At 47.5% G+C, this 71,813-nt stretch overlaps 2 long non-coding RNA genes across 9 annotated transcripts; one reads left to right on the top strand and one right to left on the bottom strand.

Moving 5' to 3' along the window:
* Positions 1-46,514: 46,514 nt before the first annotated feature.
* On the bottom strand, positions 46,515-52,244 carry LOC139356156 (uncharacterized). Its single transcript, XR_011607572.1, has 3 exons — positions 51,889-52,244; positions 49,814-49,919; positions 46,515-47,942 (listed from the first exon to the last, which is right to left on the bottom strand). It is a non-coding gene; the product is annotated as an uncharacterized lncRNA (long non-coding RNA).
* A 98-nt stretch (positions 52,245-52,342) lies between these two features.
* Positions 52,343-70,724, top strand: LOC105470805 (uncharacterized). 8 transcript variants are annotated; one of them, XR_011607570.1, is made up of 6 exons: positions 52,343-52,749; positions 55,254-55,702; positions 63,716-63,921; positions 64,457-65,592; positions 65,754-66,368; positions 67,549-68,765. It is a non-coding gene; the product is annotated as an uncharacterized lncRNA (long non-coding RNA). The 8 variants fall into 8 exon arrangements; XR_011607567.1 differs by lacking the exon at positions 64,457-65,592 and adding an exon at positions 69,836-70,724 and having other exon boundaries at positions 52,345-52,749; positions 67,549-67,812; XR_011607568.1 differs by lacking the exon at positions 64,457-65,592 and having other exon boundaries at positions 52,349-52,749; positions 65,754-65,870; positions 66,203-66,368.
* Positions 70,725-71,813: the final 1,089 nt, after the last annotated feature.

The following is a 71,813-nucleotide window of genomic DNA, read 5'->3' as shown; positions in this document are numbered from 1 at the left end:
TCATCTTAAATTATCTCTTTTTATTGAAACTTATGGCATTTGGGGAAGAGGATGGGTGAATCTGGAGAGTATTTTGAACTTGGACAATATGCCCAAGCTGTCTTATATTTAGTATTTTAATTGGTCAAGAAGAAGGAAAAGGCAAATAAAAACACCTTCGCCTCCTACCACCTTTTAGATGGCAGAATCTCAGCAATGCAGTCCTGCCACAGCGTAGCTATTATGTAAAAAGGAAAAAAGTGGCGTTCAGATGATCCAAGCCAACAGGTTTATAATTTTGGAAACTCTATTCCTGGGTTGATTGAACCACCTTGTAAACGGTGGGAATTAGAGTTCAGCTGCTCGCCTCTTTATTATAAATAGGCAAGGGGGGCTCTTCCTGTGAACTAGGACAGTGTCAGAGACCAATCTGCAAAGGCTCACGTAGGAGCTGCTCATGCTTTACAAAATTCTGGAAGATGTTTCTTCATTCCAGTTTCTGTAAGTGCTGAAAATTATGTTTTACTCTTTTTAAATACAAAATAATCTAGACTCACACTTAACATTTGGTCTATTCTATCTTAGAAATTAATCTAATATTTCACACTAGCTTGACCAGTCTTGCCCAACTACGAAAACATTTACTAGCTTTTATATCTCTGAGGAGCAACACAAGAACCTGCCTTCCCTGAAGCAGTCATCACAAGCACCCGAAGACTTCAAGGGCACAGAAGAGCAAGGGGCCACCACTCACTCCCACCGTGCCCACGGAGGACCAGACGCAGCTTCTACTCTATGTGATCCTTGTTCAGAGGCTGAGGGAGGCCCCACCTGGGTGATTCCCAATTGTCTAGGTAGAAAAAAGGGAATATGGAAAATTGGCCACTAGCTCTTACTGTTTCTTTTCAGAAGTGACACAAGTGATTTCAACTCACACCTCATTGGTCAAAGCAAGCTCAAGGTCATGTGCTGTGTCTCCAAGGGTAGAAGCCATGATGCCACCATGGACCAGGAAGGCACAGAGCTGGAAATAATGCTGAACTGAAGATAGCTACTCATGCCCATTGAAAAAAAAAAGCACCTCTAGAAGCTGGTGATGCCAGAGGTTAGGATAAAGACATTCTCAGATGTGTCAGAGCAGCTCACCAGTGCTGAACTGTGGAAGGTAAACCAAGATAGACACCTCCAGGATGCTGAACTGTGGAAGGTAAACCAAGGTAGACACCTCCAGGAGAGGAAATCAAAACCCTGGGGCTGACTTCCTTCAGGAAACACGGCCTTCCTGAGCGTTTCTAGTCACTGCTGAAGACAAAAGGAGCAGGTGGAGGCCACAGCAGGTCACTGCTCCTCACTGTAGACAGCACGTTTTTCTGCGGGCCCACTGGAGATGCACCTGCTCCCCGAAGCCTTCCCATGACTGTCTGCCTCCCTTCACCTCTCATGGCATACTCCCCCAACTGAAAGCCTCTGAATCCCTTTGTGCAAACAATTCTGGGACACACGTCATCTCCCAGCAGGACAGGGGATGTGCAGGGCTGACTGTGTCTCTGGTCTCAGAATTCTCCCTGGAGCTGAGCATGGGCTCTGATACACAGGTTGCAGTCAAGATGGGAGGCTTTATGTGAGACGCACTTGTCTCCGTAGCGTCCCGGAGTTGATTCTCCTCCTGGTTCTCTTGAGTGACATGACAGAGTGCCCCTCCTCCCAGTGTTTTTGTGGTTCCCTTCTGGCACGGCTTCCCATTTCTTGATGAAGTCGGTGCTAGACAGGTAGCTCATGCGTTATCAGCACTTTCTGGTCTTTTGATTCTGGAAGTGATTTGCACAGTGTTTATTCCAACAGGAACTTTCCCGGTCGGTGAGCACGGCTGACAGCGAGCCACACTGTGCCACAGTGGGAGGAACCCAAGCCCCACATTTGACACTGGAGGAAACGAATGACCCAGGTGGTGAGCAAGTGACCCCAAGGGGGCCCAGCAAGGCGGCCACAGAGCCCAGGTTAGAGTTGGGGCCAGTCTGCCCACACCAGTCACATCAAGACCCTGCCAGCTTTTCCCGGACCTGACTCACCAGTACCCCAAAGCGATCTCTGGAAAATCCTTTTGCAGAAACCCCACAACGAGGACAGACGGCCTGAGGCCACCAAGCCCCCCCCTGCCCTGCCCCTCCAGGGCAGCCAGGCTGGATGCCAGCATCAGTGGGAGATGAAGAAGGTCACTGTGGCTGGGGCTGTCCCTGTGTTTTCAGTTTCCTTGAGGCAGTGGGTACTCATTTTTGAAGAAAACAGGCAGTGTTGGGGATGCGGAGTGCCACCAGGGTACCAGGAGCTGCAACTGCCCCACGGAGGGAGAAATGCAGCCCAGGGGCTGTCCCAGGGGAGCCAAGGGGCTGGAACCTCTATCCCAGGATGATGGTGGCGCCTGCATTCATTTCTGGCCTGCCGCAACAAAGTACTTAACTCTTGGTTAAAAAATGGAAATGCATTTTCTCATAGGTCTGAAGGCTCCTTCTGAGGCTGTGAAGGAGACCCCATTCCCTGCCTCCCCCCAGCTTCTGGTGGCTCCTAGTGCTCCGTGGCCCCTTGGCAGCAGGCGCATGACCCTGGTCCTTTCCTCTGTCTCTGCATGGCTGTCTTTCCTCCATGTCTGTGGGTCTCAAATCTCCCCTTGCCTCTCATATGAGGACACAGTCATTGGATCTGGGGACTGCCCTAAATTCAAGATGATGTCACCTCAAGGCCCTGAACTGAATTATTCCTGCACAGACCCTGCTTCCAAGTGAGACCACATTCCAAGACCCGGGGTAGGGGTCAGGACGCGGTGCGTCTTTGCTGGGGCTGCCATTTGCCCACTGCAGAGCCCCTGCCTTTTGATTCTTTAGAATGGCCCGGGATTCAAGGGAGGGGCCTTTGTTCCTCAGCCCCAGGGAGAGCAGGCGACGCTGACCTTGGAGAGACACCAGAGGCCTGAATGGAGTGGAGTGTCTAAAAATTCTGCTGTGACTAGAATGAGCCCAAGGCCAGCAGATGTGGATTGAGGTGGGGAGGGCAGGGGGCATTCCTCGGAGAGCCCATGTCCTGCAAAGTGCTAGCGATGAAGGCAAAGTACAGGAGCCTGGCTTGCGGGAGGAGCCATGCACGGACGTGGTACCAAGGTTGGATTATTCAGCACCCCCGAGCCCGCCTTGGACCCGACGGATACATCGTTCCAACAAGCAGGTGTGTAACAACCCATGAGTTAAGTCAGTAATCCACAGTCCTAGGAGTTCATGATTCCATTCAGCATTCCATTTGTCAAGTTTCAAAATGAGAACAAAACACCAGAAGTGAGACAATTTCCGTCTTCTAATCACAAACTTACATTCCTCTGTGTTGCCTCGTATCCATGTAGAATAAATTATTATTTTGAAAAATCTAATCATGCAGTTCAGATCAGTGGGCTCAGAATTAAGCATCTGGGAAGGAAAAAAAAAACAGACTATTAAAAGTCAATTGTAAAGAATATTAAGCTTTGGAAGGCAAGGCACAATTTCTAGTTATAAATTTTCCATGACCCGGCTAAAGGGCTTCGCCTGAGCCAGAGACAGTTCTGGCCTCAGCTTCTTGCGCTAAAGCCTGGATGAGCACTGCACCTGGATTCCATTCCCAGGGGGCTTTGGAGACGGCAAAGAGATGGGACATTCAGGTGCACATGAGAAATCTAAGGTGCTCGGTGAAGAATATGTTTCCCATCAAGAGCAAGGGAAGGAACAGAATCTAATGTTAACGGAGAACCTGAGACACGCTGGCACCTGTAGTTGGCATCTCATGGAACATCTCAGCCACTAAGGCAGCTTCACATTTGTTTTTAGTTGATAGCATGTTGCAATTCGTCTGCTTGCCCCTTTTGCTTCCTACACTCTGAAGGTCTGTTGTTAGGCACACACATTTATAATTGTAGGGTCTTCCTGATGTATTGATATCTTTATTATTATGAAATGTTCTCTTAGTTTTAGTCTTCTTTTTCTGAGCCTTGTTTTGCATGGCGTTAATATAGCATTTCCTGTTTTCTTAGGATTACAATTTCTGGTATATGTAGTGTATGTATGTGTGTGTGTAAATTTACACCCCACACACACCGCTTATATACACACACATACACACATACTGTTTGCTATCATTTTCCTTCCTCCTAAAGGACTGCTAGAACAGTCTGCTGCTGACAACTTCTCTTGAATTTTATTTATAAAAAAAGAATTTATTTCATCTTTAATTTTGAAGGGTCATTTCAATGAATATAAAATTCTGTTTTGATTTTTTTCCCTTTAGTGCTTTAAAGATGGAGTTCAATTTTCTTCTTACCTGCAACATTTATGATGAGAATGCTACCTTAGGTTTGTACATATTTTTTCCCTTCCATGTGATGTGTTGCATTTCTTTTCTGGATGCTTTTAAGATTTTCTCTTTATCTTTGGAATGCAGCAATTTGACCACGATGTGCTCTGTTGTGGTTTTCTTTGTATCAGGTTGGTGCAAAAGCAACAGTAGTTTTTTGCCATCTTTGACTATTATTTGTTTAAATATATTTTCTGCCCCATCCTCTTTCTTCTCATTGTGTGACTCCAGTAATACATATGCTAGTCAGTTTGATATTTTCATAAATGTGTTTAAGGCTTTGTTATATATTTTTAACATTTTTTCCTTTTTATGCTTTAGATTGGATCATTGTTATTGCTCTATCTTCAAGTCTGCTGACTCTTTTTATTTCTGTCTCCTATCTTCTGTTAAGTCCTGTTAGTTTTCATTTGATTTTTTATACTTTCCCAACTCTCAAATCTCCACTTGGTTCTTTTGTTGTATTGCCAGTGTCCCTGCTGAGAGTCTCATCTGTTTACACATTTTGCCTATATTTTTCTTTAAGTCCTTGAATATATTTATGCCTGTTTACAGTCATTGTCTGCTCATGACGATATCTGTGTCATCTCGGTGTTAATTCTTATTGACTGTATTTTGTTTTTGAGTTCAAGCCACATTTTCTATTACATGGTTATTGTTATTGTGAGGATAATTGGATACTGGGCATGATGAATATTGTGTTGTAGGGTGACTTTTGTTTCAGAAAACAATTAACTTGCCTGGAATCAAACCACACGCTCTGCTTCTTCTTCAGGGAGAGGTGGCTGAAATCTCAGCTCAGTTATTTCAACATTTAGTCCTACTTTTCTGCATCCCCATGCGTCCCGATGCATGTCACCTTAGTGGTAAGCCAGAGACTCGCCAGAGCTGAGGCACCATCACTTGCTGTGCCTCCTCCCTGCCATGATTTCCCCACTCATTTCTGTCTAAACGGAGAATGCCAGTTCCACACTCTATCCTCAGTCATCATCCTACCGGCTTGAGCTGTCATTCCAACCCTCCACCTGCACCAGTAGTGGAGTGTCCTCAGTGAAAACCCTGCAGACTCACAGACCTAAGCCCCGGCAGGCTGGCTTTCCCGCACAGACTCCCCTCCACATTCCCGCGCCTTGCGTGTTCTCTAGCGCCTGCAGGGAGCTGCATTTTTACATTTTGGTTTTTTGGGGTCCAGATTTTATAGTTGTTATCTGTGAGAGCATTAGATTTGGCTCATCTACTTTGTCACTAACCTCTAATGGATTTTTGCTAAAGATCTGGTTAAGTAACTCTGATTCTGGATTCTTAAGAAAGAATGGTTTAAAGGCTGTCTTTTATTTAGGTCTACAAACGCTAGAAACACAACATGATGGTGACAATGGCCTTAATCGTCTACCTCCGCTTCTCACTCTATGAAAATATATTCTGTGACTAAATTGTGAGGGGCTAAACTCAGAGTATAATTATTGTATTCATAAAAGATTGGTGGCAAGGATTTTATACAGTTCCCTGGGGTTGCAATCAAACCGTGTGAGAGACCATCCTATCAATTATTCTGGTACTTGCACTCTTGAAAGTCTGTGTGCCCTAACAAGCTGGAAGATTGCACTTAGGGCTCCTGACAACCCCTGGTGCTTCCTGAAGCACAGGGTGCAGCCAAACTGGGAGTGTCCATGGTCAGATCCCAGGGCAGGGCTTCCCTTGTACTCACCAGGAAAGGCAAGGTGCAGGGCAGAGCAGGAGGCCTCTGAGGGCAAGGCCTGCCCTGCTGCCAAGGAGAATGGAAGCAGGCCAGGTGCCCTTCCATTGTCTCTCTTTGAGGGTCCTTACTCTTCCCTGTGGGAGAAGCCACACATCTTATGTGACTTTGTATCATCTTAAATTGTGACATCAATTTGCAGACACTCATGGCCAGGATATCTTCCTAATCTAGGCTTTGCAAATATTTAGGCCAGCTCAGATGCTCAGGAAATTGAGTCCTGGCCACTAATGACATGTAATCTAATACTCACCTTGAAAGTCAGGTTCCACGGCTATCAATTCTGATCAATTAAAAAAACGTGCTGACTGCCCCATTGCCAGAACATGCAATGTGTCTTCCTCCACCAGAGGACCAGCAGGTCCCCACAAGCTCTCTCTGCCTCTCTGGGCCTCCCAATCGAGAAAGCAGAAGTCTGAGACCATGGGGACACTGGGTGGGAGTCTTCCACATCTGGTTTTGGATGCATCCCCTGAGGTTTTATTTCCCGTCACATCCTAATTCTCTCCATGTCTTCCTGGCTTTGGTAAGATCATCAGCACCCAGGAAAGAAGTAAAGCTGAGAGGTTGGGAAGAACATTGCATCTGACGGATGAAGTTCCCGAGTGGAGCCCTGGGATGGGAAAGAGACAGCAGTGTCCAAGAGTATCCTGGGGATGGACTTCCATAATGAGCTCTGTACAGTCAGGTCACCCAGTCAGGAAGCCAAGCCAGAGCACAGAAAATGGTGTCTTTTTAGCCCTGCAGCTTTGGTGGGTGGACGTCTGTGAAAGCAAGAATCGAACTTGGCTGGGAGTGGGGCACATCAGTTTCCACTGAGGTGTAATCTGAAGAGCAAGTGTCATCAGTGAGTGGAGGAGCAGAGAGGCGGGGCAAGGTGAGCTCCTTCTTCCTCTGCTGACCAGTGCTTAGCCTCATGGGTCCAAATTTAAGAATGGCTAACACAAGCCAACCAGCGCAAATGTACAGGCTACACAAGCACATGTCACCAAAGAAAGTTATCTCTAGCCAGAAAGAAAGGGAACAACATCCTGGGAACTCAGGCAACAACCAGACCTCTTAAAATTGAGAACAAACTGAACCAAAAGAAAATAGCTTAAAACCGTTTGACATCCTCCATTAGATGCAAAAAAGAAAAAAATAGAAATTTTTTGTACAAAAATAGAAGAGAAAAAAGAAACATTCTGAAAGGAAGAAGTATGAAGACATAGATGAAGCGTGTATTGCACATTGAATAGCAAATTATACATCTATTTTGGTGGTGGTACAGAGAGTTTTTACACTGCAGAGAATAAATTGGGGATGTATAGGTCACGTCTGGGCAGATTTCTTAGAAAATAAGATGAAGAAAAAGATAAAAATAGTGCAGAGGCAATGGATGACTTCAGAGGACCCTGCAAGGAAACCATCAGGATGAGGGCGCAGATGTGCAGAATCGTCGATTCAAGAATGAATCTGCTGAGGACCTCGTGTCTCTCAGCCCTGGCTGTGCATTGCAGGCACCTGCGGAACTTGGCAAACCCTGATGCATGCCTGGGGCCCACCTCAGAGTTTCTGGTGCAACTGGTTTGGGACACAGCCTTTGGTGCACTGGGTGCTTTAGGGTTCTTGGGTGATTCTAAGTTCAGCGAAGGATGTGCTTATCATTCTACTCCTTCTCCTGGCTAAAATCATAGAGTTTTCAGGGGCAAATGTTTGATCATTCATAATCAGGGCTTCCGAGCATCATGAGAGGGAATCCATCCACACCGTGTTCCTCGGTCTTTAGGCTTCTACTTCCTACACAGAAAGGGCTTCCCCTCTTAGAAATGCATGTTTCCTAAGGAATCATGGCACAGTGTCCTGCCCCAGCTCAAGGCATGCTCCCCTCGCCTGAAATGAACTGAGACGCAAGGGCTTTGATGGATTGATTCATCCTTTGAAGCCTCTGATTTCTGGCTGCCTGCAGCAGTTCCTCTCCCCAGATCTTCACAGTAGCTCCTGAGACTCTGGGGCCCAATAGCTCAGAACTGGCTGGAGATGTCTGTGTGGGTGGATGAGGATGAGAGTCATCCTTTCTCTTCCACTCTGCACATGCTACTTTGAACAGAATGTGCTACCCTCAACACAGCCTGCAGCACCTGGACTCCTAGAGGGTTTGGGGTTTGCACTGTCCCGTGCATGGTCCCCTGCTCCTGACCTGAAAATGCTGCTCAGCATTCAGAATAGAAAGCTCTATCTGTAATAGCTCTGTAGGGGAAAAAATGATGCAAACATTCTTGTTTTCTCTTATTAGACACAAGACAGACTCTGGCAGGGAGTGAATTCTGGCGAAGCATTTGGTGGAAATGTGGTTTCCACTTGTTGAGCTATTTGAGTCTGAGAGATTTATAGCAGTGACTTATTGTGCTCTCTGCAGAAGGCCGCCGAAAGCTCTCCAGGCGGCCTGGCCACCCCAGCAGTCATTTGCATCCTGTCTTTGCACGAAAATAGAATCTGGTCTCGCAGTCAAGTTTGAAGGAAACATATTGAATTGCAAATCTTTTCAGCAAATTCGGTTTGAGCAGCACAGCCAATGTGGACCTGGCTCAGGCATCCTCAAAGTGAAGCAGGACTTTGAGGGGAGCAGCAGTGCTGTGGGCCCCAGCGGCCGCCGTATGACGGAGTCTCTCCTGGACCCATTTGCTGCCAGTCAGGAACCTGCTAGGGCCTTAGAGCCATGCAAGGTGCTGATGAAAAGCTGCCTGGGCAGAGTCAGAGTAGAGATGGCAGAGCCCTTCTGTGTCACCTGCTTCGGTCATAGGAGTAACGAAGGATGTGAATTTTAGTTGATGTTGCCCTAGTAGTGGCCTCATAGAGTTCTCTCAGAGCTACCATCTTGGTTCTTAAAATAGTTCTCCATCTTATCACATCAATTTGGCCCTGGTTTTGAGAACAACAACAAAAATAGATGACAGACCTGTGCTCTGATGGAAACCCCTGGGTTCTCAGCATGTGGTTGCTACAGAAATTCTTTGTATCCACGTTCCTCGTTAATTCTTGGGACTGATGGCTGGGAAATCTGTGGTAAAAGATCCATTGTTAATATCCTTTCCTCAAATGGCTCCTGCTAATCCCATTCCCTGACAGTCTAACTGTCAAGTCTATGCACCTTGGTCATTCATACAAGATGAGGTAAGAATCTGCTCTGAGAGGGTCGTTTTCTTTGCATTAATCAATACGTTATTTTGTTATGATGTTAAATTACCTGTATGTTGACCTTGAGGTGCTAAACTATGGAGTGGTTTATACCTGCTGGAAATGAAACACGTAGAGACTCACAAAGTAACACATCTAAATGAAACTTCTTGTGATAAATGAACACAGCAAAATTAATTCGATATTTATGGCTATTACCAGTCTGTTTTGTGCTGGCAGCTACATGGAAAGAAATGAGATTTATGCTCCACAGAAAATAGCTGAGTCCCTGTGAAGGCTTGGAGGCAGCGTGTTCTGCTTTCACTGCGTCAGGGGCTTGAACAGGTGCACTGAGGCAAAGAACATTTCCTGGGAGCCCCACCCACTCTCCCCAAATCCACAGGGTACCCACAGGAGGTGGTCAGATTTTTTTCAGAGCAAGGGTAGTAGCAAATTAACCCAACTTGCCTTCAATCCATTTAGACAAACATGCATCTACAAGTGTTTTATAAACTACTGACTCACTGTGTCCTGCAAACAATTCTGTTCCAGTTGACATCAAAGAAATAATGGGTGCTGGAGCTGGTTCACAACGCCCCTCATTCTCTGTGACCTCTCCTGCTTCTCTCTGCAGCCCCGTAGGCAGATGCTGCATGTCAGAGAGGAGACACTGAGTGGGGAACATTCACAGAGGAGCTCATGGTCTCCAGGTGATAGCGCTGGGACCTGCACCTACATTCCACTTCTGCAGATCATGGGGGAAATGCATATGGACTTTTACTCACTCCTGAGAGCGATGTCCGTGCTCACACCCAGTGAGAACTGGAACTATATTGTGATTCCCCAGCGGGCATGGCTATTTCATTCTTCTCTGACTGCCAGACCCTGACGAAGGTTAGTCCAAAAGTTCTACACAAATATCCATGTCATGCATTGCTCAGAACCATGTTAAACGTTCTTTTGGTTTGGAGTGTGCAACATCCTCTAGTGCATCCGGATGGTCACTGGAGCTGTTTTGTCTCCAGAGAGAGGGAGACAGTGTTATCCCTTTAAGACTGCCCTGACTTCTTGGATAAGAAAGGCCCCCTGGCTGATCAAACCATGTTTAACGCCAGGGAGAGATGCAATACCAGGTGTTAGAGAGAAGGGGGATCCATGAAATTTCTGGCCTATTGCTGGTGGGGTATTAATTAGTACAAACACTTTGGAAAACACTTCGACATCTGCTCCTGAAGTCAAATATCCATATGTTCTATCCACAGACATACTTCTCTTGGATAAATACTCAAAGGGAATTCTAGCATAGGAACAACTAGAGACAGAAGTTGGTATAGGCACATGGTGAAATATTTCACAGCAATCACAATGAAAAAAATGCAATGACACACTCAATAAGGCTTAGTAGTAACATTATATTGAGTGAACAATTAAGTCCTAAAAGGTTACGTTCAGGTATGAACAAAAGTTCTCCGAAAAGGAATTTAGAGGAAAGAGACTATTCCAGTGTGTAGTTTGCAAACCGGGAGACACAACCTTCAGTGTGAAACTAAGATGTGTTCCAGAGAATGAACAGAGGGTTCAGATTTTATAGCAAAATTCCTGCCCAGGTTTCCAATCAGGTCCCTTTATGTAAATGTAGGATTCGAACTTGCTTAGTCCTGATTGATTGACTCAGTTGAGTCCCAACTGGTTGATACAGCTAAGCCTTGTTTTGTCAATACAGGTGACCTCTGATTGGATGGCTGGGGTGAGCTCTGGAAGTCCCAAATTTGAGTAGAGGTGTGGGTTTTGGAAGACTCAGAATATGTGTCTCGTCGGCAAATGGAAGCTTGTCTGAATTTAAAACGTAGGCCCAGGTGGCCCCTTAGGATCCATCCTGAAGGACTGGCTTTTTTAGTGCACATTCATTCACACAGGAATATATCATTTTTATAAAGTTAAAAATAATGAAAATAAAGCATATAATTTTAGGAAAATATAATATATAAATATGAAAATTTAAAAAATGATGAACTTGTGTCCAGGATAACATTTACTTTGGGTGTGGGGGAAGCAAGGATTGGGTGTGGCCACTGCAGGTTAGAGGTAGATAGTTTTCAGCAAGATTCCCATTTTTGTTTTGGTTAATGGATTCGGATACTTATATTATAAAAATAACCAAATGAAGACAGAACTTAAGAAAAAAGGCTGCATATGCTGATAAAAGCTGTCACTGCTGTGGACAGAATGATGGCACTCTCCCAAATTTACATATTGAAATTTTAACCCTCTAGGTGATGGTATTTGGGGATGGGACGTCTAGAATGATATTGTTTGAAATTTGTCCCTGCCCAAATCTCATGTTGAACTGTGATCCCCAGTGTTGGAGTTGGGTTCTGGTGGAAGGTGATTGGATCATGGATGGTGTGGATCCCTCATGAATGGCTTGGGCCATGGCCTTGGTGATGAGTGAGCTCTGAGTTCACATGAGATCTGGGTGTGTAAAAGTGTGTGGCGCCTCCCCCACCTCTTGCTCCCATTCTCACCACATGAGATGCCTGCTCCCCCTTTGCCTTCTCCCACGAGTGGAAACTTCCTGAGGCCTCACCAGAAGCTGAGCAGATGCTGGCACCATGCTTCCTACACATCCTGCAGAACCTAAATTACCCAGCCTCTGGTTTTTGTTTTTGTTTTTTTGAGATAGAGTCTCACTGTATCGCTCAGGCTGGAGTGCAGTGGCGCGATTTCAGCTCACTGCAGCCTCTGCTTCCTGGGTTCAAGCGATTGATTCTCCTGCCTCAGCTTCCTGAGTAGCTGGGATTACAGGCACTTGCCACCACACCTGGCTAATTTTTGTATTTTTAGTAGAGATGGGGTTTCTCCATGTTGTCCAGGCTTGTCTCAAGCTCCTGACCTCGGGTGATTCACTTACTTCGGCCTCCCAAAGTGCTGGGGTTATAGCCATAAGCCATCATGCCTGGCCTCAGGTATTTCTTTACAGCAACTCAAGAGCAGCTTAACACATAGGAGGTAAGATTGAACGAGGTCACAAATGTGGGGTCCCAATCCCATTAGACTGGTGGCCTCATAAGAAGAAGAGAGATCTCTCTCCACGTGTGTCCACTGAGGAAAGGTCATGTGAACACGCAGCGAGAAGGCAGCGGTCTGCGAGCCAGGAGACCGGCCTCCTCAGAACACTTCCTGCTGGCACCGTGACCTGGGACTACCAGCTTCTAGAACTCCGAAAAACAAACATTTGTCGTTGAAGCCACCCAGCGCCTGGCATTTTTTGTGGCAGCCGAAGCTGGCTAAGACAGTGTCTATTCCAAGACTGCAAGGGTGAGGTAAAAGGGAAGAAATGCAAATGAAAGATGGTTCATTACCAAGCTGGCCTTAGCTAGACTGGAAACACAGCTGGCCTCTGTCTCTCTGCTTCTTCCTCATTGTCCAGTTTCCTCATTGGTCAAAGTTCTGCCCATGAGCTGCTGATGCCCCTGAACTTCTCAGGGAAGCACTGGGTGGCTTCCACATGAACGTTTATTTTCTCAGTGTACTAGAAGCTGGTAGTCCTAGGTCAGGGTGCCAGTGGGATGCCCTCAGGTAAGGCCAGTCTTCTGCCCAACCCCTTTCCTGCAAGGCCTACTAGGAAAGCCAGAGCTTCATGTCCTAGGCACAGTGCTTCATCTGGGTCTGGATGTAGTGGGGACAGCTGGATTCTGGGAGATTCCCACCACAGCAGAGGCTGCACGGAGCTGCAGAGGTGCATCTGCGGTTGAATGTAGGTATAGATAGATTCCTTAGCATTCCTTATGTCATGCAGCTAGTTTGTGACAGAGCCGGGAGTTGAACTCAGACAGGCTGGGCCAAGAATCTGTGACCCTAACTACTCCTTTACTTTGCCCTTGAGTTGAAAATTAGAGGGTCACTGTCTTGGGAAAGTTGAGAGTGGAGCCTCGTCTAGGAAGACCGATGGCCCTTTCCCTGCTTCCTAGGCATAAAGACGGAACACAGGGGTTTTATTTGTCAGTGCAATGCTTTTATTTGGTTTGGCCTCTTTGCTTTGATTCCCTAACGCTTGACATATATATTTTCTTAGCAATCACAAAAATGCACCACAATGATACATTTTGTCTGTTTTCCCCGAAGACTGGGCTCTGTGGATTCATTTTCTGTGCACAGTGGTGTGCACACGTGTGAATAAGAAATGGATAAACAAGTTTCTGGATGAGTCTGGGATGCCTTCTGGAGTCACAGGGAGCAAACGGGAGCGACAGTTTCAGTGCGTGGATGACAGCCCGGGAGGGCCACCTGCAGCTGCATGAGATGAGACAGCGCCGTGACATCCAGGGGAACAGGGACAGCCACAGGCTGGCGCTTTCATTTCTATAATGTTGCAGACTAGAGGTTCTGGACAATCCTCCCACTTCAATGTGACTAAATGTGTTGGACACAATATAAATAAACAAATCTTCTTATACACGGCATCAAATTGGCAAGAACTAGAGAAAATCCTCAGGCAAATACCAAGGGGAAGAGCAAACTAGAGAATCACCCGGCTCTGAAACTGCAGCTGTGCTGATGGCCCCTGCCAGCACTGGTGACCTTGAGCCTGGAGAACAGCAGACAAAACCCAGGCCCAGCCTGGAGGAGGCATTGGACAGGAGCCCCTTCCATGAAGCCAGAGACTGAAAGGACTAACGTCTCAGTAAAATAACCAGAAAAAACAACCCACCCTTCCAGGAAAGAGCACAAAAATCCTCGCCCTGGGTGGGGAGACGTGGGGAACCTCCTCGGAGATTTTGTAACCACCTTGTTAGCTACTCACAAGTTACTGACCTGAATTTACACAACATAGATGGTCCAAAAAACCTCAAGTTAGTATTGAAAGGTAGTCGTAGGTTATGGCGTCCCCAGGTGCCTGTCAAAATCTCAAGTGAGTGGTCTGGAAGAAAGCTCCTTCAGCACAGACCTCCGAGTCCGCAGAGATAGGGCTCCATGAGACACGTGCCTGTGAAGCAAACATTTAAGCTAAATAAATCAAAAGTACAGCTTGCAGGAGGAAACAAGACACATCACAAATATAAAAAAAACAAGAGAATTGGATTTGCAAAGCTTGCACATACTGGAATTATCAAGAACAGACGGTAAAACTTAATGTTTTATATGTTTACAGCCTAAAAAAGGAAGGAAGTATTGAATATCTGAGTAAGAAATTATTAACACATCAAAATGACTAGGCACATCTTCACCAACACTTGCCACATTGTGTTCTGTCATAATCGTCCTCTGACAGATGTGAGGTGGTGTATTAGGGTTCTCTAGAGGGAGAGGGCTAATAGGATAGATGTATATGTGAAAGGGTGTCTATTAAGGAATGTTGGCTCACACAATCACAAGGTGAAGGCTTGCTCCTCTGCAAGCTGAGGAGCAAAGAAGCCAGTCTGAGTCCCAAAACCTCAAAATTAGGGAAGTCTTTAGTCTGTAGACAAGGCCCAAGAGCTCCTGGTGGATCACTGGTGTAAGTCCAAGCGTCCAAAAGCTGAAGAACATGGAATCTGATGTTTGAGGGCAGGAAGCATCCGGTGTGGGAGGAAGATGAAGCAAGTCTGGTCTTCCATCTTCTCCTGCCTGCTTTAGTCTAGCCTCGCTGGCAACTGATTAGATGGTGTCCACCCAGATTGAGGGTGGGTCTGCCTCACCCAGTTCACTGACTCAAATGTTAATCTCCTCTGGCAACACCCTCACAGACACACCCAGGAACAATACTTTGCATCCTTCAATCCAATCAAGTTGGCTCTCAACATTAACCATCTCAGATATGCCCCACTGCGATTTTGATTTGCATTTCTCCAATGACTCCTGATGTTAAGTACCTTTTCCTGCACCTGTTGGCCACTGTTATGTCCTCACTGAAGAAATATCTATTTAGGTCTTGTGCCCATTTACTAATTGAGTTTACTTTTGTTGGTTTGTTTGCTATTCAGTTGTAGCAGTTCCTTGTATATTTTGAATACTCATCTCATTAGATATATAGTTTACAAATATTTTCTCCCATCACATAGGTTGCCTTTTCATTTCATTGATTGTTTCTTTTGTTGTATAAAAGCTTTGTTTGATGCAGTCTCACTTGTTTATTTTTGCTTTTGTTAATCTGTGCTTTTGGGATCATATCCAAAAAATCATTGCCCGGACCAGTGTCAAGAAGCTGTTTTCCTGTTTTCTTCTAGGAGTTTTATAGTTTAAGTCTCACATTTAAGTCTTTAATCCTCTGAGTTGATCTTTGTGTGTGATATAAGATCTGGGTCAGTCTTATTCTAATGCACATGGATATCCACTTTTCCCAAAACCGTTTATTGAAGAGACTATCATTTTCCCATTTTGATTTTTTGGTGCCTTTATTGAAAATTAGTAGACTGTGTGTCCATGGGTTTATTTCTGGGTAGCTATTCTGTTCCACTGATCTACATGTATGTCCATTTTTATGCCAGTACCACACTGCATCACTGTAGCTTTGCCATACAGTTAGAAATCAGGAAACAGGATGCCTCCCGCTCTGCTGCTCTTGCTCAAGATTGCTTTGGCTATGTGGGGAGCTGCCGAGGGTGCACCAGAGGGATCCCACGCCTGCAGGCACCCGAGCTCCCAGCACAGGAAGCACGCTCTGTCCAAGGCACCTCACAGTGTTGACTTCCCCACCTTGAGAATGTAGCTGGATTATCTTCTCTAATAAAACAGGAAAGGCTACAAGGTATCCCGAAGCATAACGTGAGTCCCTGCGCCCTCCGTTAGACAAAAATGTCCTGAACTCAGACTCTTTTGCTTTGCTTCTGCACTGGTTATTAATCTTATGGAGAATGAAGTAAGCCTGATATTCTAAGAGTTAGTAAACTTCAAGGACAGTCTTTCTTTTCTTCCTTTTACGAGAATTGTCAGTGGTAAGGTAAGATAATTTGACATCATAATAATCTCTCCCAGATCATCAATAGCAGCTCAGAAAGGATGTCTTATTCATTTTTTCTTTTTTAATTCACGTGATTAGAATTAGTCTTCTTCAGTTTTCTGGCCCCCGAAGTGGTGTGTCCAGCCCTCAGGATCACATGCTGCAGAAACAAAACCTCTTTTGTATTCAACCAGGAGGAGCTAATCATCTTTAATTATTTTCAAAGTTAATTTTTTCCTAAAAATATTATTTATTTCTTCATATATCAAGTTGTCAATACAAGTGATTTGGAAACTGGAGGATTCTGTGGGTCTTAGCTTGGGGGAAATGAGAAATGGAATTATGTGAATATAGAATGAGTTTTGCATTTGAGTCAGAAAGCTACATTGGTATTTCAAATCAAAGGTGGATGAATTTCTGGGAAATCTTTCTCCAGTCAGAAGTGATGTTTTTCTCTTTAACCAGTAAGATATTATCTATAGGGGCTTTATATATTTGAGGATACACTTTTGCATAACATGGGGATAACACTAGTTAATATTTTATAGGGTGGTTATTGAGATTAAATAAGCTAACGTCAATGTACAAATTTGAATTCTAAGTATCTGGTGATATTTATAAACCTATTTATTCTGACATTTTTCAACTTAATTGTTTTAATATCCAAAACTTGACCTAATGAAGTCCTTTATTTGAATCACACCTGCCTCCAAATCACCATTGGTTCTGACTTGCTTGCCATCTGAGATCACCTGCCGGGAAGTCTCCTAGGAGGCAGGCAGGAAGACCTCGCCTCTTGAGGCTGTGGATGGTCCTGCGAGGGAGGAGCTGCCTTCCTACACAGTGGGTCTTGGCCACCAGAGCAGCCTGAGGAAAGTGACGCAGCAGAACCATACACCTGGTCAAAACAAGTGAGGGGTATCCGGGAAGTGAGGGGTATCTGGAGGGCAACCAGGACCGGAGACCTGGGGCCCATGCTCCCAGGACCCAGGGCCAGCAGAATGCAGAGAGCTAGCTCACCACGGAGGCAGCATAGGAAAACCAGGTAGTTGCCCCACAGGGCCACGCCCCACTGAGGACCTGCACTGGGGGTGCTACAGGCCCAGCAGCCCCTGGCACCAAGCTTCTGCAGGCCAGAAGACCGAGGGGAGAGGCCCAATGCTCTCCAGCAAGTTGGCGAACCAGACAGGACTTGGAAGGGAATCAGGACAGGGAGCACCCCAGAGCCTTCGGGGTGAGGACAGCCTGCCATGACTCACCTCTGCCATTGGCAGGTCAGAAGGTGGGGGCTGTGAACACATATGTGTTTGTTTGTATTTGCAATCTTTTGTCTACCACTTTGCTAGGGCTTGAGAATGGCCGAAACTCACCATGACTGAATGAGTGAAAACAGCCCAGTGTTCGGGGAGGCTGGGCTGGCCGTAGGGCTTTGGTGGGAGGAGTCAAGGATGGATGAATGGCATGAGGCCGTAAGTCAGGTGCTGAAGACCCCGATCCCCGACCTGAGGGCCCCATACAGAGCTCATCCCAAGGCTGGAGGGCCCAGACTTCCTCCTTGGAGCTCGCTCATCCCAAGGCTGGAGGGCCCAGACTTCCTCCTTGGAGCTCCTGCTCTGTGGTCCTGAGATCCTGAGTCTGGGGCTGAGCCTGAGCTGGGGCCACTCAGAGAGTCCTGGGCCTGCCCCCTTTCCCCAGACTCACTGCCCCGATCCCCAGTTCCCTGCATCGTCCTCCTATCAAGGGTTACCGGGTCCTTCTCAAGTGTTGTTCCATACGGTGGTGCGGAGGCCCCCATGTCGCCTCTGCGTGGACCTGCCTGGGTCGAGAACATCAGGACAGCAGCCTGCTAGGTCTCCAGTCTGTGGAAGCCGCGTGTGGGGGGCCCTGCAGCAGCCAGAGGGTGGTCCAACTGGAGAACAGGATCCAGAAACTTGCTCATGAGGAATGAGGTTTAGGAGCACAATTCTTTTCCCTGGGCAGGGCAGGGGCCACGGCTATGAGGAGGAATGGGAGAAGCTGAGAGTTGACCCAGGAGCCAGCCAGGTCCTGGAAACAGGTGCAAGGTGGGAGTGGCCACCAACTCAGAGCCCGGGAGCCTTGAAACTAGAGGTGAGGTCGGATGCCAGAGGTCAGAGCAGGGCAACGATGCTGGCCTTGTGAGGCCACCCGGCCTCTGCTTCCACCTCCCGACACAGCAAAGACCCCACTCAGTGCCCCTGTGAGACCCGAAATTCAGGCTCAGTGTGATGTGCTTCCTCAGTATTAAAAACAGGCCTGACTGAAAGTTCCCTCCAGATGCTGCCCCCACAGAAGGGCCCCCTCGCCAAACAGCCCCCTTTATCAAACAGCTAAGGCAGCTCCCACTGATCCCTGAGCAGCGGGTTTCAGGTCCCTGCCCACCCGTGGAGACATTCAGACAAACCAGTCACACCCTCCTGCAGGAAGCAGGGGCACCTCACCCTCTTGGCACCACCCAGCCTGCCCCACAGCCCTGCCAGCTCTCTCTGCTCGGAATGCATCCCCCTGCGACCCCGTGTGGCGTGGAGTCCTCCTTCCCGGGTGTGAGTGCATTTGGCCGATTAACCCCCATCATCTCATTGGTCCTAGGTCAGGTGCTGCATGATCCTCCATTACCCTGGGGCAGACGTTTCTTCCTCACCAAAGGGGTGAAGGGGGGCATTCAAGGCTTCCCTGCTGCAGCTCCCCAGCCCTCTCTCTGGCAAGGCTGCCCCAAGACAGGAGGAAAAGAAGTAGCTTACGCCCAGCACGTTGGAAAGTGGCCATCGTTCTTTTCCTGCCTCGCTGTCCAGTTGGATAAATGGGCTCTTGTCACATTCCTCAGCCCTGCACACATTTTTTACTCTCATTCTGGGCACTGGGCCTCATTTATTTCCCAGGCTGGGTTCTCTGCCTGGACACATGGGCCCAGAGGTGAAGCACCTCCACCATCCACCTCCGTCTATACCTGCCACTGATGCCTGGGGCTCGTGCCCTGAGTCCCAGCCTGAGGCTGAGGCAGGCTGCTTGCCCACATGCCTGCTAGGTGGCCTGCCTGCCTGGCCCTCTGCCTGGGTGATACCTGCCCCTGGAATCCCAGATGTCAGACTCTACCCACGTCCAGGCTTCCTGCGGCTGGTTGGTGTATGGGGCTGGCTCCAACCGGCCATCTGCCATGCTGACCTCTGGAATCCATGCTTCCTCCACCACGATGCCATTCCCCTGGGGTGCCAGCATCTTCTCAGGTCCAAGACCCGGACAGCGCAGTCCACCCACGCAGACGTCATTCCCAGTTCTGCCTGCATTCCAGGGTGCTGCTCCCCAGTCGCCCGCATCCTGTGACTCGCGTTCCCTGTGACTGCTGCAAGGTGGATCTGGAGTCTGGGAGCCCACGCAGAGCCTCGCAGGGCTCAGCAGCTCTGAGAGTCACCGTCCACAGAGTGGCCACTGTGGAGTGCTGATGAGTGAGACGTCAGCGACCTCCCTCAGCAAGGCGGAAGAGGATATTTTGATCCACTTTATTTCAAAAGCAAATGATGTAACTCAGAGTTTTCTTCTTTCTTCAGTTTTGTATACAAAAATATACAAAATATAATGTTTACATTTCAAATTATATAATCACTTAAATTATATTAATTGATCCTGCAAGTAATTTTATGAATGTAGCAATTACTTCATGCAAAACTGTCAGGAAATGTTCTAAGATGATGTTAATTTTAAAATGTTCATAAATAGTACAAATGAGCAAATGAGACTGTTTGGAGTTCATAATTTGCAAATGACGAGGGATATGGCCACAAATATGTGTTTCTCATTTTATTCTAAAGCTTTCACAGTCTAGTCTCTAACAAAAGAGTGTTGGAACCGGGGCTCACTTACCCTTGTGTCCAGATAGCACATGTTGAAGAATGCCCGGTAGCAGGGTGCGGTTTCTTGGATGGAAAGTTTCTTTGCATCATTTAAGGCAAATGGAAATTCACAGAAGAGATTCTGGCCCTCACTGCATGGGAGACCCACTGGCCCACCTGCCCCACATAGGGTAGGAGCAAGAAGGGGGCTGAGATCCAGGGTAGGCTCTGCCTAGGCCACATCCTTTCCAGGAGAGGGAGCCTGGCTGGTATGATTGGCCTAGCCTGGGTCATCCCTGCCTCCAGGGTGCATGGCACTGGGACAGGAGTCTCTCCAAGACCTCAGAAAATGAGGATGACAGTCCTCCAGGGGAAAGGAGACGCCACCCCCAGAAGATGACAGGCAGGGCCATGGGCAGGGAAAGTCAGTGAACCTCCACCATGGGCAGGTGTGTCGGCAATGAGGGAAAGGGGGGCTCCTTCCAAGCATTCAGGCATATTGTCAACTTCAGACAGACCATCAGTAACGGATTAAGATACAGCAGATGAATCATCCCTTCAGATGCTTAGAATTTAAATATAAGATACTATTTTTAAAATATTGGGATTATAAAACATATGTTTGGCATAATTATAAAAAAAATCACTTGGGGTGGTATATTTTTCTTAGTTGTTTGAAAATTTTCTAGGGTTTGGTTCTCCTATCTATCCCTAAATTGTCACCTGGGTAATCTGGCATTTTGTGGGAATAGAAAAAAATCATGAAAAATTCAACACGATGTTTAGAAGTTGGGAGACCAATTTTGTGAAAATGCACTGAAAAGGTTCTCTGAGCATAAGTCCTTTGTCACTGGGATACTCCACTCATTGAACTGATAGGCTTTTTCTTGTTCCCCGCCCCTCTTATGTACAGGGTCAAGGGGAAATTTTTATATACCCGAATTTACCTGCAAGCCTCTCTCCCTCTCTGTCTTTCTCTCTACCTACCTACTTACCTATCAACGCTCTATCACCATCTCTGACTTCTGGATTGACTGCTTCTTGCACTTCTTGCACTAGAAGACATACCTTCCAGCTGTTGAGTCAGTCCCAATCCACGTTGTCTATACAAGTGTCCTAAAGGCATGGAGACAAATGGCAAGCCCTGCAGAAGTTGGCAGTTGGATTGGATATTGAGAATCCCTGTGACTTGAAAGACGAATAGGATTTGGCCACAGCGAAGGGAACAGAGAAACGGCAGTGTAGGCACGGCACAAACCAAAGCTTCTGGTGTAAGTAGGGAACAGCTAGGATCCTGCCCCGCTGCAATTCCAGTGGGGGTTTAAAGTCCCATGGAGGATAAGAGAGCTGGAAAAGAGATTCCATCATTTGTCTGAAGATGATCTATGGCTCTCATGCACTGGTAGGTCCTAAAAAACATGGAAACTTGCCCAGCTGAAGAGTGGCTGGAAAAAAAATCTGTTGTTTCAAGATACAGGACCTGGAAACCCACACAGGGGAAGCTGGAGGGGCAGCTGAGGCAGAGGTTGCCACCTCTTGTCTACTTATGTCCAGAGGCCCAGAAATCCAGATCCACGGTGGATGAGAGACGTCACTGGGCACAGCAGCTTCCCTGCAGGCAGGAGGGCTGGGGTCTGTCCTGGCCCCCGGTCTATACATTTTTCCCCAGGGCTCTAGAAATGAGTAGAAAAGAGCAACGTGGTAAAACATATTGGTTCGGGGTAAGTGCCAACTATCAGAGCGTACGCTTCACTCCCCTTACATAGGAATTTAGCAGAAACTTACGCTCTTGCATTTGATAATTTACTGCAATTCTTTGCACGTATGCAATTGTAGATATTTTTTATTTTTCTGGTTAAAATCAATTTTTACTTCATATTTTTATCTTCAAAAGTGTTTTTTGTTGTTGTTGCTTTTGTTTTACATGAATAACTGCTTACCCTAACAAAATATCATGAACATCTTAGCTTTTCACTTGTTTTACTCAGAAAAGTGACACCCATTTTCCCACTACCCAGGGACCGGCCTTATCACATTTTCTCAAGAACAGCAAAAACACAGTGAACTTGTGTGCAATATTATTTTTATAACATATTATTTTTGAGAAGTTCTCTACAGTGGTCTGATTTTAAACGAGGGTGAAAAACTTTTGGCGATGGCACGAATAGCAGCCATTGCTTTGGGATTTGCAGGCTGAGGGATGAGCAACAACAGAAAAGAAGGCCAACTAAAATCAACGTCTAAAACGCTCTGCACCAGGAATCCCATAAGGAAAAAATGCAAGGCACCAAGAACTGGAATACATTTACTGTATTAAGTCTGCCACAGATATCACATATTGCTTCACCCTCTGTCTTAACTAGAAAATAGTGGCCACCAAGTAGCTCTGCACATAAAAGGATGCCTAGAAACTACTGACTCAGTGATCCTGCATATGTGTGAGCCATGCATGTCTTCATAGGCATATCTATGTATACAGATACATATCTTCAGCAAGAAGAGAAAGAATGGACCCTTAAGAAGTCAGAGCCAGGCCAGGTGTGGGGACTCATGCCTGTAACCCCAGCACCTTGGGAGCCTGAAGGGGCAGATCACCTGAGATCAGGATTTTGAGACCAGCCTGGCCAACATGGCAAAATCCCATCTCTACAAAAATACAAAAACATCAGCCAGGTGTGGTGGTGCACTCCTGTAGTCCCAGCTACTCGAGAGGCTAAGGCAGAAGAATCACTTGGACCTGGAGGTGGAGGTTGCAGTGAGCTGAGACTGCACCACTGCACTCCAGCCTGGGTGATAAAGCAAGACTCCATCTCAAAAGCAAGCAAGCAAACAAACAAACAAACAAAAGAAGTACGAGCCACTCTCTAAGTTCAGCCAGAGGTTGAACCTTTGAGGCTGTGGCTATTCATAAAGTGAGTCCCTCCAGTTGACATCCTTTCTCCGCCTAAGAGTGGACCTAGCTTTCATTGCTAATGCATAAGTAAACAAACTTTGCTCATCTTAAACCTGCTATTTCTGACCATGGAGCCAATAATTTTGCTTCCTATGATCCTGAATCACCCACTTCATAGTGCCTGGGTTGCCTGGAAGTGTTCATAACTCAGAAGGTCAGCAGAATCCACTCATCATGCCCTGGTGCTCTCAGTGAGAAATTTTATTTGTAGTTGAGCTGAGCTCTGGCTACCTTGAGCACAAGGGAATCTGTGAGTAGGAAATAAGGGATCCCAGTGCATCTACCACAGACTGGGGAGACAGGCTTAGGGCCCTGGGGGACCTGAAGGCATTTTGTGAGCTGGGCATAGGACACAGCGATGCTTTCCTGGCAGGAAGGGTGGACAAGCACCCTCCACCTGATGACCAGCACTCACCACTTTCTCATCTCCTCACATCCATAGCCTAGGTCTGTGCCTCAGGTATGCAATGTCCAACAGGCCAGGGTAAGTTTTCTTGAGGCAGGGAGCCAACACGATGGCCCCTTTAGCTATCAACCGTGGCACCAAGCAGAGAAACCACCTTTCCGACAAGAATGCTCACCCTGGAGGGCTCCAGAAGACTGACGGGGCACTGCAAAGAGGGACAATCACTTTGGCAAAGGAAACGGATGGATGCCCATAGCTCCTGTTGTGCAGCCGGAGCCTTGCAAAGCAACTTCTCAAAGCCTGTGGACTGTTAACCTGCTGACTTCAACTGAAAACTCTTCAGATGTTAAAAACAAACCACGTTTTGGGCATAATGTCCAACAAATGTCATATTTCTCTAAAGGACAGCATGGCAGGCAAACCCTGGGGTGACCCACAGACACCTGCCTGGGGTTCACCCCTGTGTGCTTCCTCCCCTGAGGTGAGGACTGGTGACTTGCTCCTAACCAATGGAATGCAGCAAGATGGTGGCATGTGCATGCTCACGTGATTGTGATGTCCGTCTTGCTCACAGGCTGTCCCCTAGCAGGCTTTGGAGAAACAAGCCTGCATGTGCCAGGAGCTGAGGGTGGCCTCCAGCCACCAGTCAATAAAAAACTGAAACTGTCAGCCCATTGGCCCCAAGGAACTGAATACTGCTGACAAATACGTAAGCTCAGTGTCAGATCCTTCCCCAGATGAGCCTCAGATGAGACCCCAGCCCCTGCAGAAACCTGGATTGCAGACATGCAGATGCTACACTCAAACTGTGCTTGGATTCCTGGTCCACAGAAACGGAGACCACAACGTGAGTTGTTTTAAGCAGTGAGTGTGGGGAAATATTGTCACACAGCACTAACTTATATGTAGCTGGTTGGTCTTAACTCTCTGTATTGCACGTAGACGATAGCCCTGTACAGCAGCCACAAATGCTCCAGGCTCTGTTTACCAGGAGGAAATGAATTTCAGATGAAATCACCTAGAAGGACAGCACAAAACCCTGCACATCCCACTTGGTAAATGTCTAAATCTTCAAGAGTAACTGGAAATCAAGTGCTTGCAGTCCTACTAAGCACATTTGACATTCATCAAATGAGGACAGCCTGGTTGCCCAAGCACTGTCCATAGCCTCAGTCTCAGAGCTGCAAGCCCAGCCCCTCTTCATCAGCCTCAGGTCAAGATCAAATCTGAACAACTACAGACATAATGGGAGCAAAAATATCCTTCAAAGTAAATACTTATCCCAGCATCACAGGCTGCAAAGTCACTTACATTTTCAAGTTCTGCAGCCCATTCACAGTTGATAAACTGATCATTTTCTCCAATGAGATAAAGAATGTGAAAGGGCTTTGAAAACGAGGTCACCAAGCAGGTGGGCTATTGTCAGTAGCCTTTGGTCTGCATTTTCTCTGCATTTCACCACTTCCGTGGCAAAAGCCCTTTGGCCCCAGCTGAGGAAACATCTGCCAATAGGCAAGGAGCCTGTGAGTCCCATGCCTGTCCCAGGGACACAGTTTCAGGCCCCCAGAAGACCTCGGTTCAAAATCCACCTTCGGGTTTAGGCTTGGCTCTTCCTTCACTTTTATTTTCCCCATCTTTAACTGCAATTGCATCTGACCATGTTGCTGCCTTCAGTACATGCCCTGGCCTGGCCTTGGTCATTGCTGATGGCTGTGGTCCAGGTGCATTCACAATTCTGAGAAGGAGATCAGCATGACAAGAACATTTTTCTGGGGCAGAGCCATCCCCCTCCCCACCCTGACACGTAAGCTGAACGCCAGTGCCGGCCACAGGCAGAAGGTTCTGTGCTTCATTATTTCTCGTGATAGTCTCACCCTGGGCCTGCTGCACTCAGTAAATGGGTCCAAATTATTGCTTTGTCGTTTTTCAAACAGCAGCAGATTCATATTTATCACACGAGAGATAATACGTTCTCACCATTATCTTCACAGAGAGACTGGGAATCAGGGCCCAGGAGGGAGGCTGGGTTTTCATTTAAAGTGACGTGTAGAAAGTCAACTCTCCTGGGTGAGGACAGATGGCACTGGCCCAGGAGACGCGTACTGGAAGTGATGGTGGCCCAGAGGCGGGCAGGGCTAACACACGTTCCTTAGATGTCCTCCCTGGAAGTGCAGCTCTGTGTTTAACCACCCCTGAAAGTGCTCTCCACCCAGCCACGCTCTGTGCCGCCCCAAGCCCCGACGTGTGCACCTGCCCCAAAAACAGTGGGAGCCCAGCACTGCCTGAGCCACTGGCAGGGACATCTGAGTTAGATGACTTGAAGCTGACTGGCTTTCAGTGGGAGAAAGCAGCAAATCTTAGAGTGGTGGCCTGGGGTCAGGAACCCAGGACAGACAGGAAGAGGGTGAGAAGCGTCTCTGGACCCCTTTCCACCTTCTTCCAGGTGGGCAGCCCAGAGTGAGGGCAAGGAGACCTATTGAGGAACTGGGCAGATTACCCTGAGGGAGGTCTTGTGATGGCATGAGGTCTCCTGGTCCATCGGCTCCCTCTATTTATTATATCCCTCATCCCTGCAGGGCTCATACCCCACACCCCTGCAGGGCTCACACCCCACATCCTTCTAGGGTCCATACACCACATCCCTGCAGGGCTCACACTGGGAGATTTTCTTTCCCAGGACCCACACCCCACATCCCTCCAGGGCTCACACCCCACATCCCTCCAGGGCCCACATCCCACATCCCTCCAGGGCTCACACCCCACATCCCTCCAGGGCCCACATCCCACATCCCTCCAGGGCCCACACCCCACATCCCTCCAGGGCCCACATCCCACATCCCTCCAGGGCCCACATCCCACATACCTACAGGGCTCACCTTGAGAGACTTTCTTTCCCAGGGCTCAGGCCCACTCTCCAGGTCTCTGTGACTCTTGTGTGGTGCTGGGTAAATTCCCCAGGAAGGGGCCAGTCTGATGGGTGCAGAGCAACCTAGTTCCCAGGGTGGCAGAAAGCAGATCTTGCCTGCCCGGCCAGAAAAGAGTTCTCTGGGAGAAGAGTTGGTTTATCTTGGTTACTTGTGAGAGGGTATTTGGGGGCCCTTAGATGGAATTATACCTGACATTTGCTGCCATTTATACTTTTTCTAAGGATCCTCTTATTTGATTTGCTTGATTCACATTGGTATTATACTATAAAAATAATTAACATATTATGCAGCAGCATATTTTCCCATCACCAAACCCAGCCCCTTCTGTCCACGCTGGGCACTCACTCTCTGACTCTCTGTCTCTTGGCCTCACTGGCGGACAGTGGGCAGGTTTCCCAAGCTAGACCCTTCTCCAGATTGCACGGCTTCCTCAGGGCAGCTCAGCACCTCGCACGTCCTCAGCTGTGGTACTTCTGTGGCCCAGGGATCCCGTGTATCCCAGTTTCCTGTCTCTGGTCCTTCCCTTGGCTCTTGTCTCCTAATAAGACCCCTGCTGGTCCTCACGTAGATCAGACCTCGCCCCCACGCAGACACCGGCCCTGCTGCCCTTCCACCCATGCCCCCAACCTTTCTACCTGCCCAGTGTGGTGCCTGCCACTGCTCAGGGCCACAGTTTGGTGTCTCTAAGTCTCCTGGCTTTGTCCTCACACCACCCTAAGATCAGTCCCTGAGATACGCCCCATCTGCTTAGAGCCTCTGCAGTCCACCCTCTCCTCCCAGCCCTGCCATTCCTGTTCTGATCCCAAAGCCCATCGCTTTCTGCTGCACGGTGGGTTTCCCAGTGTATCAGAACACAGGACAGGACGTCATGGTCATCATCCCAGGACATAGGGCAGGAGGCAATGGTCATCGTCCCAGGACACAGGGAAGGATGCCATGGTCATCATCCCAGGACACAGGGCAGGAGGCCATGGTCATTGTCCCTAGATGCAGGGCAGGAGGCCCTGGTCATTGTCCCTGGACGCAGGGCAGGATGCCATGGTCCTCCTCCTGGGACACAGCACAGGATGTCATGGTTATTGTCCCTGGACACAGGGCAGGAGGTGGTGGTCATCCTCCAGGACTCAGGGAAGGGTGCAGTGGTCTTCGTCTGGGGCACAGGGCAGGAGGAAAGGTCATGAGGAATGCAAGTGGGTGAGTGCTGCAGAATCTGAGACTGACTAATGAGGAAGTCAGATAAAAGGCACATTTTCAGAGACAGAAAAGAAATTGGCGCCTGCGCAGATCACACATGCATCCCCCAGGTGAGGGAAGGGAAGAATCCGCCCAGGATACACAGCACAGCCCCAGTGAGCCTTGTGACCAAAGTCAATGCCTTCCGACCTGTGCCGGGCAGACCAGTGTTGGGGAGAGAGAAGACAAGGCAGAGGAAGGTAGGTGGCTGGGAAGATCAAAGAACGTGCCCCGGGGCTTCAAAGGAGAGCAGAACTCTCCAAACACTTTGATTAGCAGCAAGGGGTCCTGTTTTCCTTCCCCAACTACTCGAAGCCTCAGGCTGGGAGTACTGGGCAGATGCTGAGTGATAGGCAATGAGAACTTGGCCTCTGGAAAATAGCCGCACAGCAGGGACCCCAGAATGGAGAAAGGGCAGTGCCCATGAGCCCCTCTCCTTCACCCACGAGGGAAGTGCAGCACCGATGTCCTGGTGGCCCCCCAGGACGGCCCCTGGGTTGTGCCCCAGGCCTGTTCTTTACGCATCAGGACCCTCACTCTTCTCCTTTCCTCCACAGTGAGACAGCAGCTACCAGGCAAGGCTGTGCAAGACTCAGGAGGTGCAGGCAGAGCCTGCTGAATGTACCCGGTGTCGGCATGTGACGATTCACTATTCAGGCTGATAGGAGGACATGAATCCCCCATATATCTTTTTTTTTTAAAACTTGGCACAAAACCTTTTCAGTCACACCAATTGCATAACCCCTCCTTCCAATCATTTAAGAAGTGCCATGGGGAAAAGATGAAATTTAGCTACATGGCTACCTTGCATTCATGTAATGTTAAAAACACAAGCCTTTATGGCAAATAATGGAATACCTCCACCCACAGCAATTAAACAGCCACTGCAGGTGCAGAGACTCCTCCAGAAATACATCTGCTAAGAAATGAGAAAGGGGGTGGGCTGGCTTAGGGGTGAGATTCACCTGCAGCCTGGGATGCGACTTGACCTTCCTGGGAGGTGTGTGCCCCGAAGAGTCTGCCCTTGAACATTCCACACATCAACAGCTTAAGGAATTTCTCCAACACTCACCAGTAAAGACCACTTCTCACGGAGAAAGTGGGTGCCACACACACAGAGGGCCTCAGGGAGCACGGTGGGTGCTGGATTAAGCACTGCTGCCTGGAACCTCGGCATGAAGGCTGTACTTGGCATCAGCCTGAGTCTGTGTTGTGTGTTGCTAAAACGGAATATCACAGACTGGATAACTATGAAGAAAATACATATATTTCTCACAGTTCTGGAGGCTGGGAAGTTCAATATCAAGGTGCTGGCATCTTACAAGGGCCTTCTTCCTGTGCCACCCCAGGGCAGAAGCTGAGAGAAGGGGAGAGAGAGAGACAGACACACGAGAGAGAGACAACGCAACAGGAGCCCAACTCTCTCTTATAAGAAACCAACCCTCATGATAACGAACACACCCTGAGATGACATTAATCCATTCACAAGGGCAGAACTTGCCTCATCCACTAGTCATCTCTTTCTAGGCCCCACCTCCCAACACTGTTTGGCTGGGGATTAAGTTTCCAACACATTAACTCTGGGAACACTCTCAGATCATAGCAGCATCCTAACAGCCTGGGTTGGTTGAACAGGCACGTGGTTGGACAGGCACGTGGACAGACACACCGGAATGTTTTCCTGCTGGAAAGACACATCAAATAAACCGACTTCAGAGTCTGGTGCCTTACAATTGAGAATCTGTAGGTACAAACAGCAATTTGGAAAGATTGATGTATTTCTCCTTTTGCATTTTTAGGGCAGCAAAATATAAGAAAGTGGTTTCGGGGTGCCAGCGTGGAGCAGCCTGTCCTGGCAGGGCCCTGCGCTGCCTCGCTCCTCTCCTGCGGGCCTGGGCCGGGGCGAGTGTTGGGACTTTATTCCCAATGCCTTTTCCAGTGACCCTGCCCTCTTGCCTGCCATCTTTCTTGTTCCTGGAGACACTGGAGATCCTGGCTTGTGGGAATCACAAGTCTGTCCCTGCCCACCTCGCCACCATCCCAGGCCCTGACTTGCCGAGACAACCCACTTCTACAGTCACTGCGCCAGTGCAGGGAGACCCAGAGATCCAGGTGGTCAAAGTCATCGTGGTTTGAACAAGTCCATGTTCACCCCATGAAGGGCAAATGACTCTTTGGGTGTGTCTTTGTCATCAGAATCCCACAGCCCACTCTCCGGGGGAAGTTGCCAGCTCTGCCCGTGCCCACTGGTCTCTCCGTAGGACTCAGCTTCCTAAATGGCCAGCAGCACAGACATTACACAAGGTTCCTCATCTGGAACCTCTGACCAGGGTACAGGGAAGAGAACATGGACCAGCCAGAAAGATGACAAAACCACATAAAACTACCATGACAGACACCATTTTCTCTCTTTCCCTTGTCCCGGCTGTAACAAGCTAATTGTGAAGCTGCATGCTGGTGGAGGCTGCAAGATCTTCCTGGGCTCCAATTCCCAGGGAAGGCACTCCTGCCCGCTCCCAGAGGACAGATGGTGTGGAGCACAGGGAAGGAAAGCCGGGGGCCAGGCGAGGACAGGACAGGAGGCTCCTCCTCAAAGTACAGGCTGAGGCCATCCCCAGGGAGGGAACAAGCCTGTGGCTGCAAACCAGAACCAGGTACCCCAGAGTGCAGATGAGATCTCTGCACCAGGTCCATGCCCTGGAGGGAAGAAAGCATGAGGGCCCTCAAAGCAGAGAGGGCGTGGACGGAGACTGAGGGGAAACGAAGGGCCACAGCCCACTGCTCATGGCAGAGCTTAGAACCCCCAGGAGCAGTGGCAGGGAGTCTCAGGAAGCCCAGGGAACGCCCAGGAACGCTGGGCAACTAATGGGCTTTAGACCCCACCTGGCAAAGGAACACTTCGATCAGGCAGCGCCACTCGCAGCTTTTCTGTGGCCACCCCGCCCAGGCCCTGACTTTGCCCCACTGTTGTGATACCTTTAAAAGATTCAGATTCCAGGCCAGGCGCCTGTAATCCCAGCACTTTGGGAGGCTGAGGCAGGCGGATCACCTGAGGTCAGGAGTTCGAGACCAGCCTGGCCAACATGGTGAAACCCCGTCTCTACTAAAAATACAAAAATCACCCAGGCGTGGTGGCACACGCCTGTAATCCCAGCTACTCGGGAGGCTGAGGCAGGAGAATAACTTGAATCTGGAAGGCGGAGGTTGTGGTGAGCCAAGAAGGCGTCATTGCACTACTGCCTGGGCGACAGAGCAAGACTCTGTCTCAATAAACAAACAAATAAATAAATAAATCATAAAAAAATAAATAAGTGCCCTGGGACTCGCCATGGCCAAGAATAACAAAGTCATGCATGCTTTGGGGAGGTGAACCTCCTACACAAAACAAGGGAAAAATGGGAGCTGCACGGACGCAGTCAGGACATCCTGAGCAGAAGGCAGGACCTTGGGAAGTTACGTCCAGCTGCCTTGACACCCCTGTGGCCAGCAGTGCCCTTAGAGAGCCAAGGGGCAGGAGCCAAGGAGAACCACACCCGCTGCCTGTTTTGATAAGGAAGCCGATGGGGGAGGTGCCCCTGCACTGACTTCGCTGTGTGGTTTTCCTCTGGCCACCTCAGGCCTTTCTGAAACGGGGCAATGGATGCTTTACCTGGACGCTGGCTACTGAAGCCGGCGATGTCCAATTTCCAAGGCCCTTCTCCAGGTCCTCGTGTGCGTCTGCGGCAGACACACCAGGGCCAATGCTCACAGGCTGAGCTTACAGCCAGCCCATGCTTCCATTATTGACAAAGCCTCCAATCGGAATGACATATGCCGTGGCACAAACATGCAGGTGGGAAACCGTTGTACAGCTATGTTTTGAAATGATGTCTTATTTTTATTTTACCATTTTGAAGAAACTTTCCTTGAAAATAATTTAGTCATTTAGGAAAGAAAGGAGCCTACGTCTGATGGGCTTAGCAGAAATTAGCAGAGAAGACTCAAAACGTGACTGATGGACTCCCAACGCCACTCACCAACTAATTTTGAGTCGGGCATTATATCAATAGTGGGCATGAAAACGAAGGAAAAGAAAAATAAAACAAAACTCATTGGCTGGGCACGGTGGCTCACACCTGTAATCGCAGCACTTTGGGAGGCCGAGGCGGGCGGATCACGAGGTCAGGAGATCGAGACCATCCTGGCTAACACGGTGAAACCCTGTCTCTACTAAAAGTACAAAAAATTAGCCAGGTGTGCTGGCGGGTGCCTGTAGTCCCAGTTACTCAGGAGGCTGAGGCAGGAGAATGGTGTGAACCTGGGAGGCAGAGCTTGTAGTGAGCTGAGATCGCACCACTGCACTCCAACCTGGGCCACAGAGCGAGACTCCATCTCAAGAAAAAAAAAAAAAAACTCTGTTCTTCTTTGTTCTCTTTTTCTCTCCCTTTTTCCTCTTGTTCATGCATTTCACACATTTCAAGCAGGCACTAGGCATTAGAAACTTGTGTTTACGGAGTAAAACAGCTACTTCAGCAGATGTCGTTGATGACTCCAATTCCTCACCCCTCCCTCCACCTTTCAGGACTGCACTGCACTGGGGCAGGTTGAGGTGCTGCTCCTCTGCACCCGCTGGCTGGAGGCTCAGCTGCGTGACTTGCTGTGAGCAGCGGCATGAGAGCAGTTGTGTCCATGAGCAAGTCATGAAAAGTGCTGAAGGGGTCGGGCCTGCCCTCTTGGGCTCCTGCCTTTGCCATCAAGAGCATGTCTGTCTGGGGTGCTGGTGCAACAGGAGCATGGAAGATTCTGCAGCACAACAAAGACACCCGAGCTGAGCCCAGCCCCTCCCAGGCAAACCCTGGCCAAGCACCACTCACGGCCAAATCAGTGCCGATGTTATCTGTCACCGAGCTTTTCTAGTTGTTTGTTATGCAGCCTTTCATAGCTATGCGATAGATGCAGCTACTAACTCCCTCTCCTAAGAGTCCTGGGTTGATGTGCCAGTGAGGCATGAGCTGAAATTTGGCTAAGACGGTGTAAAAGCATTTGCCTTTCACAGTTCCTAAAGTCACACACACACACATACACTCCAAACTGACCACGCAGTCAATACAATTTAGACCCTGACTTTGGTTGGACCAGGAACGGGAACACACGGTGAGAGTGGACATGGATGACTCCCTGGGATCCAGTGTAAAGGAGCTGCCTTTCCCTGAGCATTTGGGTTTCTGCAGGTTTTGCTTCATTTGTGTGTCTTGTTTGTCAAATAGTGAAAAGATGCAAGAAGCATTTGCAAAACCTTCTTAACTACAGGTGCACGTCATTCTGCTGCAATTTACAGATATCATGTTTGACAGGTTGAAGAAGGGGGAGCCTGGCATCCGCCACCTCTGCTGGTACTTTTCCAAGAGCATGTGCTCACTTCGTGTCTCTGGGTAACATTGCAGGAACTCTCACAATATCTCAGACTTTGTCCTTATTGTGACATCTGTGATGGTGATCTATGATGATCTTTGATATTATGAATAAAAATATTTTGGGGCACCATGAGTGGCAACCAAATAAGACAATAAACTTGATCAATAAAAGCCGTGTGTGTTCTGACTGCTCCAGGCACCAGCGCTCCCCTGTCTCTCCCCCTCCCCTCAGGCCTTGCTATCCCCTGAAATCAACAACATTGAACTTGAGCCAGCTAAGAACCCTACTATGGCCTTGAAGTGTTCAGGTGAAAGGAAGTGTTGCATGGCTCTCACTTTAAATAAAAAGCTAGCGATGATTACTCTCAGTGAGGAAGGCATGAGTTGAAAGCCTAGATCAGTCAAAAGTTGAGACCCTTTCACCAGCTAGCCAAGTTGTGAATATAGAGGAAAATTCTTGAAGGAAGTGCTACTCCGGTGAACTCACAAATGTTAAGAAAGGGAAACAGCCTTATTGCCGATATGGAGAATGTTTGACTGATCTGAATAAGTTAAACCTGCCGTAACATTCTCTTATGCCAAATCCTAATTCAGAGCAAGGCCCTACCTCTCTTCAGTTCTGTGAAGTCTGAGAAGTAAGGAAGCTGCAGAAGAAAAGTTTGAAGCTGGGAGAGGTGGGTTCATGAGGTCTAAGGACAGACGCTGTCTCCATAACATAGAAGTGCAAGATGAAGAGCAAGTGCTGATGGAGAAGCTTCAGAAAGTTACCTGGAACATCTTGCCAAGATCACTGATGATGGATTCACACACACACACACACACACACACACACACACACATGCCCCAGATTTTCAATGCAGAGAAAACAGCCTTCTATTGGAAGAAGATGCCATTTAGCGTTTTAATAGCTAGAGAGGAAAAGTCAATTCCTGGCTTCAAAGCTTCAAAGCAGAGGGTGATTCTCTCATTAGGGGCTAAAGCATTGGGGACTTTCAGTTGAAGCCAATGCTCATTCGCCATTCTAAAAATCCTAGGGCCCTAAAATTTACGTCAAATTTACTCTGTCTGTGCTTTATAAATGAATCAGCAAAGTGTGGATGACAGCACATCTGCTTGCAGCACGGTGTAATGAATATTTTAAGCCCATTTTTAAGACTCACTCTCAGAAAAAAAAAGTTTCCTTTCAAAATACTACTGCTCATTGACAACACAGCCTGATCCCACAAGAGCTCTGAGATGCCCAAGGAGAGGAATGTTACTTTCATGCCTGCTAACACAACATCCATTCTGTAGCCTATGGATCAAGTGGTAATTTTGACTTTCAACTCTCATTATTTAAGAAATACATTTCATGGGCCGGGCACAGTGGATCACACTTGTAATTCCTGCACTTTGGGAGGCCAAGGTGGGCAGATCCCCTGAGGTCAGGAGTTCGAGACCAACCTGGCCAACATGGTGAAACCTCGTCTCTATTAAAAATACAAAATAAGCTGGGCGTGGTAGTGCATGCCTGTAATCCCAGCTACTCAGGAGGCTGAGGCAGGAGAATTACTTGAACCTGCGAGGCGGAGGTTGCAGTGAGCCCAGATTGGGCCACTGCACTCCAGCCTGGACAACAAAAGTGAAACTCCACCTCAAAAAAAAAGAGAGGAAAGGAAAAAAAAAGAAAATAATTACTTTTCATAAGGCTACACCTGCCGTAGATGGTGATTCCTCTAGTGCATCTTGGCAAAGTACAAAAGTACATTGAAAACCTTCTGGAGGCCGGGTGCGGTGGCTCACGCCTGTAATCCCAGCACTTTGGGAGGCCGAGACGGGCAGATCACGAGGCAGGAGGGCGAGACCATCCTGGCTAACACGGTGAAACCCCGTTTCTACTAAAAATACAAAACAAAATTAGGCAGGCGTGGTGGCAGGCGCCTGCAGTCCCAGCTACTCAGGAGGCTGAGGCAGGGGAATGGTGTGAACCTGGGAGGCGGAGTTTGCAGTGAGCTGAGATTGTACCACTGCACTCCAGCCTGGGCAACAGAGCAAGACTCTGTCTCAAACAAAATAAAACAAAACAAAAAAAAGAAAACCTTCTGGAAAGGATTCACAGTCCTAAATGCCATTAAGAACACTTGTAATTCACGGGAGGAGACCAAAATATCAACACCAATAGAGATTTGGAGGAAGCTGATTCCAACCCTCATGGATGACTTTGAGAGGCTCAAGACTTCTGTGGAGGAAGTGACTGCAGATGTGGTGGAAACAGCGAGAGAATTAGAATTAAAACTGGAGCCTGACTGAATTGCTACAATCTCATAACACTTGAAGTAATGAGGAGTTGCTTCTTACAGATGAGCAAAGAAAGTGGTTTCTTGAAGTGGAATCTACTCCTAGTGAAGATGCTGTGACCAGTGTTGAAACAAGAACACAGGATTTAAAATATTCTGTAAACTTACCTGATGAAGCAGCAGGAGGATTTGAGAGAATTGACTCCAATTTTGAAAAAAGTTCTACTGTGGGTGAAGTGCTGTCAAGCAGCATTGCATGCTACAGAGAAATCTTTTGTGAAAGGAAGAGTCAAGGGATGTGGCAAACATCATTGCTGTCTTATTTTATGAAATTGCCACCGCCATCCCAACCTTCAGCAACCACCACCCTGATCAGTCAGCAGTCATCAACGTCCTTCAATCAACTGAAGATTGATTGAACATCCTTCATCAATCAACTGAAGGCTCAGATAACTGATTGTTAAAAACTTTCAGTAATAAAGGATTTTTAAATTAACGTATATACATTTTTAGACATAATGCTATTACATGCCTAGTAGACCACAGTATAGTGTAAACATAACTTTTAGATGCACTGGGAAACCAAAAAACTTGTCTGAACAACTTTGTTGGCTTTATTATAGTGGTCTGTAATGGAACCCACAATGTCTCCAAGGTGGGCCTATAAAGATCAAGGAAGACTCGGTGTAAATACCAATTAGTTCTGTGGAGACACTGCAGTTTCGTGGGTACTTGCGAGCTGTCTGAGTCAATGCCCTCATTCTAGGAATTCAAACACTCTCTTCTTATTTTCTTTATAAGCCACCCAGAATTGATGTATTAATTCTGGGTTCCCTCGCTGCAATCAGAGGATGGGCAGGCCTCCATCTCTCATAGCATGGCTCACACCATAACCATCAGGCCCTCTTGCCAGGACAGCACAAAAGAAGGTGGATCCGAGGGAGGAGGAAGTGGTCAAGGGGGCGGGTGCGACACAGGTCTCATTCTCCCTCCCTGTGTCCCTACCCAAGGGCTGACTCGGCTTGGTTAACTGAAATGTATGATGTGATGCAGTGGAACCTCTTTCCGGATCCGTCCCAGGCTGGCTCCTTGCAGGGAAGGAACTTGGCTGAGGATGAATTTGGACAGAATACTCAGATGGGATGGTTCTTTCTGTCCTTTTAACCTCTGAGTTTCTAAGGTACCTATAATTCTATTGATTTAGAAAGTTATAACACCTGAAGATCGACTTTTTTTTTTTTTTTTTTTTTTGAGATGGAGTCTCAGTCTGTTGCCCAGGCTGGAGTGCAGTAGCACAATCTGGGCTCATTTGCAACCTCCATCTCCCAGGTTCAAGGGATTCTCCTGCCCCAGCCTCCTGCGTGGCTGGGGTTACAGGCACCCACAACCACACCCGGCTAATTTTTGTATTTTTAGTAGTTTCACCATATTGGCCAGGCTGGTCTCAAACCCCTGACCTCAGGTGATCCACCCACATCGGCCTCCCTAAATGCTGGGATTACAGGTGTGAGCCACCACACCTGGCCAAAGATCGACTTTTAAAAATTCAAGTCATTTAACAGAAATGAGCATTTGTTATTGCAGCCAAATTTTAATTTTCTTCTCTCTTTTATGTGGTGATGTGATTGGCTCTTCTCTCTTTTATGTGGTGATGTGATTGGCTCTTCTCTCTTTTATGTGGTGATGTGATTGGCTCTTCTCTCTTTTATGTGGTGATGTGATTGGCTCTTCTCTCTTTTATGTGGTGATGTGATTGGCTCTTCTCTCTTTTATGTGGTGATGTGATTGGCTCTTCTCTCTTTTATGTGGTGATGTGATTGGCTCTTCTCTCTTTTATGTGGTGATGTGATTGGCTTTCTGTTTCCCTTCTGGCCGGGCTTCATATTCCAGAGTGACGCTGAATTGAGTCAGGAGCTGGGGTGAGGAGACAGGAAAGAGATAAGGAACGAGGAGGACAGAAGCCGCCTCACCGGCTGGTCCCCATTGCTGCACCAAGAGAGGGTAATTTACTTTGTGTTCATTCGTCTTCCCTGGCACAGACACAATCTGAAAGCAATCAGAACTCTGACCCCACAGTGGTGGCACCTTTGCCTTATAAGGCAGAGCACCCCCACGCTGGTCCCACAGATGCCTCAGAAGGCACAGGAAAATCTCTGTCGTCCGCAGAGACGTCGGCCGCCACACCAAAGGCGTCTTGTGGGGTTTCTGCGGTGAGGGTGTTGCTCCTGGACAATGGAAGTGATACCCACTGAATTTATAGGGTGGCTGGAACCACCACGCCGGCATCACGGGCTTCTCCTGAAGCTCACCGTCCTGCATGGAGAGAGCAAATTATAGCTGAGAAGGACCTTGCTTTCCTATCCCCTCATTTGTTTTTCAAAGCAACTGGCTAAGGTGGGTAGATATTCTTACCCCCTTGGCAGAGGCACAAAGACAAGAGTAACCATGCAAGGACACACAGCTGGTGTGTGCGGCTCAGGGCACTGAACCTGGCCTGTGGAACTCCAAGCTCCTGCTAGGCACAACCTATCTCCCGGTGTGATGACTGGACCTGGATTTTCCTCCCCGCTGGAGGCAGCAGGGTCACCAGTGGAGGAATGCTCACAGGGAAGCCTGGCCCTGCCCCCAGCAGAGATCCCCAGGTCCCGCCTGATCTAGAAAGATGCTCAGGTGCTGCGAGCTGGGCTCCCACGTCTGCACCTGGGTGTGCAGCAGCAGCGATGGGCAGGCTGCTGAGTGGCCGGAGAAGGGGGAACAGAGCCTCTGTCCTTAGGAGTTTACCTTCTTAATGAAGATATAAGACTCCGTAGAAGCAGACAGTGTGTAAGAGCCAGGCAGGGGTGTATTAGGACTTACTGAATCCAGAACTGTGCTGAGGGCTATGAGCAGACATGTTATCCCACTGAGGACAAAAGCATAGGATCCCACTGCAGAGGGCTCGAGGTCCCACTAAGGATGGGGGCATATGGTCCTACTGAGGACAAGAGGCATTAAGGTCCCTCTGAAGACAGTGGCATGAGGTCATACTGAATAACAGGGATGGGGGGTACTCAGAGTCTCTCCTGGGAGCACTTGGGGCACCAGACATGTTTACCAACTGGAGAGTATGAACCTTCTGTGAAGGCTTCTCCATGCAGAGCACAGGCAGAAGCAGGGGGTCTGGACATGCAGAAAGATGGCGGCTGGTTCTGCACATGGTGCTGGGGCGGGACCAAGGCGATGAAGCTGGGATTGCACATGGGACCCAGGCGATGAGGCTGGGATTGCACATGGGACCCAGGCGATGAGGCTGGGATTGCACATGGGACCCAGGCGATGAGGCTGGGATTGCACATGGGACCCAGGCGATGAGGCTGGGATTGCACATGGGACCCAGGCGATGAGGCTGGGATTGCACATGGGACCCAGGCGATGAGGCTGGGATTGCACATGGGACCCAGGCGATGAGGCTGGGATTGCACATGGGACCCAGGCGATGAGGCTGGGATTGCACATGGGACCCAGGCAAGGCCTCAGAGCTGGGCATGCTTCACCCAAATGACCAGGACATCCTGTGCACCTGGGATGGGCAGTGGCAGAGAGGGTGAGTGAGGATTATGTGGGTAACAGGTTGTTTCCCTGCTCCCCCAGGCACATTCAGCCACAAAGCAGTCCTGGCGATGGCGGCTGCAGGTATGCTCCCCTTTCAGAGAGTGTCACTGTGCAAGCCAGGGTGTCCCCGCAGTGGGCGGGCACCTGGTACAGAGCACAGGTATGGTCAAGACCCCAGTGCTCAGCCCCTCCTGCAGCCTCTGGGGTAATGGGGTAGCAGAGGACACCCAGGGTGCCAAGATGGAGGTAGGGAGGCTCCTGGGGAATGTGGAGCAGGAGCAGGAGAGAGCATCCCTCAGACAGGCAACTCCTGGTGTTCCCAGGCCTGCACTGTGGGGCCTGGGTAGGGCCGGGCACCTGCAGGTGGCTCCAGCCAGGTGGAGGCAGGACAGGAGGGCACCTCCAGTCTCCAGGACACAGCTCTTCTGCTTCAGTGATTAGTAAGCTGTGAAATATTTTTAAAACAAAGGGGCAGAGCAAACATCATAATGAGAATATAACATGATTGAGGCCCCTGGGGTTCACCTCAGAGCCCTGTTCCACTGTTTCACTCCCCAGAGGTCCCCACCCTCCTGAATGTGTCCTTTGTTACCTGCATGCTTTTATTTTACTTTTATTTCTCATAATTTCAAGTTTCATTTTCGATTCAGGGGTGTATGTGTAGGTTTGTTAGGTGGTATATTGCATGATGCTGAGGTTTAGGTCCTGTCACCCAGGTAGAGAGCACAGCACACACAGTAGGTAGTTTTTCAGCCCTCATCCCCCTTCCTCCGTGCCTCCTCTATGAGTCCCCGGTGTGTGACATTCCCATCTTTACGTCCTTGTGTACTCAATGTTTAGCTTCCACTTATAAGTGAGAACATGCAGTATTTGGTATACTGTTCCACCTGCACAGTCTTACACAGGTGTCACATCAGGGCCACCCCAAGGGCTTCACAGGCTGTGTCCTGCATGGGAGCACTCAGCCAGGGCTGAGCTGGGGCCACAGGGAGCCAGCACCCCAGAGCCCTGCACCACAGGCCCCACCAGAGCCAGTACCAGCTGCTTCCTTCACATGTGGCTGCCCATAGGGGGTACCTTATTCTATGAGCACAAAAGCATTGTGTATGTCCAGGGAGAATTGTGATTTACATATAAATCCATAAACAATTTGCATGTTCTAACATCCTATATAAATATCATGCTGTGCCCGTTGTCACTTGCTTCGTTTGGGGGATTTTTACCCGCACTGATGTTTGTGGCTCCAGGTTGCTTATTTCAGTTGCAGTGCAGTAGTAGTGTGCCCTGTAAGCCCACCACGATTTATCTATCCATTTTCTAATTCATGGAAATTCGATTATTCTCAGTTTTTTGCTGTCACGAATAACTCAGCAACACACGTTCTGATCCGTGTCTCCGTAAACCTAGGTGGAAGAGTTTCTTTCCTAACTGCACAGCTATTTGCTTAGAAATATGATTTGGAGGCATCTTCATCTTTACCAGGTTTTGCTAAATAGCCCTGAAATGTGGTTGAATAATTTCCTCTTCTCCACCAGTGTAGGATGGCTCTGGTCACACCACTTTCTTGCTAAACATTGACTCTGACCAATCAAGTCAGATGGTTTCTTATTTTAATACATGTTTCTGGTTAATTGTGAGGCTCAAAAATGAAATGTATGTTCTTGGCTGTTTGTGGTTTCTCACCTGTAAGCTATCTATTGGCCTATCAGGTTTTGCCTTTCTTCTTATTTGTTTATCTTAGACTTTGGTTATCTGCATTGCAACTGTCTTTTCTATGTTTGTATTTTCATTTTTTTCCAGTATGGACTACTGTTGGAAATGTAGAACTTTTTAATGTTATCACGTTTTTCAGCTATTTCTTCTATGACTTTTGTTTTACGTCTTATTTACATCTTCTCCTACCCTCAGAGTCAGACACTCTCCTAAAAATTGTTCTACAACCTTTAAAAATCCTTTACTTTTTTGTGTCTGTTCCATTTCTGGTACTCAGAAATGTTTTAAAATTATTTCGGAGCCTAGCAGTGCTTCCTCGGCTTCCTTGTTCTATATTTTATAGATCATTGATCTGCATTTGAAGTTAATGGAGTGCAGAGAATCATAAACTAGCAGCTCCATCCCATTCAGAAGGCATCTCCAGTTCTTAGGGACTTGAGACAAGATGGGAAGGAAACAGGAGCTTTGGAGATGGGGAACAGGAGGAGGAAGATGCCCCCTGGTCTCATCCAGGTAGTCTTAAATCCGAAGGTAAAATTTCTCTGACCTCTGTTCTTCAGAGGTCAACAAAAAGCAGTGTGGGGAGTCTGCCAAAGTTGTGTGTTTCTTCTGTGTGAGTCATAGGGATGGAGGGTTTCGTTCTCCAGCTCACTTCATAAAATCGTCTGGCCTATGTCTTGCTGGGGAACCCGGGTCCAATCAGGAAGTAAGATTCACTGGGGCAACCCCTCCCTTCGTTCTCAGCAGTTTCCTCTTCAAAATAAAACTCCCAGGGCCTGAGGCGGCTGGAGGGAACCCTGGAAGGAAGGAAGCACACCTTGGTCCCTCCCCCCAGTGTCCCTGCTGTCGCAGGTGCCGTGGATATCCTACTGTTTTGGATGCCCTGCCTCTGTGCAGTCAGGCTAACCCCACACTCAAATGCTTGCACTGCTATTACAGACAAGCATGTGAGATCAGAGAAGGGACCCCTGTGGACTCAGCCCAGGGGTGTGACAGGTGACAGCCCCTGCCGTGGCTCTGTGCTCATCCCCAAGAATGGCCACAGGTCCTGCGTGAGACCAACAGGGCAGAATTGCTAGGAGCTGGGTCCACTTTGCTTGGCATAACATTCTCTGAAATCCTCCCCTCACGATGCATTGGCTTACGTCCTGTTGTTTGGAAGTCCTGTCTTCTGTCCCAGGTGAGTTCAGGCAGACAGGAGTGGGGAGGATAGGTAGTATAGCCTTGTGCTCAGTGGTGATCTGTGCAAATGTGAAGTTAGATGTAGCCGAGGCCTTGGGCTCTGGACATTTCCGAACTCTCCTCTTCTGGCCTCTGTCTGTGTTCACCCCTAAACATCAGAGACAAGAGGACCCTGTGGTTGTGGTGGCCATGCTGGTCTGATCTGCTTCCTCCTATCTGGGACCTCTTCCCCCTAATCTCATGCGGTTTTACTCCAGCTGTCCTTCACCCAGTGAAGCCTGCCCGATTCCCCGTCCTAACATTTCAGTCACCATCCTGCCTTTTTTCCCTTCAACAGCATTCACCTGGAAATCCGTGGTGACCACTGCTCCTGCTGTGACCCATCTTCCATGGGGCTGGGGGCGGACTGTGCAGGTGGGTGGTGCTGCTGCTTCCTGCCTGGGCTGCTAACCACTCCATCTCCAGCACCCACAGCAGTGTCTGCATGAAGATGACGCTCAATACGTGTGGAATGTGGGCATGACCGTGGTTCAGGAGCTCACAGGGCTCGGCACGTGACTCCAGTCAGTCCAAGGGGTACTGACGTAGCTCAGACCAGTCCTTCAGAGTTGTTCCTGGGAAGCAAAGGGAAAGAAAGCTTCCTCTCCCCTTTAGGTCACGATCTGTAAGGACAGAGACTTTGGGCTGCCAGCAGCCGTCCCTCCCTCCAAATGAAGAGGCCCATTTGTGGCCCAAGGGCCCAGTGGCAGCGGAAGGAGAGGAGCAGTGCTGACAGATGGAGACTTGGAAGGAGGAAGAGACAGCCCCTGAATCCAGCTGTTGTGAAAGTTGCCCTTAGAAGTACAAGGTCTGTAAGTCCAACAGTTTGCCTCTTGGCTGGGGATTCCAATACTTGCAACTCTTTGTGTTGTGGATATCACGGTGTGCCCAGCCTTGGGCTATCACTTGAGAGCTGGCAGGGTCCCACCCTAGAACACCATTCGTCCCCTACCATATTGGAGAAGTATGGGGTTTCACACACCAGCACTGCTGCTCAGCCTCACCGCTCTGCTCCTACAGAAGGGCACTGAGGGTTTCTCAGGCCCCTGGCCTTCTCCCTTTTATCCACAAAACTTCATAAATGGGATCCGACTCTCTTAGGAATCCATGCAGCTGTGCAGATTCTCTCCTGCCCGCAGTCCTCCCCCAGCCTTTCTTTCTTGCTAACTTCACCTTGCTTGGGGTTGGACAGCCACATGCTTGCCCAAGAGCTAGAATCAGGATCTGTCCACATTGATGACACAATCTGCTGCTGCTTTGTTTAGGATGGCATGGACCCAGTTGACCCAATTTTGGCAAATGAAAAGCAGAAGTCAGCTGGATGCTATTTTAAAATATATGTTTAAATTCTGAACTAGCTTAAGGACCTCATAAATTGCAACAATCATACCATGAGTGCCCGGCCACCCTTTCCCTGGTCTCCCTCCATGATAACGTCTCACACAAACCCCATGTCATCAAAAGAAGGAGACTGGCACAGGTGCAATACTGGTGACTCAAACAGTCTTGATTTCATTCGTTTTTATATGAACTTTTTAAATAAAGTTTGGTATATCATTGTAACAAAATATATCACATAAAAATTCAAGCCATCATCCACACAACCAGGATGTGGAACTTCCAGCACCACAACCAAACTCCCTCCTGCTAGCCCACTGGTTCTGTCCTTGCTCAGCCTGACCCCCAGCCACCGTTGATGCGTTCTCCATCTCTACAGTGTCATCACTTCTAGAGCATTGCATGAATGCAATTGTACAGATGCCACCATTTGAGACTGGCTTTCATCCTTCAGCGTGATGCCCTGAGACCCGTTCAGGCCAGTGTGCGCATCAGCATTCCATTCCCTTTTGTTGTTGTTGTTGTTGTTGATTTTGAGATGGAGTCTCCTTCTGTCACCCAGGCTGGAATGCAGTGACACGATCCTGGCTCGCTCCAACCCCTGCCTCCCGGGTTCAAGGGATTCTCCTGCCTCAGTCTCCTGAGTAGCTGGGATTATAGGCACGCACCACCACGCCTGGCTAATTTTTGCATTTTTAGTAGAGACGGGGTTTCGCCATGTTGGCCAGTCTGGTCTTGAACTCCTGACCTCAAATGATCCACTAGCCTCTGCCTCCCAAAATGCTGGGATGACAGGCATGAGCCACTGTTCCGGGCCTCTATTCCCTTTGATGGCTGAGTAGCTGCTGTTCATTGCACTGATCTTCCGCAGTTTATCCATTTCACTCTTGAAAAACATGTGGGTTGTTTTCAGTTTGGAGCAATAAAAATAAAGCTGCTATGAACATTTGAGCACCAGTGTTTATATGATCATAAGTTTTCTTTTCTCTAAAATAAATATCCAGGAGTGTCCTTGCCAGGTCATAGGGTAAATATATGCTTAACTGCGTAAGAAACTGACACATCATGGTGCAGAATGGATGTACCCTTTACACTCCCACCAGCAATGTGTAAGATTCCAGCTGTTGCAGATACTTTATAGCACTTGGTATTGTCAAGTGTTTTTCCTTTTACCTATTCCGACAGGTGTGTAGTATTACTTCACTTTAGATCTAATTTGCATATTCCTAGTGTTTAAGGATGGTAAATATCTTTCATGTGCTTCTTTGCTATCCAGTTCTCTAAAGAAAGAGGCACCCATGAATCTTCAGTGAAATGTTTGTTCAAATCTTTTGCCAGTTTTCTAATTGGATGGTTTGATTTCTTATTGTTGTGTTCAGAGTTCTTTACAGATTTTAGATACAGGTCCTATCAGATGTGTGGCTTGAAAATATTTCTCCAGTCTGTGTCTTATGTTTTCATTATCTTAACAAGCTCTTTCACAGAGCAGACATTTTTAATTTTAATATAAAGTCCAATTTATCAATATTATTTTTATGGATTGCATGTTGGTATCATATCTAATAATTATTTGTCCAGCAATAGGTCAAGATTTTTTTCTGACATTTTCTTCTAAAAGTGTTTCAGTTTTACATTTTGCATTTTCATCTTTGATCCATTTTGAGTTCACTTTTGCATAAAGAATACACAAGGTATTCTTTAGGTACTAGCTGCTCTTCAGGAAGATTTGCCTCCCTGGTATATTAGAGAATTGCTACAAGATGCTACAAGGGGGGCCTGTGCCGCTTCTCTGTTCTCTCCCAGCTCTGGATGTTGCTGTGATGATGTGATACCAGGAGCAGTGGCAGCTCTTTTAGGATCAGGAAGTAAAATGCTTTGGAATGAGGAACAACATGACAAGAACCGTGGAGTAAAGAAGAGCCACAAAACCAAGCTTGAGACCCGATGCCTCCAGGCCTCCTGTTAGGTCAGTAAGTGTCCATATGATTTAAGACAATATTAGGATTTTCTCTCACTTGAGTGTCATGCATAGCAACAGAGGCCCCATCCTAGCCAACGAGGTGCTTGGTATACAGGGATTCATCTTGATAGGGTTTGGATCTGTGTCCTCACCCAAATCTCATCTTCAATTTTAATTCCCGATGCTGGAGGTGGGACCTGGTGGGAGATGACTGGGCCCTGGGGGCGGTTTCTAGTGGTTTAGTACCATTCCCCTCGTGCTGTTCTGGTGAGTGAGTTCTCATGAGATCTGGCTGTTTAAAAGGGTGTGGTCCCTCCACCCCCCCCACCTCTTCCTCCTGCTCTGCCCATGTTGATGTGCCTGCTTCCCCTTCCTCTTTCACCATAAGTGAAAGCTCCCTGAGACCTCTGCAGCCACTCAGGGAGGAACAATGCAGCCTGTAGAACCATGAGCCAGTGAAACCTCTTTTCTTTATCAATAACACAGCCTCAGGTATTTCTTTACAGCAATGTGAGAACAGACTAAAACAGGTCACAACCTTTCAGTCCCAGAGTCCACATTCATGACCCCAACAGGGAATGGAGGAAACTTCTCTCATGCATTCTCAGCAGAACCCAGCAGAAGGCAGGAGTCAGTCCCAACTGCAAAGAATGAAGCAAACAGCCACAGCCCACAGGGACCTCACAGCTGGCCAAGTTCTCTGTAGAAAGTAAAAAGTTCCTCTTCAAAGTTTCCCTCCTCGTTAAAGAATAAACCGTTAAGTGTTAGAAATAACAGTTTCTTTTAAAGACTAACTTCCTTTAAGCCTCCTTACTTTATGCTAGTAACTCTTTTTCGGACCCTATCGTATGTAGATGTTAAACACGCTGACAGGCACGAAGTACGTTCCATGTCCTTGTACCTTAACCAAGATAATTGTGCTGGACCTACTCACAGGCACGCTCCAGCTCGCAGCCTATGCCCCTTCCCTATTTGGCATAAGCAACTTCCTCTTTTCCTTTGTCTTTCCATTACTTTTACCTATTTAGAAAAGTTTTAAACTGTTAGCCAATCGGGTCTTAGTTTAGATTGTGCGGCCTGGCTCCAGTCAATGGAGATAGGACACAGTAGCAGGGACATACTGCGTGAGGAATAAAAATTGCTTCCCTCCTTTGTTCGGGTGTGCGCTCACCATTATTCCATGTGTGATTAGCACCCTTTCCGCAGAAAGTAAAGATGGCCTTGCTGAGAGAATTCAATTTATGTTTGAGTGCTATTTCTTTACGGTACCCGGGAACAAGCATTTACATATGACATTCCCAAACTCAAGGGTCCATCTATGTTTTACCGACTTGTGAGAGTGTGAATGTGTAAGGGTATGTTCAGAGTTAAGCTTGACAGACTGAAATGACACCAGCGGATTTCTCAGCAGCAAACCCACTGGGAAGCCGTGTGGACTTTTCAGAAGAGGCCACTGCTGGAATCCCCACCACGCCTCTCCTTGGTCTAATTACAGGAGATGTTCAAGGGATCTAATGTGAGCTTTCTTCGTAAATCAGGCTGCAGCTCCAGAGATGCTGATCTGAGTGTGCTGCGTGGTTAATTGTGGCTAATAGGAAGGTGGTGGACATATGCCAATATTTATGCAAATAGCAGAGCTGCTCGGGGACTGTGCCCTGGGAGACTTCAGCTCAGCATGGACAGCATCCAAAGACATCAGGCCCTGCTTTCACAGGGCAATTTGGATTGCTCTGCAGATTGGATGGAAATAAATTTTGCATATCAATGCTAATGGTGTCAAGGGTCCATAATCAGCCCTCCTGCTCCTAATTTTAGACCCAGCAGCGCGCGTCTGTGTGAAGGAGCAGGTTGGGAGTGCCAGTGGAACTCATCCTGCTGGGAGGCTAATGGCTCTGTTGTTCACCTTTCTTGGCATCAGGAGAGCTTTGTATAGGTATTGAAATGTGAGAACATCAAATGCTTAAGATGCAGTCTAACACATCCCCTGAAAGCCCAGAGTTTGCAGATTCTGCAAAGCAACTGGCCTCAGTCTGGAGCCCTGGAAGCATCAATTGATGTATTGTGAGGATCGCCTTCCAGAGATGGGGAAGAGGCGTGGGGGAAGAAAGATAAGGTAGCAGGGGTGCGGTAAGATAGTGTATCGGGGGTGGGGTAACATAGGATTTCGAGGCAGGTAAGATAGGGTATCGGGGCTGGGGTAAGTTAGGATATCGGGGGTAGGGTAAAATAGGGTTTTCGGGGTGGGGTAAGATAGGGTATCGGGGGTGGGGTAAGATAGGGTATCGGGGGTGCGGGTAAGGCGTAGAGCGGCTTCACTCTGGGGAATGCCGGCAGCCTTGGGGGTGTGAGTGCACCAGTCAGAAACGGGGCCGACGCCTGCAGCATCCACTGAGTCCTTGCCTTGTACTTTTCCAGTCCACTTGCTCCTCACGTTAAAACCTCTGTCCAGACACAGCTTCCCTGGGATCCTCGCCAGGCACAGCGCCAGGGAGGGCTGTTCAGATGAAGCGCAGCCCCCACGCCACAGCCCACCCTAGGTGGTTGGCTGCTCCTCGTCTGCCTCCTCTGCCCTCCAGGCTGCATCCTCCGCCCCTAGTTGGCACTCTTCCTGGGCTGGTGGCTTAGCTTGGTGGTTGCTGACTCTTGTCCCTAAGGGCTATGAGCCTCTTGGCTCCACGTCCCTGCCAGGCTGCAGGTAGGGCACCTGCCCATGGAGAGCAACGTGGGCTACCAGGCAACCAAGGGCTCCAGTGGCTCACTTGAGTGGCTGCATTTTTCTGTCTGCCTCCACCAGGCTCTGGGGCTACTACAAGAGGAACAGAGCCCAAACTTCTCCTTAATCAGTGTTGGCTGGAACACAGTAGTTCCGGAAATGTCTCCCGTCTCCTGCATCTTGATGGATTCCCTGAAAGTAGAAGTTGAAGTTGTAAGGGAAACTCTTTGCAGGATGTTAAGAAATGACAATGAGTTAAGAAAGACAATAAAAGATGAGCCTTTCTTTAAATGAGTGAAACAGGACTGTGAGGGACTCAATTGTCAAACCCTCCCTGGGCAGTGTTATGCCCGGACCGTTTATTCCCCGAAGAAGACCACCAGAGTCCAGAGTCAAAGCTAAGCAGCAAGGATCTTTATTACAGGTTCGAACCTGGAACTCTCCCTCGCTCGTGAAACGAGACGGGCAGGAGAGCTCCCCCACTCAGCTCCGAGCAGTGTTATATAGCTAACTATGATTGGTTCCCACCATTTCTGATATTTTGGTTCAAACTTTGAGGCGGGAGAGCAGGTTTATGGCAGCAAGAGTTTATCTTACTTAAACACGTCTTGTGACCTTGCCTCAGAACTTACAAAATCTCTGGTATGTGCAAAACAAAATCTCTGGTACGTGCAGAAAACCAGGTACTCACAGAACTTACAAAATCTCTGGTATGTGCAAAGATTAGAGAGCAGAACAAGGGTGTAGCGGGTGGGGGGTGGGTACACATCTATCTTTGTGTCCTTTCAGCAGCACTGGAAGCCCTCAGTCCTGGGGAGCACTGGATGCCCTCCTGGGGATCCTTGCTGGTGCCCTGCTGAGTCCTTCCCAGAATGTGAGAATGGGACCCCACATTCTCACTTCTGCAGGAAGATGCTGGCATGGCCCTCTGAGTGTCCCTGTCTTCTGGGGTGGTTGGATGTCTCATGAGACGGGGAAGGGACATTGGGTGGTTGGGAAGGGGCCGCACATCTTAATCATGCCCAGGAAGCCACAGACACCTCCAGGTTCCACAGGACAGCAGAAAGGGGCAACAAGATTCTCTCCATCTGATTTTCTTTCTCTCTCTCTCAGTCTCTCTCTCTCTCACCCCTCTGTCCCTCTGTCTCTCTGTCTCTCTCTCCTGCTATCACCAGGGCAACGAGAGCACTCACTTCCCTTTCTCTTCTTCACCCTGTCAGAGCCCTTGTGTGGGAACAGCTGCACTTCATTTGACCACAGATCCCTGACACCACCTTTATTATAACTGTGGAAAAGAGGTCGGAAGATCAGGAGGCAGAAAGCCACCATCTGCGGAGAACTCTTTGGGAGCTCTGTGCTGGGGACCACGTGCTGGGGACCCCTGATGTACTTGGAGCCACCCCAAGAAACAAGATTCTAGGAAAGGCCTTTACTGCAACCCTCAGCCCCCATGATGGGTGGATATGCCCCTCTCCTGGGGGTTGAGGACCCTCAAGGTGCCCAAGAGAGTCTGCCAGGGTCCAGAGCATGCCAGGGCACTCACTTGGAGGAGACAGATGGGTTCACCTGCTTCTTGGTCATGGTTTACTCCAGCTCAGAGGGGGCTATAAGCCTTTGGCAGCCTTGCCTAACAGTATCTAACAGGAAAGGAAAGAGCATCACCTCCTTCTCTTGGCATCTCATGAGGGAGACAGAGAGGGAGAGAAAGGGAGAAGAAGGGAGAAAGGAAGGGAGGAAGAAAGGTTAGGAAGGAAGGAAGGAAGGAGGGAGGGAGGGAAGCAGAGTGGGGGGGAGGAGGAGAGGAAAGAGAGAGGGAGGAGGAAAGGAAGAAGAGAGGGAGGAGAAAAGTAGGAAGGGAGGAGGGTGGAGGAAGGAGGACTCTCCTTTGGACTTCGCATCCTTCAGCATCTCACTCTGGCATTCTGGAAGTTCAGCTTATAGATGAGAACTTCCTCCATGAGAAAAAGTTCTATAGAAACCACTGTTAAATAATGGAAACAGGGAGAATTTATAACAAGTGCCTAGGAAAATAAAGCAAATTCTAAATTCTTTAACAAGCATACCTGTGTCTGCTGTGTGCCTGGCAGGTGCAGACTCTAGTGGTGGATGGCAGCCAAGGAGCTGTGTCCCCCACCTCCATGTTGTCGAAATGCAAATAGAAGACACACACTAGAAGAGTTCAATGTATCTTAAATTAATTAGGAATCTCATAAAATGATGCAAAGGGCCATAGATTCTTCATAATGTTTTTTACTTATTCAATCGTTTACTGTTAAACACCAAGATCAGTCATAGATTCGTCCCAAGTCATCATGAAACCCAAATAAATCTGTGTTCTTTCCCTATTTGCTTTAAGCCCCGTCCCAGCCTGGTTACACATCCAAGAGAAATGAATTTCACTCCAAACACCTTGTAGTGTAAAATAAATATTCATTGACAGCTTTCCTCAGGGCCTGTGAAGAGATGTCCCATTATGTACCACATAGCAAAAGTGTCCCACAGTTCCCACATTAATCTTCCCATGGTCCTGAACAATGTGGGCAGCTTCCCAAAAGCCCCTTACATACACACACGCACACACACACAGCCCACACATGTGCACACACACACACACACAGTCCTCTAAATAACAACCCCTCCCTCAACTGCTTCTCTCCTGTTTCTTCCCGCCCTTTCTGGCTGCCGCCGCGAACCCTTAAAGCACAGCCAGCCCCTGCCCTCATGGGGATACATCCTCACTCTGATTCCTGGGGTCTCCTGGGGAAGAAGGAGAAGGCAGGAGACAGGCAGAGTACACCTGGGCTGTCACACCTGGAAGGGACCCCTGTTCCAGGGCAGGATGGGCTGCCAGGATGCACCCGCAGAAGGCTGCCTTTTTCCCCTGAGGCTGGGTCATCCCTTGGCTGGGGCAGAAGGTCACAGTGTGGCAGTCCTCCCTGTGACCTGGGTGCCGAGTCTGACCCTTTCCCAATGCACAGCAGCCTCACCAACAAAGAGCCTCTTCTGGGCGAGCAGGAGAACCAGGGAGAATTCCGGAGAAGAAAACCATAGAGGCTATAGTTTATTACAACCAAGGAGGGATCGTGAAATCACATTTGCAAAATGGTGACAGCAAGAGAAAGGCGACAGAGTTGAGTCCATCTTGCTTCTGACCTACAAGCTGTCTTTGGTCCTTCCTCAGTGTAGGTCAAGCTAACTTTGGCAGAAATTTAGTTCAGTTTAACCGTAAAGCAAAGAGGATAATAGCCCTTCCCAAAACTAAATTGCTTTTGTAAAATGAATGAAAGGCCACAAGGTTGGGATGATGAGAAGGGTGTGAATTCTGATAAGCTGGGCGTAGTGTCTATAATCCCTTACTGCTCAGGGGCCATGTGGACAGAAGCTCCAAGATTCATGACTCTCCCAACTGCTCCTTTACATAATTTCACCCTTTTAGAACCTAAGGTTGTTTTTTTTCCAGAGTTGTTTTTCAGACTTGACCCTACCTGGACTTATGACTCAGCTGATCCTGTGGTCCCACCCAAGGGTGGACTCAGCACATGAGCACTGTTTTTCTCACCCCTATTGTTTCATCTTTAATCGATCAGCATCACCCCTTCCCTAGTCCCCTGCCCACAAAATTGTTCATAGAACCCAAACCTGTGAGCCTGCAGGGAGACTGATTTCGGTGATAGCTTCAGTTCTCCCATGTGGGCTGGCCTGGCATCAATTACACCCTCCTGCAACGCCGCCTTATTGGTTGACTGACTTTTCCTGTGCAGCGGGCAGGAAATACCTGCTGGGCCATTACAATTGTGCTGCTGCAGGGTCCGTGCCCAAGTCATTTACTAGAGCTGTAAAGAGTCAGAACAAGTCCACTCAAGCCACTCATCTCGCTCCAGGTGCTCTTCACCACCTTCTTCTGGTGCAGAATGTCAGGATTGCAAGATTCATCCTGCACACACATTTATTAGGGAAGAGGGAGCAGGGAGGAGCTTGCATATTATTTTATCAATCAGCATATTACTTTATTTTATCAACAACCAGGCACAAGATCTACCCTTTATGGTGTGTCTGGAGAAAACAAAATACAAATTCAATGGGTATTGTCTTGAATCCTAGAGGTTTAGTTCAACCTACACGAAGGTAAGTGCCTCACCTGAATTGGGAGCAGGGAGGACCCTGGAGGACAGGGCTGTCCAAACAGCCGTGTCGATAGTGAGGGACTCTCTAGGGCAAGAGGTTTGTGTACAACTTCTTTCCCTCTGGATACCTCTGGCCTTTATCAGTGCCTCCTTCATTCAGCAAAAGACTCCTGTAGATGCTGGAGATGAAGTGGAGGAAACAGACCTAGTCTTGACGTGTGGACTTCACACACCACTGTAGGCATCAACTAAGCAGGTGGATGCCAGCACTTTCTCACACTGGGGAGGCCCCACCTCGAAAACACTGTGATGTGCTTTACACACATTTGATCATCTGATCTTACAGGCAATAGCTTGGGGAGTGTGGCCTACATGCGGTGGGCAGGACACACAGGTATAGTGGGTGGAGCACACAGATAAGGCTGTCACTTATTAGGTAATAAAGCCAGGACAGCAGAACCAAGGGCCCTGGATCCGGCTGGACTCTGTTTAAGACCTCATCCCTGCAATGTGCCATCCTAGCAGGTGCAGGAGATGCTCAGGGACACAGGGAGAGCCAGGACCCCTTGTATCCTGAAGGAGCATCACTGGTGAGAGAGAGACATGAGAACAACTGCACTGAAAAGCAGAAAGTAAACGCCAAATGTGAGTCCACGGCATCTGGGAGATGCTGTCGACTCCCAAGTCACAGACTCTCAACCTTCTTCCAATTTCAGTCCCAGCAGTGGAGGACAGTGCCGGGAGCACTGCGGGAGGCTAAGGACGTTGCCGACAGCTGGGAGATAGCTGTTGGCCCGCCCACCCACAAGAATCCCTGAGCACCAGAGTGGTCTGCAACTTTGGAGTCACAGATGATTGAGGCTCAACATAAATGGGTAGGCATAGCCAAGCCCAGTCCGTAGGGACCCGACACCTATGTGCACCACATTTTGGAGCTGATCCCAGGCTCCAGCAAAGAGCAAATCAAAATATCCCCAATTACATTGTGGACATTGATGATGATATTGGATACAATGTCAGTTGGGATATAATGAAGGCTGTGGGCTTCCTGCCAACCTCTGCTCAAAAGTGAAGACTCATTTCTACTTACAGAAAAGCAAGAACCCTTTAAGTTAAAGGGTAAATTAGCTTGCTCTGTTGGAAACACTGCCTCCTTGCTCAATGAGCTGATGAGAAGTGTTTCCGCCCATGCCTACCCACCCCCCCAACAGGTGCAGTCAGTGCCAGAATCTCTTTAGCATCACAAAACCAGTAATGAGCCAGCCCCTCCTCCCACTGTACCCTGCAGAGCTAATCCACAGCGCTGTCAACAGGAGGGGCACACTCCAATGGGCCCAGCAGGGAACAGAAGAAGCGCTGCTTGGGGCCAATGACAATATTTTTCAATTACTCATTCCTTGTGCTTGGGTAACTCAGTCTAAGAGACCCCAGGGGGGTGACTTGTGCTGTCTGGGTGCCTGGTCCTCCTCTCCAGGCTTCGTCTGGTTCTTCTCCCAAACCATCTCCTAGTCTGATTCTTCAAAGCATCCCTTTACTGGTCAGTAGAACTTAAGCAATAGAAACACAATTCAATTTTATTTGTGATGTCATAATGCAAGTCACATATATAATTTCTAAAAATATTTTCTAACAGCCACATTTTAAAAACACAATAAGAAGCAGGTGATATTAATTTCAATAACATATTATTTAACTCAATAGATCTAAAATATTATTATTCCAACATAGCATCAGTATAAAAATGAGTAATAAAATAGTTTACTTTTTTTATACTAAGTCTTGGGAATCCAGGGTGCATTTCAAACTTATAGCAAATTGCAGTTTCAACTTGCCCCATTGCAAGGGCTCAGTAGCCTCACAGGTCTAACAAATTGCTCTCCATAGTCATCTACTCAAGACTTTGCAATGACGCATTCTTGCTTCTCTGGTGGAAAAGACAGTGGGTTTTGGAGTCACACCATGTGGATGAAATCCTCCCCCACCTAATAAATGGGGGGCCTGGAGAGAGTTATTTCACATTCCGAGGTTGGGTTTCCTCACCCATAAAAAGAATATAACACTGTCAGGCCTCTGAGCCCAAGCTAAGCCATCATAACCCCTGTGACCTGCATGTATACATCCAGATGGTCTGGAGCAACTGAAGAACCATGAAAGATGACATTCCACCATTATGATTTGTTCCTGCCCCACCCCTCTCTCCCTTTGCTGACTCCTTTTTTGGACTCAGCCCGCCTGCACCCAGGTGACTAAAAAGCTTTATTGCTCACACAAAGCCTGTTTGGTGTTCTCTTCACACGGATGTACATGACAAATACTAGTTCTTCCTTCATGGAACTGATGTGTCATGGAGCTTACCTCATGGGAAATCCTCAAATGAGTGCTCCCAAAGCCCAGGGGTTAAGACAAGGACATGGTTCTCCCACATTCTTGGTTTGTGGACATGACAGGAAGCCCCCTGAGGCCAGCGACTCCAGAACTCATCAGTCCTCCTGTGCCCTGACCACCCTCACATTCCTCTGCTCCTCCCCAACCCCAATCATCCTTTCCACCTGCTGGTCTCATTCTCCACCAACGTCATCATTTCCACATCTGCCTCACCTCACTCCCTGACCTTTCTCTCCTCCTATTCCACACCCACAATTTCTTTTGCTGCCTTCTCATGAAGAAATTCGTGTGACTTCGTGCCAAAAAGGTCTTGAAGCATGCTGACGGAACCCTTTATCTCACCTCTGTCTGTTGCCTCATTCTCCATGTGTTCCAGATCACAGGGTCTCAGGTTCCATGGCATGGAAACTAACACAAGTCAAGCAACTTTCCCAGACAAGGCCTTAATTTGAAGGCTTGTGCTTGAAGGCAAGGGAGACAGTGGAGGTGCAAGAATACTCCAACTGGTTCCCCAAAAAGAGCCAGTGGGGATTTTTTTTTTTAATTTGGCAAAGCATGGGAATTGACATCGGGAGTAGGGTATGCAGCTGGCCTGGCAGCGTCCCTGAGGGGTAGGGGATGTGAGTCAGCACATCTGGTCGCTGTGGTTTTCTTTAGTCATGCGCCGCTTGGCCACCTGTCTGGCAGCAACGAGGCTATGAATCAATCACGCTGCATTTCTTCCCGAGGTGGGACACTACGCAACCTTGGTTCGAAGTTCGGATTTCCTCAGGCCAGTTTCTGGAATCTATTCAGTAAAAGGCATGGTTGAGCATTATTAGAGCACAGAAGAACTACTGTTTTCTTTGTGCAACTAAAAACTTGGGGTCAGTGGTAGAGTGTCAGCGAGGTGCTGGTGTGGGTTTTGAGAAGAGAAGAAAAAAAGAAAAAAATACATTTGAAGGAGCAGTCACACCCTCTCCTACTATTTATCTCGTATGTCTTTTAAACACAGGCACCTGTCCCTCCCAGGGGCTCCAAGGACTCTGCTGGATCCCACATCATTAATTACTGAGTCTGAATGAAAGGCATACACAGGGTGTGGCATGGTGGTGCCTATAAACACTTACTGTTTAGGCAAGAGCTCCTGGAGATAACATCTGGACCCAACATTTTAGTCACCACTGAGCACATGGAACCCACATGGTTGTGTCATTGGAGACAAAAACAGCAAAAGCCTGTTAGTGCAGTTCTGCAGGGCAGTCCTGGCACTGGCTGCTGGATTTCGTACAGATTCCTGCAGGTCAAGGGTACCATCTTCTGCAAGATGTCCTCATTTCAGATGCCAGCTGCTAGTTCAGGGGTCCTCAGGTCATCCACACTTCTAACCAACTGGCTGAAGCTGGAGGCTTCCCATGGCCTTCTAAGGCATGATAATTCCCTGGAATTACTCACAGAACTCAGGTAAGTCCTGTGCTTATGGTTACAGCTTTATATGAACGAATACAAACCAGGACCAGCCACATGAAAAGGTGCTGAGAAGGTCCCAGGCATGGGACTTCTCTGTCCTCTCCCTTTGGAACCAGGATGTGGCCCCCTCCCAGCCCACTGATGAGTTCAACAACCAGGAACCTCCCCTGAGCCTCAACATTCAAAGTTTGTCTTAGGGCTCCATTACACAAGTGTGATTAGTTGAATCATTAATTAATCGTTAACTGAGCTCAATCCAGCCATGACTAATTGAACTCAATCATCAGTTCTTTCTTTTTTGAAAGCCAGGCTGAGATACCTTGGCTTAAAGCTTCAACCCTATCATCACGTGCTGGCCTTTCTGCTGTTGCCAGTCCCCATCCCAAGACCATCTAGGGGTTCCCCATGAGCCACTCAGTTAGCATGAACTCAAATGTGGTCCCAGGGTCCGACCACAAATAACAAAGGTATTGAAACTGCAATAGGTTTCTTGCCAATATGCAGCAAGTCAATACACGGAGACTCCAGGTTGCAGGGGAGAAAGAGGCTGAATCATAAGGCAGCCAGAGGACGAGACAGGAGGAAACCTTAAATCCACCTCCTCAAGGAGTTTGGGGCTAGGGCTTTTAAGGAGTTTGGACAAGTACTGGGCTAAGGTTTGGCTGGGCACAGTGTGCTCCCAGTACTTTTCAAGGTTGAGGAGGGCGGATGGCTTGAGCCTAGGAGTTTGAGACCAGCCTGGGCAACGTGGCAAAACCTGGTCTCTACAACAAATAAGAAAAAGTAGCCTGACGTGGTGGTGGACACCTGTAATCCCAGCTACTTGAGAAGCTGAGGCAGGAGAATCGCCTGAGCCCAGGAGATAGAAGTTGCAGTGAGCTGAGATTACATCGCTGCATTCTGGCCTGGGTGACAAGACTAAAACCCTGTCCAAAAATTAAATTAAATTAAGTTTAAAAATATTGGGTCAAGATTGGAGACGGCTGGTGAGTCGAGGAGTGCAGCGTGAAGTCGTGGAAGGTGGTGAGTGAGGTGCAGTGTCCTGCTGATTTGGGTTTCTCTGTGGGGGTCTTCAAACTGCCTGGCGTCAGCAGTTCTGCCGGAACTCAGGATCTGGAAAACATCTTCAGCAATTCGTCTAAGGTCAGAAATCCTATCTATAGGAACAACAGAACTGCAAATCAATTCTGAAACAAAAACCTTAAGATTCTAAGGTCAGGAGCCCTGTCTATAGAAACAGTGGGATGGAAAAGGCCAGGACCCAGTGCCACGGGACTTTTGGTTAGTAAACAGCTACAAGGGAGTGGGCCAAGGTGCAGCCTCATTCATGCTTAGTTATTTCTGTCTAGAACCCAGAATGCAACTCTTGTTAACCTGTGGGGAGGGTTTCGGTGTCTACTTCTAACAGGAGACCCAAAGGGTTTAGAAGCTCCCTCCAGGAATTGGGGATAAGGACCAGACACATTATTTATTACACAGACTTCAACATGCATAGAAAACTGAGGTCTTATTCACTGTCATTTCTAGCGTAAACCAAAAATGCAATCCTGAGCCTCCCAGTCAACTGAACAGACCTCCTCAGGGCCAAGGGAAATCTGAAAAACCAAATTCCTGGCCATGACAAGGAGGGAGGTGGACAGGCCTCGTTAATAACCACTTCCTCTGGACCTTAGGCACAACTGACCAGGATTAACTTTAAAGTAGAGAGCATAAGACTGACAGAGTCTCTGTGACAATAAGATACCAAATTTCAACCTGACCATAGCATCACATGACAGATAGCAGGCTCCAAAGGAAATCAAAATATTTTACTCTGAAATCTATTTCTTTGGTATTTGAAATGGCCCTGCAAAGCCATCTCTTGTGGGAAATTTGTATCTGTAAAGACTCTCCTTCCCTTTCTAAGTCTTCTCCAGGTCCCGGAGAGATATAACTAAGAGTCTGATACCTTTTAGTGTCTGCGACATACCCCATCCATTCTCTCTGAAGCCCGCCACTTAGAGGCATCATCTACATAACCAGAATCTTGGCTTCCACAACCTCCCTTATTTTAGCGCAAGCATTTCTTTCTACTGGCTTCTTAAGTCTTTATACAAAGCTTAACTCTTTCAACCAACTGCTAGTAAGAAAATCTATGAATCCACCTAAGACCTCAAAGTCTTTCCCTCTTCTAGATATCCCTCCTTTCTGGGCCAAGTCAAAGTACACCTTGCATGTAGTGATTGATATCTTTGTCTGTAACTTCCGTCTGCCTAAAATGTATAAAACCAAGTTGTAACCTAACCACCTTGGGCACACAATCCCAGGACCTCTTGAGACTATACCCTGGGCCATGGTCATTCATCGTTGGCTGAGAATAAAACTCTTTAAATATTTTACAGAGTTTGACATTCTCATCAACACTAGTAAATCAAAAATTATTAAGTTCTTAGTTCTCTCTAAATTTATGAAATAAAACTTACACACAGGTACGCACATTTTAGTGTTTATTATTAACAGTAATATTCCCAAAGTCATTGAGAGAACATAGTTCCCATAAGTAACAGAAGATAATGCTGCACCCCTTTATGCAAATAAAAATAAGGAAAAGTTGTAATTCACACACACATGTATGTGCAACAAAAGTTTTGTATAGAAAATTCTAATAATGAGTATATTCTTGAGTCTAAAAACATTGCCCCCCCACCACGTCGTAAATAAACATCTACAAATAAACATCACAACTACAGATAAATTAGATTGAGTTCCCATAAATATCTGGTGAGGTTATAAGTCAAATGGTTCCTATTACTACTTCATTTCACTGTGATCACGTTACGAGAAACGCAAAGGAAGAAAGAATTGGTGTAGGACACCCGCAGGGTTCTTTCCTCTCAGAACGACTGCAGTTTAGAGTCTTATTTTCCTGTTAGGATGGAAAGTTGGATCAAAAATACTCTATAACCTGGAGGCTTTCTGGCAAGTTAGGAAGTTCTAAACTTTATGCCTTTTGATGATTATAATTAACGTGTGAAATGTCTTTCAAATTTCCTCCTGAATATCCTTTATATTTGTCCTAAGGCTTCAGTCAAATCATTTTCAGTATAAAACACTAGATTTTCCAGCTTCTGTAACACAGCCTCTCTCTGTTTACAACATTTGCTTTTGAGAGAAAATAAATGTCACTTTCTCAAAGCTCCAGTTTACTTGAGTTCCATTTCAAAGGATGTTTTTCTTGGTGTATGAATATCATTCAAAACAGGAAAATATGAGGTCTCCTGGGGGTATATACACTTACCTGTAATTTTTACAAAATGTAATGTCAAATAATCTCATTAATGTATGGTGTCTTCTCCATGCTTGGGATGGTACAGTACAGAATTGGGTAAAATAACATTTCTTATTGTCATGTCAAATAACATTTCTTATTGTCATGTCTTATTGTCATGTCATGTCTATAAGCTTTACGATCAGTGATATGAATTTTAAAAAACTATTTTTGCTGTTACTGATGTTTTTCTTTGACATTTCTTGTAACATAATTGAAGTGAACAAAGACAGGAAAATGCAAGTGAAAGTCTGTTGAATTCACTCCTGTCCCTGGCGCAATGGTCAAAAGGGCACAGCACTTGGTTTAGGTTGTTGACTATTGACACGTCAAGCGGCAATTTACTTCCATGAATCTGCGTAAATACATTGGGGAATATGGTCCTGTTAGAGGAATATTGCTCTTTTTGAAAACACTATAATTTAAAGAAAATTCAGATAAAGCTCCAGGCAAAATTCTTGTCTGGAAACATCCTGCAGGGCTGATCATCTCAGGCCAAGTCAAAGCAGCCACCTAAAAGCAGGAAACCGTCACAGAACTCGGGGTCCTGGGAGGAAGCTCTGGACTAAAAGCAGGAAACCGTTGCAAAACTCGGGGTCTTGGGAGGAAGCTCTGGACTCGTGGCTTGGACCAGAGCTGGATCAAGGAAGCATCCCTCTCTTAAGTGATGCAGTCTTTTCTAGAATCACTGACATTTCATGTGCTTGTGCTAGCAGGTCATGCAACTCTCCTGGTACCTTCGTGCAGCCAGCACCGGCTTCCCGCCAAGTTCCCTTCCGCCATCATGGAATCCATAAGCTCATAAGCTTGCTGTCCTTCTCTTCCTTCTTTTTTAAACCTCAAAGGCAGTCCACAGCCTTATAATCGTGGAAAGTTTCTTTTCTAAGAGTAACTTTGACTATAAAAGAATATTGGTATTCGATACGCAGAGCCCAGCTTCCTTGTCTGGCAACCCATCTGGCTTTGCTGCTTTGGTGTAAAAAGAAACCCCACCAGCCATCGTGTTTCCTTGCATTTGCTATCAGATTATGCTCAAAGACTGTCGTCAATAACCTGGAAAACGTCTCGTCTCTGACTGTGGAATTTATCAAATTCATGAGAGACAGTCTTGAATTACTGCCTTTCAAGAGATTTTTGTCATGAAATGAAAGTGGAATGTAAGATTTTTCTCCACAGAAATTCTCTTGCTTTTTAGTGAGTAAGTTCTTAAGTGTTTGCTTGAACTTCATACATAAACTTCACTTTGGGGGAAAAAAAGAGGAACTCGTTTTGGGAACACTTTGACAGGGAAGAGGTTAGGTCCTGGCCTGGCTCCCTTGCTGAATTTTCTGGCATCAGGTGAGTCATCTGGTGAATTTGCAGGCATGAGGGGGTCATCTGGTGAATTTCCTGGCATCAGATGTGTTGCCTGGTAAATTCGCCAGCACTGGGTGAGTCGCCTGGTGAATTCGCCAGCATCAGGTAGGCCACCTGGGGAATTTGCTGGCATTGGGTGAGTCACCTGGTGGATCTGATGGCATCAGGTGAGCTAAGCAACGTGCTCCCAGGCCGCACCATTCCACACTGGCCTGACTGAGACGCCCTCTGTGGAAGAGGCTCATCCTGCCCCAGAAAGTCCAGGGCTCCCTCTAAAGTGCTTCCTCAGGCAAAAGTCCAGGGACAAATACCAAACATCCTCTTTCAGAAGGACCCTGGGACTCCTGCTTACAGAGAGATGAAGTCCTATGCTTTTCCCTGTTCATGCCACTGAGTACAAGCAGAAGCCTGCACTGATATTACAGACAGAAGGAAAGCAGCGAGAAGAAGCCAGGTGACCTGCGGACTCTGGGACCTGGGGAGCAACACGGAGGTGCATTCCCCGTGCTTTCTTTTTGCCTCACGCATCCCAGACGGGGAGCTGGAGAAGCCAGCAACCGGGAAATGCCGACGGGACAGAAAACAGCTCCTCATCTGGAGCTTGCTCTCTTGCACCAAAGGGTCAGGAAAAAGCAGCTGACCAAGACCCAGGAACCGCCTCGATCTTTCCCGTGCAAGGTCACGTGAAAAATCCCTCACCCTCGCCAGGCTGCTGCGAGGCACCCCAGCCTCCCACTGTGATGGCGTCAGAGAAGGCCACGCGGAGAGCCCGGACTTCCATCTCTGCCGGATATAGGTGATATCGCCTTCCTCGCCCAGGTGTGCTGTCAGGGGAGGCCATGGCTGGACTTTCACCCTCCCCAGCAGCAGGAGAGTGACATTCCCTGCCCTCCAGCACTGCATGGCATCCGTGGAGGACGAGTGGAGAGTAAAGACTTTTGCTGTTGCCCAGAGATGACCAGGACACCCCCACGTCCTGTATGGTCTGTGGAGGTCACATGTGGTCAGTAAGGAGGAACGTCCACCTCTCCCAGGCATCAGGGTATCAGTGGGCACCCCAATGGGGAGCCAGACTTGCCATCCTCACCTAAGCTTAATAAAGGCCCCCCTTATTTATGTGTGTATTGATGGAGCTCAAATGGAAAGATGGATTATACCCTCACCGCACAGTACCAAAGTGTCTTCTCCTCCACCTGCTGGAGGGATGCCAGCTAAAACCAGCCAAAACAGAAGATTCCAGTCACACACAGAATCTCATAATACCCCAAATGACCAGACTGCAATAGAAAAATCACTCATATGAAAAAAGCAGAATATTTCAAAGCAAATTAAAACACAAAATCAGATGTTGAAATTGAGATGACAGTGATGTTAGAACTATCTGACAAAGATTTTAAGTCAGCCATCATCATAAATGTGTTCCCATGAGCAATCGTGGACAGATTTAAGCGAATAAAAAACAAAAACAAAAACAAACCAGAAAGTTGCAGCAAAGAAACGGCAGATTTATAGAAGAAACAAAAGGAAATGTTAGGGCTAAAACATACAATAACAAAATGAAACCCTAAACCACAGACTGGAGGGGCAGAGATAATAATCAGATGATACTGAACCTGGAAGACTGTTTGCCACTTGAATATAAAACAATAAAATTACCTAAATCTAAATAATAGTCAGAAAATACACACACACATACACACGCACACACATACGCACACACAAATGAACAGAGCTTCAGGGATGTAGAACAATAAAATTACCCAATCTAAATATCAGTCAGAAAATACACACACACACACACACACACACACACACACACACAAATGAACAGAGCTTCAGGGATGTAGAACAATAGAATTACCGAATCTAAATAATAGTCAGAAAATACACACACACACACACACACACACACACACACGCAAAAATGAACAGAGCTTCAGGGCCTATAGGACAATAAGGAAAGTTCTAAAGTTTGTGTCAACAGTCCTGGAAGAGAAGAAGGGAGAGAGTGGGTGGGGAAACCACACAAAGAAAGAGTGTCTGAAAACTTCCCAAATTTGGCAAAGGACAGAACTATAGATTCAAGAAGCTGAGCAAACCTTAAATGGGATAAACGGAAAGAAATCCACATTAAGACACATCACAGTCAAACTTATGAAAAGCACATATCATAGTAAATGTGTAAAGACTAGAGACAACAAAAATATTTTAAAAGCAGCAAGAGAGCTGGACATGGTGGCTCACACCTGTAATCCCAGCACTCTGAGAGGCAGAGGCAGGTGGACCACCTGAGGTCAGGAGTTCAAGACCAGCCTGGCCAACATGGTGAAACCCTGTCTCTACTAAAAATACAAAAATTAGCTGGGTGTGGTGCTGCACGCCTGTAATCCCAGCTACTCAGGAGGCTGAGGCAGCAGAATCGCTTAAACCTGGGAAGTTGAGATTGCAGTGAGCTGAGATTATGCCACTGCACTCCAGCCTGGGTGACAGAATGAGACCATGTCTCAAAAAAAAAAAAAAGCAACAAGAGAAAATGGACACCTTATCTACAGGAAAACAATTGGAATGAGAGCAGATTCTTCATCAGAAGCCATACAGGTCCTAAGGAGATGGTTGGACATTTTTCAAGCACTGAATGGAAAGAAACATCAACCCAGAATCCTATACCCAGCAAAATATATCCTTCAGGAATGAAGAGAAAATTAGAGCATTCGAAGATGATAGAAAACTAAGAGAAAGTATTGCCAATAGATGCCTTCAAAAGAATGGTTAAAGGAAGTTATCTAGACAAATAGTAAGCAATGAAAGAAGGAACCTTGGGACACTAGGAAAGAAGACAGTGTGATCAGCAAGAACAAAGCAAACACGACAGACTGTTCAGCAGCTTCTTAAACAAAACAAAACATAACTACACGTTTAATGGCTGTATGATGCAGTGCATCCTTGGGCATTCATCCCAGAGATGTGAAAATTATGTTCACATAAAACCCTGTACATGAATAGCCACAATAACTTTACTAGTAATGGCCCCCAGCTGAAGCCAGATGTGCTTCAATGGATGCGTGGTTAAATTAACCATGGTAAATCCATATCATGGAATACCATGTAGCAATGCAAAGGAATACATTTTGTGGGTTTTTTGTTTGTTTGTTTGTTGTTTGTTTTGAGATGAGGTCTTGCTCTGTCATCCAGGCTGGAGTGCAGTGACACAACCATATCCCATGGTAACCTTGAACTTCTGGGCTTAAGGGATCCTCCTGCCTCAGCCTCCCAAATATCTAGGAGTAGACCCATGTGTACCACCTTGCCCAATTAATTTTTTTTTTTTTTAATTTTTCATGCAGACAGGGTCTTGCTGTGTTACCCAAGCTGTTCTCAAAGTCCTGGCCTCAATGGATCCTCCCACCTTGGCTTCCAACTGTACTGGGATTACAGACATAAGCCATGGCACTTGGCCCAGGAAAAAGTTATTGATACACACAACAACCTCAATGGATCTTCAGGGAATAATGCTCAGGGGAAAAAAGCCGGTCTCCAGAGGTTACACATGGTATGATTCTACTTATACTTAAAATGCTAAAATTCTACGTTATCAATTGCCAGGGGCTAAGGAGGGGTGGGATGACAGGATAGGCGTGGCTGCGTCACAGTATCCTGAACTGCATCCTGTGGAGATGAAACTGTTCTGTGTCTCGGCTCCGTCAACATCCATGTCCTGGTTGTGATCCATATTATCGTTTTGTAAGATGTTCCCATTGAGAGAAACAGGGCAGTGAACACACAGGACCTCTCAGTATTGTATCTTAAAATTGCGTGTGAATCTACAACCATCCCAAAATGAAAGGTTTAACTAAAATTTCAAAAAGAGAAGAAAAAAGAAAATAAATCTGCGGATACCCAGAAACTCTGCAGCTCCTAGGATGGTCAGTTTGCTCAGATGACATCATACTGAAGTGTGCGTTTCTAAGCTGTTGATTCCTGGCAGGGTGTCAGTGAGGCGAGCTGATCAGTGATGTCTTTACTGACATGAGAACAAATAAAACAATTTGACCCATGCTGAACTCAGAGAACTCTCTTGCTCCTAGACAAGAATAGACTCCTGCCTGGCAAATCGAATTCTAGAAGCTCTACGTCTATCGCAAATGGAAATGTTTGCAAATCAGCATTTTCAACATTTACTGACACAGAAGGAAAGGCAAGATCAATTGGACATCAAAGGTGCCCGGTGGCCAAGGCTGAGCACCCCCGACTTTCGCCTCCCAGTTCAGCCCAGTCTGGGAGCCTCCTCACGCGCATTCTCAAGTGTGCCTTACGGAAGTTTGCTTTTCAGTTTTCCTGTCCCAAATAAGATTTGTGTCAATTATTTCACAAGATATGGGAATCAATTTTCACCCGAGAAAATGAAAGCAAAATTATGGCCTACAAAATGTAGTCATTTGTCTTTATTAAAGATATTCATGCCTTTTTTGCAATAAAGCACAATTGTGCGCACATTGCTATGAGTATGACTAGCTAGATTCTAATTTTTCTCAGAAGAACCACTGAACTTCTAGCGTTTTATAACTTTTATTATCAAATTTTCCAAAAGGAATTACTTGCAGAGCGCATTTTAGGCTATCTAAATACTATGCACTTTGAAACAAAAGATGCCAAAGTTGCTGCTGTCCTCAGAGAACGAAGGAATGATGCATTGGGTTTGCAGTGAATTTATGCAAGAAGCCCAGGAGTCCTTGATTAAAAGTGCCGCTCAGCCAGCACTGTCCTAAGTACTCATCACCTTTCCTAGTGAGCACGTTCAGGTCTTCAAGACATTGACACCGGTCTCTACTTAAAATCGGCTCGACTATAAAATATCAAAAATGGAAAGCTTTAACTCTGGCAAGAATTTCTCTTTCTCAAGTGTGATGTAAGGACCTAGGCTCCCTCAGCTGTAAAATCAGGGGCCGGCTGAGTGATTACCAAGGTCTCCCGGTGCTAATGCTCCTGCCCGTTACCTGTCTCCGAATGGGCCGCCAAGCACCTGCTGGCTCATTAAGCAGGCTGGAGTCAGGCTCTCTGACTGTGACCGGGTAACTCTGCCTCTGCGTTAGGAGGGCTGAGGAGTGAACGTGGCCGTGCCGGGCTCCATTTCAGAACACGTAGCTGCACCATTTCCTGAGCATTGGAGTTTAAGGCGTAAGAAGATGGGCAGGCACAGAGATGGAGGTCGCCACTGCCACGGGTCAGCATGCCACCTGTCCCAGCAGCTAGCGATAAGCACTATGATGTCAGAGGGACAAGCATCCGACTCCCACTTCTCATCCAAAGGGCTCCTTCACAGGAGCCCCTGGGACTCCCCACTTCCCCCTGCCCATCCTCACACAGGTATCCTGTTTCTCCCAGATGCAGCACCCGGCCTGGACCATTTCACATCCCAGCCTCCCCCTGCAGAGCTGGAGAGCAGCTTGGGACACCCTCTCTCAGAGTTGAGATGAAGGAAGACGGCAGCTGGGAGTACAGGTATTCCTTAGGAAAGGAGAAACAGCGGGCGCGCTGGACATACAGCCGCAAAGCCCCCACCCCGAGCTGCCACCATGACCCCAGGGCACGCCGGATGCCTTCTCCTCCATCTCGGAGGCCTCTGTCCGAGCCTTGTACTCCCACCTTGCGTGTCCTGAAGCAACTCACTTCCCTGCCCATGTGGCCTCCTCGGCCTGGAACTCCTTGGCCTTCTTTCTCTACACCTGTAAAACTCCTACATGCACCTTGAAGCCCAGTTCAAACACCACCCTACTTAGAAAACTTTCCCAGATTACCCCCGGGACTGCACATGTCCTCGTTGCCATGTTCAGGGCATTCCGCTCACCTCCTTGCTACCTCAAAGAGCGTCCCTGAAGGCAAATACCTGTGAACAAACCTCACTCTGGCTCCGGACTCAGCAGTCATCAAGGAGGGGTTCCAAGGAAGGGCTTCCAGGAGAGGGTCTTCAGGTGAGAGACTCCGGGTGAGAGACTCCAGGTGAGTTTCCAGGTTAGTTTCCAGGTGAGTTTCCAGGTGAGAGCCTTCAGGTGAGAGCCTCCAGTAGCTGGTGTCTGGACCCCAGGCAGGAGCGTTTGCAGTGTTCTCGGAAGGAAGGAAGGAAGGAAGGAAGGAAGGAAGGAAGGAAGGAAGGAAGGAAGGAAGGAAGGAAGGAAGGAAGGAAGGAAAGGAGGGAGGGAGGGAGGAAGGAAGGAAGGAAGGCAGGCCGGCCGGCCAGAGGCCACTGTCCAGATCCCTGGAGCCGGAAGGAAGGAAGGAAGGAAGGGAGGGAGGGAGGGAGGGAGGGAGGGAGGAAGGAAGGAAGGAAGGAAGGAAGGAAGGAAGGAAGGAAGGAAGGAAGGAAGGAAGGAAAGAAGGCAGGCAGGCAGGCAGGCAGGCCAGAGGCCACTGTCCAGATCCCTGGAGCCAGACAGCACTACTGTGGCCAGCTGAGGCTGTGCCCTGGGCCTGGGGACTGATTCTTTGCTGTCGGTGGATGTTCAGGGAGGAGGCATCCTGTGTGAAGCATGCAAGGCCCTGTGAGCCTGAGCCTGCCTGTGGGTCTAAACGGGCACAGTTCCCTGCCTCCCAGGTCCATGGTGCAAACCACAGCCCTGGAAGCCCTGACTCCTGTGCCCAGCCCCAGTGCCCTCCTTCTTCCTGCTGAGACAGAGTCGAGGGCCATGGCAGGTCCCTGAGGCATCCCAGACAAAGGAGGGGCACGGAGTCCCAGCAGGAGGGTTTCCAAAGAGGGGCAGACCCAGGGGCTCAGCTCTAATCTCCCACCACGGCAGCCCCAGCTCCCACAAGCCTGGGCCTCCTCGAAGGGCTCAGGGGCTTAGTGACAAGAGCTGGCCCTTCAGGAACTGGCACCCAAGCCCCTTCCCCAAGAGGTGCCTTTCTGTAGGTGTAACGCAGGGGCCGCCAGACCCAAAGACCCCTCCCTCTGTGCAGGACAGATGTTGCAACCAGGGCCCATCATCCCTCATGCAAGGCATGTGTTGCAGGCAGCATTGGATATAGAGACTTGGTGGGCACAGGGTGCACTTGTTTTGTTCTCGCTGGAATCACAAGGCCACCATCTGGTATCCTAGCAGCAGCATTTTGGAGGTTACAAAACAGTTTCCTATTTATTACCTGAATTAATCTTTGTGGTATTTTTATCCATTTTAAATCACAGGCAGAAAATGAGATTCTAGGCCGTCATCCTCCCCACCCCCACTTCAAGCCCTAGGTCAGGATCTACCCTGGGGCCTCTGCTCCTTCCTGGCTTCTGCTCAACCTCCTGTCCTCCTCCCAGGCTCTCATCATCCTGCCGGATGGATCTTCTCAGGGGAGCCTGTGGCCACCACTCCTCTGAAGGCACCTGGGCACCGCCAGGCGCTTTGGAAAGCAGAGCCCGATCTTAGCAGAGAGACAGAGAGGCAGCCCCGGAGGGACAGCGGTGAGTCCGTCCTTCCCTCCAAAACTGCCCCTTCCAGACCCTCCAGCAGCTGAATCTTCCCCAGGGGTAGATACTTAATTTCTAAGGAAGAACCTAAAACAAAACGGTGATTCCATCATCAGCATAAAATAAACAGAATAACAATAAACCATGAAAGAAAAAAATAGACTGAAAGAAGCGAAGATCTATACCTGTGTAATGGTGTATAATGAGATGTTCCTGTAATCAATAGGAGGCAGAATGGAAATCTTTGATTTTTGCAGAGGCTGCTGAAGGCTGCGGTTCTGGTGGATGTGATTTACACCACAGTGTTGGGGTCTTGAAGCTCTAGCTTGGAGATCCCCACTTTACCTCTTTATTTTAAAGAACTCTTACTGGTTTCTTTGTCATTACTATTATTTTTGGAAAGTGATACATACTCATGTGAAAGTATAAAGAAGAACCATGTTTTAAAGATCTATAATGCTGTAACCCAGGGGTAAGCACTGTTAAATCCATCTGCATTTTCTTCTAGTCTTATGCACATATATTTACATAATTGAGATTATACTGCATGTGCAATTTTATATCCTGACTTTTTTCACTTAATATTGTGCTGTAAAATTTTCTACAAGTCATTGACAATTTTAGAGAAGCATTTTAATGGGCATGTAATTATCTATTGTGTGATATAGCACGCTGTAATTATTTCCCTAGTGTTGGACATAAGATTTTTGCATTTTTTCACTATTATGGATAATATTCTGATGAGCACCTTTGCAAAGAAGACTTTGATGGTTGATACGGCTGTTTCCTTAGAAGAGATACAAAGAAACATAACTGTGGAATCTAATTATGCAAGTCAAGAGAGTCTGAGGCAATTAACCATCCGCAAGTAGCAGGAGCTTTGCTTCCCTTCTCCCTAATGGGTCATGGCTATTATCATTACTTTAAAGTTTTCTAATTTAATAAGTAGCAAGTATGTTACTATCATGATAAAGTGTCTCTTCCTAATTGCCAGAAAATTTGAATAATTTTTATGTTTGTTGATAATCTCTTTGTAAATAACCTACTCATTTCCTTCAGTTCCTTTTCTGTTAAGAAAAACAAAATGCTTTTAATTTATTGATTTCGCTTGAGTTTTTGTCACTTAGGAAATTAACCCTTATTTATGCCAATTAATGCTTTTATTGAGAATGTTCATTTAAGTCCTCTTTCCTAAGCCTGGCCCCTGGGTTGTAAATCTTTTAATATGTTTTTGAAGTGATGTTTTAAGGATCCACTTAATTATATCCAGAAGACAATAATTTTCCTGTGATCTATTTTATTGTTCATGTACTTCAAAGAAATAAACAAACAAAAATCAAACCCAACATTCTTACCATCCATATATCAGCTAATAACCTCCTAATGGTCTTATATTGCTATTTTCCTTCCTCCTCTCTCCTGTGCTTCTGCACTTAGTGCCATGGGACTTTCATTTTGGTGTAATAATGTGGTGTGAGGACCCCAAGCCACCCCCTTTTTAATAACAGCATTTACTGACGTATTACACTGACTAATGTATCTCCTCCTAATTGATTTATAGTTCTCTGATAGAATATTATGCTCCAGCCGGGAGCGGCAGCTCATTCCTGTAATCTCAGCACTTTGGGAGGCTGAGGCAGGTGGATCGCTTGAGGTCTGGAGTTCAAGACCAGCCTGGGCAACATGGGGAAACCTCGTCTCTACTAAAAGTACCAAAATTAGCTGGATGTGGTGGCGTGTGCCTGTAATCCCAGCTACTTGGGTGGCTGAGGCAGGAGAATCACTTGAACTTGGGAGGTGGAGGTTGCAGTGAGCCAAGATCATACCACTGCACTCCAGCCTGGGTGACAGAATGAGACTCCATCTCAAAAAACAGAAAAAAAAGGATGCTCCTTCAGGTAGCTGGGTCTATTTTACACTATTCCAGCTACCACAGGGTTACAACATTTTAAGGCGTTTTTCTTAACTGTCTCAGCTATTCTAACTGGTTCATTATTCAAATACACATTCTCCCCAGCCTAAGCAATCGTCCTGTGGGCATCTATGAAAGAAAGAAAAGAAAGAGCTTCACTCCCTCCTAACTGCAGTTGCTTCCTTATACCTGACTTGCAACTATGTGGGAATGGAACGTTTGAGACAAAACAAACCTTAAAGGCCATCCAGATCGACTCTTAAATAACACTTAACACGAGGCTTCAGCTGTTGCTGGCCACCCTGCTGGCTTTCTGCCGGCCAAGTGACCCGCTCTGTCTTTGGCAGCTCTCACAGTGCTCGGGTCTTCTCTACTGCTCTGGGGCTACCCCCACCCACCCAGACATGTGCCCTCCAGAGCCACGGAGAGTATGTGGGTATCTTCTTTATGAGAACAGGAACCTTCTTTATTCTATGGAACCAAGTTTGAAAATCCCAGTTTCCAGGATGGACTCTATCCAGATGTGAGAATCGTGCGTGCTGGGAAACTCTTTTGCTCCCTGTGAAGCAGGCTGGCTGGCCTCCTGTTGTGATCTGGTCTAGAGAAGAAGAACAAAAGCCCCTTACTCAAGCTCTAGCTTATCTAACTTTCAGCCAGTCAGCAACAAAAGACCCAACACACTGTTAACCACAAGTTCCTGCTTCCATTAGGACTCAAACTCAACCTATAGTTATCCCTTCCTCATTGTAATGCTAAAAGTCACACCCAGAGGTGCAGATTTAAAGTACGCATGCTACATGCAGTGTATACAGAAGTGTATTAAATCCTTGCCCAGGTGCTGAAAAGGATCCTTCTCTACATGTTCTGATGTCTCCCTTCCCTATAGGAGAGTCCTATAAAATGAACTCCCACGCTGCTTTCAGAGAGCAGCCCGTCCTTCCCTTCTGCAGTGCTGACTCCACTGTGCACAAGCTAAATAAACTTTTCACTAGTCTCTCTTGATTTCTATCCTGGGAGATTGCAGGAACTCAGGGCACCAGAAACACTTGTTTCACTTAGAAAATGTATGTCCATGACTAGAATAATAATTTACAGCATTTTTCTTAATCCAAGCAGTGCAATGATGGATGAACCTGTATAAGCAAATAAGGTTGTGAAAATGTTATTTGTAATAACAAAGAGTAACAAATACAAATACGGGCAGATGAGGAAATCACCCTGAGAAATCTCCAAGTGTTGTTTCTCATCAAGAAATCTGGACACACACTCTTTTTTTTTTTTTTTTGAGATGGAGTCTTGCTCTGTTGCCCAGGCTGGAGTGCAATGGCGCAATCTTGGCTCCCTGCAAGCTCTGCCTCCCGGGTTCACGCCATTCTCCTGCCTCAGCTCCCTGAGTAGCTGGGATTATAGGCGCCTGCCACCATGCCTGGCTAATTTTTTGTATTTTTAGTAGAGATGGGGTTTCACTGTGTTAGCCAGGATGGTCTCGATCTCTTGACCTTGTGATCTGCCCACCTCGGCCTCCCAAAGTGCTGGGATTACAGGCGTGAGCCACCATGCCTGGCCTGACACACTCTTTTTAGAAGTCAACAGTGACATATACAGCTTATCTGTGTACTGTCTTCCAGCAATATCACTAACATGATAAAATCAAAGCTGCTGAAAATGCAGGAAAAAAAGGTTGCTTATTTAAAAATAATTTAGAGACAGGAGAATTGCTTGAACCCAGGAGGCGGAGGTTGCAGTGAGCTGATGTTATGCTATTGCACTCCAGCCTGGGTGACATAGCAAGACTCTGTCCAAATAATAATAATTAATGATAATAACTCAGAGATACTGTATTCTGTGTACTTCCTCAGTTTGGTTCACTGAAGGAAAATTCAGGGTTGACCAGTGATTATTCATTGTAAAAAAAAATTGTTGAGAATTTTAAATGCAAACACTTTTACAGAAACACAGAAATGAGTAAGAGTGATTCTCTGCCCTTGTGTGTAAACAACTGAAAATAAAACAGAATTTGACTTTAAACTCCATGGGGCAGGGTCCATGACTCCTGTTCAGTTTGTGATCCACAGTTACTGGC

Source organism: Macaca nemestrina, chromosome 9 (assembly GCF_043159975.1).
Source record: "Macaca nemestrina isolate mMacNem1 chromosome 9, mMacNem.hap1, whole genome shotgun sequence".
Classification (NCBI taxonomy): Eukaryota; Metazoa; Chordata; class Mammalia; order Primates; family Cercopithecidae; genus Macaca; species Macaca nemestrina.
The sequence above is the reverse complement of the archived record's forward strand: the minus strand, read 5'-3'. Positions and strand labels throughout refer to the sequence as shown.